This window comes from Arachis ipaensis, chromosome B2 (assembly GCF_059453495.1).
Source record: "Arachis ipaensis isolate K30076 ecotype BB chromosome B2, ASM5945349v1, whole genome shotgun sequence".
Taxonomy (NCBI): domain Eukaryota; kingdom Viridiplantae; phylum Streptophyta; class Magnoliopsida; order Fabales; family Fabaceae; genus Arachis; species Arachis ipaensis.
Genome location: NC_142437.1, coordinates 60,522,977 through 60,595,065, shown reverse-complemented (window position 1 = coordinate 60,595,065; position 72,089 = coordinate 60,522,977). Strand labels below are relative to the sequence as shown.

General features: G+C 34.7%; 2 protein-coding genes across 2 annotated transcripts in view; one reads left to right on the top strand and one right to left on the bottom strand.

The window, feature by feature from the left end:
• The first annotated feature begins 41,003 nt into the window (after positions 1–41,003).
• On the top strand, positions 41,004–63,297 carry LOC107625288 (phosphate transporter PHO1). The gene is made up of 14 exons (XM_016327898.3): positions 41,004–41,416; positions 46,514–46,823; positions 51,640–51,994; positions 53,595–53,643; positions 54,541–54,612; positions 55,230–55,359; positions 56,572–56,692; positions 57,485–57,734; positions 58,558–58,662; positions 59,543–59,587; positions 59,741–59,893; positions 60,722–61,000; positions 61,759–61,895; positions 63,042–63,297. The coding sequence occupies exons 1-14, from the start codon at positions 41,165–41,167 to the stop codon at positions 63,130–63,132; spliced, it is 2,349 nt and encodes a 782-aa protein (XP_016183384.1). The 5' UTR covers positions 41,004–41,164; the 3' UTR covers positions 63,133–63,297.
• A 683-nt stretch (positions 63,298–63,980) lies between these two features.
• Positions 63,981–72,089, bottom strand: part of LOC148574062 (uncharacterized) — an 18,462-nt gene continuing 10,353 nt past the window's right edge. The window contains exons 3-5 of the mRNA XM_088505854.1: positions 66,013–66,904; positions 64,600–64,699; positions 63,981–64,357 (exon numbers count right to left, since the gene is read on the bottom strand). Coding sequence (XP_088361980.1) covers positions 63,981–64,357; positions 64,600–64,699; positions 66,013–66,904 — 1,369 coding nt within the window. The remainder of the gene's footprint in view (positions 64,358–64,599; positions 64,700–66,012; positions 66,905–72,089) is intronic.

The following is a 72,089-nucleotide window of genomic DNA, read 5'->3' as shown; positions in this document are numbered from 1 at the left end:
ATCAATTAAAAACTCAAAATTGCAAAACTATATATATTGACAAAGGAAAGTAAAATATAAGAAAGTGTAGAATGTAACAATCCTGATTTTTGAGTACATGAGATCTTTTCCAAAAGTACGGATTTCTCCGGAAGATCAATAAAGGGAACACCTCTGTTATATCATCAAGCATCTCAATCCTCATTATCATTATGTCATCCTTAAGCTAGAACCTCCTTTGAGGCAAGCTCGATAATGCAATCGCGAAGAACCTAGTTTTTGAACCGTATCGGTTGGCAGTTTTGATTCTGATTTTCGTAAATAGTCTCTGTTTGACGAACCGAACTCAATTCATGAGAGGAGAGAAATAATAGTATAATATTATCATTATATTAGTATTATATTAGTATTATAAAATGCTTGAATGATATTATAAGGTTACCTGGTCTGTTTTTGTTAAAAACAGAAAATCGGTTTAACCGGGTTTACGGTTTACTGATGCAGCTTAGCACTAGCACTCTCTGATGAATTTAGCAATGCTAAGGCCTCATTATACATGTTCTATTCTCATAATAAATATGTTACTAGTGTCATTTATGCTAGTAGCTCAAAAAATAATTTTTAGAGATGTTTTTACGAGTGTTCCAGTACACCTAGTTTTAGTAGTTGTACACCAGAGATATTTTAATATTATTTTAATCCACCTCCAAGCCAACCAATCACAACTCACCTTACACCCCCAAGACCTCCAATGCTGTCTCATTTCATCATTTTGGCCAAAAATAACAAGAGAGAAAAGAGAGAAACTTTCATGAACACTTAATCTTCAAAGCTTGATTTCTTCTAAACCAAAACTCAAATCAAAACTCCGATTTCACCAAAATGATCCTCTCTTCTTCCTCTACATAACCATGTAACTTATCAAGGATGGAAATAAGATGAGATGGCTGTCTCCCTCCCATTTCAATTCGGTTTTCAAGGAAAACCATGCAAAACATGTGTTTTCTTGATGTTCTTCCTTAGGAATCATGCTTAACTTGACTTGAAGGACAAGAAACGTGAATTTCCAGTAGATCTAAGGTGAGATATCTCTTCCTAACATACTGAGTGAGATTTGGTCAGTTGAGAGTTTTTGGATTTAAAGTTGATCTTGATGTAATTTAGGAGGAAAAAGTGCTTAAGGACCACCTGAAAGTTTAACCGAATTAGGAGCAGCAAAACCAGGTAGGGATTGACGAATTTAATCTTGATTGATTCTGTTTGAGTTGTGTGATTATGATATGGTTTGTCTGTGCTTGAAATTGATTGTTTGTATGAGTAATTCTTGTTGAAATTTTGGTGAAAATTTTATGAAATTTGATAAAATTCAAGCTATGAATGTGTGTTCTTGTGGCTGCTGGAAAATGAAACCCTAGAGCTTAAATTGAGGTTCAATTTATGTTAAACTCATGTAGAAAAGATGGGGTTTTAGTGGCTAGAAATTTATTTTGAATTATGGTAAAAATCGGTTGCTGAAAAGACTGAAAAACGGGTAAAAACAAAGAAAGAATCTGAGAAATTTACGAAGAACACGAAGAACACTTTAAGTGTGGTGAAGAACAATGAAGAACACCTTTTTGATCCATAAAAGGGCAAGGAAGTAAATATTTTGGTGTTTGGGGGGTTATTTTGTAATTTCCAAAAGTTAGGGTGGTAAAAGTAGAAATATTAAAAGTTACGGGTGGTAAAAAGTGAATTTTAAAGGTTAAAGGTTAAAGTAAAGTTAATTTTCGAAAATTTAATAATAAAATAATAAATAATAATAAAAATAATAAAATAATGCGGAAAAGGCAGTTTTCTGTAAGCTTTAGAAAGACAACTTTAAGCGCAGAATCTCATAATTACCTTCATAAAACACTTAGGGAGTGGTAACAGAAAAACAGACAGAAATTAGTGAACGAACTAGGGCAACATAGTTAGTCCTTGAGTTGCGACTAGGGTTAGGTATTATATGAAAAGGTAAACTGTTTCAGTATAGACTTAATGAACCTATACTTGGGACAGGCGAACTATTCATACCGAAATTTACATAAACTTTAAATACATACGTTAAGCAGAGAAATCAGAGCAAAGTAGAGAAACACAGAAAACAGAGTAACCAGAGTAAAGTAAAGAGATAAAGAGAAAAAGAGTAATATAGATACAGATGAAAAGAGTAATCAGAGAAGAGAAAAGAGATACAGAGAACAGAGTAATTAAAACAGAGTAAAGAGATACAGAGAAAAGAGAAACCAGAACAGAGTAAAGAGATATAAAGAGAAGAGTAATATAATAAAGAGCTATATATATATATATATATATATATTAGTTGCTTGATGCAACCCAGAGCTATATTTATATATATATTAGTTGCTTGATGCAACCCAGAGCTATATTCAATATATATTAGTTGCTTAATGCAACCCAGAGCCTCTGTAGGGAAACTAAGTTACCTACAGCTATTTTCCGCTTCCCCAGAGCAGAGCAGAGTATATATATATTTTCCTGCAGTAAGCAGAGGCTGTCTCAAATGAGCGGCTATTATTATATGCGCATTTATTTAGGAACGGAAAATCGTATCCGGGAAATCGGGATTACTCGTGACCGGATAAATGTCGGGATTGCGGGCAGCCAACCGACACATGAGCTCATGGCCTGTACTAGGGCTAGACATGCATCATTCTTGTCTGCGCATCATTCTCTGTTGCATTCCTTTCTGTGTGTGATCTACTTCTTTATATTTGTCTGCTCGTATGCTATTTCTGTGCTTTATTTTCTTGTATTCTTTTGTTTGTGTTCTGCTTTCTGTTCTCTCTACTTTCTCTTTCTATCTTTATCTTCTGTTTACTGCTTCACTATATTATGTTATTCGTCTACTAATCGACCTCAAATAAATGAACGTAACTAATAACCCCGGCCCTACTAAGAACTCCCCAGTTCTTTCCCCCTTCTCTCTCCCTTTCCCCTTCAGACGGAAGTAAGAGTTCCTTTCCGTAGTTCGCTGACGATTGTACGCAAAAAGGGATTCCGCTCTAGGGTGAATATCGTTCTCTGATTATATGTATATACTGTAAGACCAGCCAACGTCTGCACCCCGTTCGTATGTGCACTTTAACCTAAATCCTGTGTACGAGATTCCTATTGTGTGGCTACTTCATGAGGTACCAGAGAGACGTCCTGTGGAAAAGTCTGATCGTGCAGAGGAGTAGCAGATGATGTTCTATCTTTTGATGACGTTCCACTTGACTTGAGTTTTGAAGACCTAGAACGTACTTTTCCTCGCTTTAGTAGTTTAGAGGGACTAGGTGAGTATAGAGTCTAGGCTAGCCTAGGTGCCAGCTTAGGGACCTCTTGAATAGGTCAGGACCTGGGATGTTGTATGTATATATATGTATATAGATATTATTTAGTTATATCTAGGGGTGTTCTAACTAACAGTCTATATGCTAATAAAGGCTGAATCACCGAATGTTGTCAACTACTTGTGATGTATTTTTGTGCGGTTGTTTATAACTGTTTTATCTGTTATTTCTTGTGAATTGATTATAAATGATTCTGTATATTAATCCAAACGTTTTTAAAAAAAATACACCACGCAAATTAACTACGCGTCTAACAACGAATCAGGCTCATATGATAAATAATAGATAAAAATTAGGAAGACAAATTGGTAGCGCTTAGTTTCCGGTATGATCTAGACATATTGAAAATTGGGTCGTTACAATTTGGTATCAGAGCAGTTCGTTCCCAGTAGAGTCTGGGGAGTGGACTGACTATGCTTCATTGCATACTCTGTTGTGTGTCTCATGCGTATAGGATATCCCAGTGATATATGTTGCATGATTGTCTCTGTGTTTTCATTTTGGGAATGTTCACACTTGACTTGAAGTGTTAAGACTGATCACCTTAACAGTGATTGTTTGGTGTGAACAAGACTACAATGGGTTCACGGAGACGAGGCGTACGGGAAGGAATTCCTAATGTTAACTACAAGAGGGAACAGGAAACGTTTATGGCTACCATGAACAACGTGGCTGAAGTAGTGCGTGAAGCTGCTGTAGCAGCGGCTAGGGTTGTTGAACGTCTCAGAGTGAGAAATGGGAACGAGAATGAATACGGAGAAGATAATGGGAATGATGAGAACAACTTAGGGCATCCTGAAAGACCTATGACCCTTGCGACATTTCTGAAGGTTAATCCGCCTAAGTTCAAGGGTACACTCGTTGCGACTGACACTGATAATTGGTTTCGAGGTGTTGAACGATCTCTGAGAGTGCAACATGTTACGGAAGGACAACACGTGGAGTTTGCTACTTATATGCTCGAGGGAGAAGCTGAGTACTGGTGGCAGGGGATACAGCGACTGCTACAATAGAATGAAAATGACATTCCTTAGGATATCTTTAGGGACGAATTTTATAAAAAGTATTTTCTGGGAGCAGCACGAGATGCTAAGGAGATGGAGCTTATGCAGTTGAAACAAGGGGATATGACTATTGCTGAGTATGCCCGTAAGTTCGATGATTTGTGCCGTTTCTCCAAGATTTATCAAGGGAACCCAGAAGACTTTGAGGAATGGAAGTGTTTAAAGTTTGAAGGAGGACTCCGAGAAGAACTGATGAATTCTGTTGTTTTGCTAGAGATACGAAATTTTGCTGAACTGGTGAATAAAAGTAAACTAGTGGAAGAATGTTCAAAGAAGGTGGCGATAGCTCGAGCAAGTCGTAGGGAGGATTCACAAAGAGACTTTGTTCAAAATTTAGCCCCTCAATGTCGCAACTTTAAAGCCATTGGTCAATTCCAGTGTTGGAATGGAAACCACCGAGATGTCAGCCTTTTAACTCGTAATAATGGTAGTGACAATAACCGTGACATTGAACAAGGACATGAGAGTCAACCTCACCAAGCTCAAAGTGGTGAAGTATGCCCAACTTGTGGAAAGCATCATGGTAGTAGGCTTTTTCGGTTCAGAACAGATTTATGTTACTACTGTAATAAGGAAGGACATTGGGCAAGAGACTGTCGAAAAAGAATGGTAGACGAGTCCGCTGGCAATACTATAAAGTTTGGATTTATCGCTCGAGGTAAAGTAAGGCAAGGCAATGGTAAACGAGCCCGTCAGGCTTACATAAACCCTGCATGTAAGCAATGTGGAAAAGAGCGTAGTAACAGGTCTTGCCAGTTTGGATCACCTAACTGCTATGCTTGTGGAGAACTTGGACACGTTGCCAAGGATTGCCCGAAGGGATTTACTCGAAATCCAGTCAGAACCCAACAACAAGGACGAGTGTTTGTTATCACTATTGACGATGTTGTGCAATCGGATGCCCTCATTCAAGGTCAGGTTATGTTAAGAATCGATTTCTAACTGTACTGTATGATTCGGGTGCATCGCATTCTTTATTTCTCTAACTATTGCTCATGAGTTAGGATTATATTTCTTTAAATTGAATTTTTACTTGATTGTCCATACACCTGCATCCCAAAATGCTTTGACCAGTTTAGTGTGCCTGCAAGTACCATTCGCTATTAGGAACAGGACTTTTATACACTATCTAATCTGTTTGCCTCTATATGGTTTAGAAGTTATTTTAGGATTAGATTGGTTATCTAAGTATCATGTTTTCCTTGATTATTTTAAAAGAACTGCTGCTATTCCATCTGATAGTCTATGTACTAAACCATTTCTGTCCTACACCTTATATCTGAATTCTGTAAGAGTTACCTTAGGCGGGAGTGATTGTGAGGGGTACGTTCTGTTAGCGGCTAGCTCGAATGATAGTGGATTAAGCTTAGAACGAATCTGAATGATGAAGGAATTTTCTGATGTTTTCTTGGACGACATACCTGAGTCTCCTCCTCAGCGAGAGATAGAATTCAGCATTGATCTAGTACCTGGAGCCGGACCGATTTCCATAGCACTGTACTGGATGTCACCATTGCTTGCAGAGCTGAAGAAGCTGTGAGGTAGGATCGTAGTGGCCTATGGAGGTACAAGAAAAGAATTTGTGTGCCTAACTCTGAAGAATTGCGACAAAAGATTCTTGCCGAAGCTCACCAAAGTAGATTTTTTATGCATCCTGGAGTGACAAAGATGTATCGAGATTTGAAACAAATGTTCAGGTGGCCGGGCTTAAAGAAAGAAGTAGCTGATTATGTCTCAAAATGTTTAACCTGCCAGAAGATGAAGGTGGAACATCAGAAGCTGTCAGGAACCCTGCAACCCTTAGAAATACCACAACAGAAATGGGAGCAGATTTCTATGGATTTTGTCACGGGATTGCCAAGGACCTCAACTGGACACGATGCCATCTGGGTAATTGTGGACAGGTTGACAAAGTCAGCGCACTTCCTTCCGATTCGAGTTGAGTATACTTTAGAAAGGCTGGAACGAATATATATTCAAGGAATCGTACGACTACATGGGATACCTTCATAAATTGTCTCAGATCGAGTTTTGAGGTTTACTACTAGATTTTGGGGAGCTTTTCAGAAAGCGTTGGAAACAGAATTGCACACGAGTATAGCATACCATCCTCAGATAGACGGACAATCAGAGTAGACAATCCAGATGTTAGAAGACATGTTACGATCATGTATGATAGACAACCAAAGCAGCTGGGATAAGTATTTGCTTTTGGTCAAATTCGTCTACAACAATAGTTTCCAATAAAGTATCGGGATGGCACCATATGAAGCTCTCTATGGAAGAAGATGTCGGACACCATTGTGTTAGAATGACGATGGAGAAGCTAGTGTCTTAGGTCCAGACTTAGTGTAAGAAACTACTGAGAAGTTAAAGGAGATTCGTCGGAAGATCCAGATAGCACAAAGCCGTCAAAAGAGCTATGCCGATAATAGACGTAGACCCTTAGAGTTTAGTGACGGAAACCGTGTCTTTCTAGAAGTAACCTCGATTACTAGAATAGGTAGAGCCCTTAAGACTAAAAAGCTTAACCCACGATACATAGAACTTTTCCAAATACTTAAAAGAGTTGGTCTAGTAGTTTATCAAATAGTCTTTCCTACTTATTTATCAAACCTTCATGATGTTTTTCATGTCTCGCAACTTAAGAAATATATTCCCGACAAGATTCATGTTTTACAACCAGAGACAGTACAGTTATGAAATGATTTGACATATCAAGCATCATCGGTTCAGATCGTAGAAAGAAGTGATAAGCAGCTAAAAGGCAAGACTGTTCGCTTAGTCAAAGTAGCATGGGAACCAAGAGGAGAGGAAGAGCACACTTGGGAACTGGAAGATAAGATGAAATCTGATTACCCGCATTTATTCCTAGGTAACTGAAATTTTGAGGGCAAAATTTTCTTTTAGGAGGGTAGAATGTAACAACCCTGATTTTCGAGTACATGAGATCTTTTCTAAAAGTACGGATTTCTCCGGAAGATCAGTAAAGGGAACACCTCTGCTATATCATCAAGCATCTCAATCCTCATTATCATTATGTCATCCTTAAGCTAGAACCTCTTTTGAGGCAAGCTCGATAATGCAATCGCGAAGAACCTAGTTTTTGAACCGTATCGGTTGACAGTTTTGATTCTGATTTTCGTAATGTTTCTGTTTGATGAACCGAACTCGATTCATGAGAGGAGAGAGAAAATAGTATAATATTATCATTATATTAGTATTATAAAATGCTTGAATGATATTATAAGGTTACCTGGTCTGTTTTTGTTAAAAACAGAAAATCGGTTTAACCGAGTTTACGGTTTACTGGTGCAGCTTAGCACCAGCACTCTCTGATGAATTTAGCAATGCTAAGGCCTCATTATACATGTTCTATTCTCATAATAAATATGTTACTAGTATCATTTATGCTAGTAGCTCAGAAAATAATTTTTAGAGATGTTTTTACGAGTGTTCCGGTACACCTAGTTTTAGTAGTTGTACACCAGAGATATTTTAATATTATTTTAATCCACCTCCAAGCCAACCAATCACAACTCACCTTACACCCCCAAGACCTCCAAGTTTGTCTCATTTCATCATTTTGGCCGAAAATAACAAGAGAGAAAAGAGAGAAACTTTCATGAACACTTAATCTTCAAAGCTTGATTTCTTCTGAACTAAAACTCAAATCAAAACTCCGATTTCACCAAAATGATCCTCGCTTCTTCCTCTACATAACCATGTAACTTATCAAGGATGGAAATAAGGTGAGATGGCTGTCTCCCTCCCATTTCAATTCGGTTTTCAAGGAAAACCATGCAAAACATGTGTCTTCTTGATGTTCTTCCTTAGGAATCATGTTTAACTAGACTTGAGGGCCAAGAAACGTGAATTTCCAGCAGGTCTATGGTGAGATATCTCTTCCTAACATACTGAGTGAGATTTGGTCAGTTGAGAGTTTTTGGATTTAAAGTTGTTCTTGATGTGATTTAGGAGGAAAAAGTGCTTAAGGACCACCTGAAAGTTTAACCGAATTAGGAGCAGCAAAACCAGGTAGGGATTGACGAATTTAATCTTGATTGATTGTGTTTGAGTTGTGCAATTATAATATGGTTTGGCTGTGCTTGAAATTGATTGTTTGTATGAGTAATTCTTGTTGAAATTTTGGTGAAAATTTGATGAAATTTGATGAAATTCAAGCTATGAATGTGTGTTCTTGTGGCTGCTGGAAAACAAAACCCTAGAGCTTAAATTGAGGTTCAATTTGTGTTAAAATCATGTAGAAAAGATGGGGTTTTAGTGGCTGGAAATTTATTTTGAATTATGGTAAAAATCGGTTGCTGAAAAGACTGAAAAACGGGTAAAAACAAAGAAAGAATCTGAAGAATTTACGAAGAACACGAAGAACACTTTGAGTGTGGTGAAGAACAATGAAGAACACCTTTTTGATCCATAAAAGGGCAAGGAAGTAAATATTTTGGTGTTTGGGGGGTTATTTTGTAATTTCCAAAAGTTAGGGTGGTAAAAGTAGAAATATTAAAAGTTACGGGTGGTAAAAAGTGAATTTTAAAGGTTAAAGGTTAAAGTAAAGTTAATTTTCGAAAATTTAATAATAAAATAATAAATAATAATAAAATATTAAATAATAATATTTAAATAAAAGTAATATTTTAATAAAAATAATAAAATAATGTGGAAAAGGCAGTTTTCTGTAAAAGCTTTAGAAAGTCAACTTTAAGCGCAGAATCTCATAATTACCTTCATAAAACACTTAGGGAGTGGTAAGAACATATTAGTGAGGCAAAGATAAAAGAAAGATAAAAAGTTGAAGAAAAGATAAAAACTAAAGAAAAGTCTGTAAGGTTTTAATAACAGAAAAATAGACAGAAATTAGTGAACGAACTAGGGCGACATAGTTAGTCCTTGAGTTGCGACTAGGGTTAGGTATTATATGAAAAGTTAAATTGTTTCAGTATAGACTTAATGAACCTATACTTGGGACAGGCGAACTATTCATACCGAAATTTACATAAACTTTAAATACATACGTTAAGTAGAGAAATCAGAGCAGAGTAGAGAAACACAGAAAACAGAGTAACCAGAGTAAAGTAAAGAGATAAAGAGAAAAAGAGTAATATAGATACAGATGAAAAGAGTAATCAGAGAAGAGAAAAGAGATACAGAGGACAGAGTAATTAAAACAGAGTAAAGAGATACAGAGAAAAGAGAAACCAGAACAGAGTAAAGAGATATAAAGAGAAGAGTAATATAATAAAGAGATATATATATATATATATATATAGTTGCTTGATGCAACCCAGAGCTATATTTATATATATATTAGTTGCTTGATGCAACCCAGAGCTATATTCAATATATATTAGTTGCTTAATGCAACCCAGAGCCTCTGTAGGGAAACTAAGTTACCTACAGCTATTTTCCGCTTCCCCAGAGCAGAGCAGAGTATATATATATTTTCCTACAGTAAGCAGAGGCTGTCTCAAATGAGCAGCTATTATTATATGCGCATTTATTTAGGAACGGAAAATCGTATCCGGGAAATCGGGATTACTCGTGACCGGATAAATGTCGGGATTGCGGGCAGCCAACCAACACATGAGCTCATGGCCTGTACTAGGGCTAAGCATGCATCATTCTTGTCTGCGCATCATTCTCTGTTGCATTCCTTTCTGTGTGTGATCTACTTCTTTATATTTGTCTGCTCGTATGCTATTTCTGTGCTTTATTTTCTTGTATTCTTTTGTTTGTGTTCTGCTTTCTGTTCTCTCTACTTTCTCTTTCTATCTTTATCTTCTGTTTACTGCTTCACTATATTATGTTATTCGTCTACTAATTGACCCCAAATAAATGAACGTAACTAATAACCCCGGCCCTACTAAGAACTCCCCAGTTCTTACCCCCTTCTCTCTCCCTTTCCCCTTCAGACGGAAGTAAGAGTTCCTTTCCGTAGTTCGCTGACGATTGTACGCAAAAAGGGATTCCGCTCTAGGCAGTCTTCTGAGTCTAGGGTGAATATCGTTCTCTGATTATATGTATATACTGTGAGACCAGCCAACGTCTGCACCCCGTTCATATGCGCATTTTAACCTAAATTCTGTGTACGAGATTCCTATTGTGTGGCTACTTCATGAGGTACCAGAGAGACGTCCTGTGGAAAAGTCTGATCGTGCAGAGGAGTAGCAGATGATGTTCTATCTTTTGATGACGTTCCACTTGACTTGAGTTTTGAAGACCTAGAACGTACTTTCCCTCGCTTTAGTAGTTTAGAGGGACTAGGTGAGTATAGAGTCTAGGCTAGCCTAGATGCCAGCTTAGGGACCTCTTGAATAGGTCAGGACCTGGGATGTTGTATGTATATATATGTATATAGATATTATTTAGCTATATCTAGGGGTGTTCTAACTAACAGTCTATATGCTAATAAAGGCTGAATCACCGAATGTTGTCAACTACTTGTGATGTATTTTTGTGTGGTTGTTTATAACTTTTTTTATCTGTTATTACTTGTGAATTGATTATAAATGATTCTGTATATTAATCCAAAAGTTTTTAAAAAAAAAATACACCACGCAAATTAACTACGCGTCTAACAACGAATCAGGTTCAAATGATAAATAATAGAAAAAAATTAGGAAGACAAATTGGTAGCGCTCAGTTTCCGGTATGATCTAGACATATTGAAAATTGGGTCGTTACATAGAACAAGTAGTGTAATAAAAGAGAAAATTAAGAAATACTTACAAGAAAATAAGCTAGGATCCAAAATCAAAATTGGAGAATGAAAACTTGTAGCATAAACCTAATTAAACCCTAAGGAAAATTGAGAGAAAACCTAACCTAAACTACCCTAAAACTAACTAAGTGTATTCTATAATGTATTATATCTTCTATGGTATGAGTGGGTGTTGCTAGCCTCTTCATATATGCTCCAAAACCATTAGAAATAGGCCAAAAAGCCCCCAAATCACGAGCCACGTGACTTTTTAATGAAGTCACATGCTGATACATGTGCGTACAGACACTTGCTGATCTCCATCTTATGCATACGCACACTTGCTAGTTTCGTCACTCATGCCTACGCACACTTGCCTGTGTGCTTCTCCTTTGTTTTTCTCATGTTTTCTCCCAATTGCATGTTTCTCTTCCACTCTTATCAAGTCATTCCTACCTATTATAGCTGAAATCACTCATCAAAACTATCAAGGCATCGAATGGAATGAAAGTGGAATAAAATTGATTAGAATAAGAACGAAATAGCATGTTTTCATAATTAGGCACAATTTAGGGAGAGAACACAAAAGCATGATATTTAGATGAATAAATGTGGTTTTATATGATGAAATCCACTCAAATCAATCCATAATTTATCATCAAATATGGACTCATCCGTTAGGCACCCAAATTTTCAAGTTGGGCATCAATCACTGGCGCCGGGATCCAACCTTAGAGTTAGGAGCCAGTCTTCTTTCCTTCTTTGCTGGCGCTGGGGTCCGATCTTGTAGTTAGGTGCCAGGTTTTTGAGTTCCTCCACATGTGTTCAACTTATGTTCTTTCATACTTGCTTCTCTTCACCTGATTTCTTTGAAGAATAATCCTAAACACAATAATTTTAAAGCAACTTCAAATATATAGATTAGCTATGAAAATTTCAATTAAAATATAAAAACTTTAATTTAAACATGAGAAAATTACTAAAAAGAGATGTAAATATTACTAAAGATGCCAAGGCATCACAACACCAAACTTAAAATTTTATTTGTCCTCAAACAAAAAAAGAATGCATAGAGTTTATCTTAGGGATAAGAATTAAAGAATTAAGTGAAACCCAATTTAAGTTTAAAGTGGGGTTTATAATAACTTATATGATCACATGTGGACTTTCATTACCCTTGTGAATTCTCCATATTTATAACTAAGAATATTCAAAAATATAATTCGGATGATATTATGGGTATTTTTTTATCATTTTACGACCTTGAAAGCAGTTTTCTTTTTGAAAGGTTTAATAATTTGTCTTAATCGAGGAGGATACTTAAAATTTTGACTCCAAGTCTTTTGTCTTAAGGCAGTTCTTTAGTGTAGATTTTCAATCGATAATCCTAAACCAATTGGCTTAAGTTATCGGGTGATATAGCATCCCACAAATTTAATCATCCAAGCCTCTCCTTGACACAATCAACACCATAAGCACATAACTAGGAGAATCTTTTTATATATCTCAGACATAGATGCCCACAACCTCTTTGGACTCTAAAAGCTTTATCTCAAGAAAACTTTTAATATAGGTTTTCAATCAATACTCTCGAACCAGTTGGTTTGAGGTATCAGGTGATTAAGCACCCCTCGGATTTATTTATCCAAGTCTCTCCTTGACATAGTAGAACCATAGGCACTTAACTAAATCCTAGTCATTGGTGCTTAGAGCCTTGTTATTCTTCTGTTTTCAATCTTCCTCTTCTTTTTTTTTTTTTTTGTGAAACTACTTTATGGTTCGGAGCTTGGATTTTCATAATATTTTTGTTTCTAAATATTCTATCTTTCCTTCCATAAGTTTCATCCGTATTGCGTCCATTAATGTAATCACATCCTTTCACACGTGATCCACTTTTATTAAATTTATTTTTTTTATTCATCTTCAATTCTTTTTATTTACACTACAAGAAAATAAGCTTTCTGCCACGCTTTTAAAGCATGCCGAAAAGTGCACAAAAGCGTGCCGATAACTTTTCGCCACGCTTTTTGAGCTATCGGCACGCTTTTGAAAGGGTCACATCCGCCAGCGTGCCGGTTGCTCTATTCGCTACGCTTTTGTAGATCTATCGGTTCACTTTTTTTTTGTTGGCACGCTTTCATCTCTTGCCACGCTTAAAAAGCGTGGCCATAGATCTTAACCTATAGGTACGCTTGAGAAGCGTACCGAAAAGCATGCATTTCGGCACACTTTGTAGTGTGCTGATTAGGTTGGTTTTGGCAACGCTTGGAAAGCGTGCCAATAGAGCACATATAGCCACACTTTTGAAGCGTGGCTTACCAACTAAAACATTTTGCCACGCTTTGAAAGCGTGGCCTATTCCTTTGTCAAATTAAAAAAAAATTAGAAGGTATAAAAGAATTGATTTTTTTATAGATTTACATGAATTATTTACATGCTATAATCATATTTAAAAAATTACAATTCTATAACAAAACTAATAATTGAATTAGAACAAAATAATTTTAACATTAGAACTTAGGAGATCATTAAAACTATCAAATTTGTGACCAATTGATGATGAATCCCGGAAGAGAAGCTCTATTTACTTCTCCTTTGGGTCTTCCTTATCTAGTCTAGAATGAGAGCAATCTTTCCGCTTCAAAAAAATGCCCTTCACAAGAAAGTAAATGTTAATGTTGTTCCAACAATTATACTACTTCTAAAAAATATTTTCAAATCACTATTTTATAACTTCTAGAAGTGCTATAGTTTTGTACCAACACTAGGCACCAAAACTACCTCCATGAACAAGAACAAAATGATTCGTCTCCAGATCAATCTTTATACCCTGTCAAATTGATAAGAAAAGAAGACTCCTATTATTTGAGTTCTAAGAAAAATGAGAACTAAATAATCATAGTTTGCTCTAATAGCAGTACACCAATTTTTGCAATAGATAAAAAATAAATAAGTGAATAAACACATTCAATAGAATCCGAATCAAGGAAGCTAAAAATTCTTAATACATTTTTTGTTTGAAAATGACACTACATAGTCATTGCATCCTCAATACATAGATTTTGAATGTCAGTTATTATTTTAGAAACCATGTCTTTCTTACTATAATGTCTTTTTTTTGTGATAAAAAAGAGCCAAAACAAGGTTACCTTTAAAGTTTACACACAACTTATAGTAGAAAACACTTGAAAGGTCATCAAACCTCACATCCTCAATTCAATGAATGAAACACAACATATTTGAATAATTGAATTATAAATAATTGATAAAATGGATAAAAATGAACAGAAGCTTAATCATGATTTAGGTTATGGGTTTCGTTAATAATTAACCGCCAACCCAGAGAAAAATTATGCATTAAAAAACCCAACCCACAAATAAAATAATTTCAGAAGAGGATCAATTCAAAACACATTGCAATTGCAAATTAACACATGTTGAATAGTTATATATGCACATGCAGTAAGGATCAGTGGCAAGAAAGGTTCAATAGTTATAACAGAGGTTTAGAAGCATCAAATCAGTGATATATTTTTTTCATTTCGAAACCATGTCAGCTGTCTCTTCACAAAATTCCTGTAGAAAAATTTCAAGGAATAATTTCTTACACCATGGAGTAGTAAAATCAGTTAGTACCAAATAATTTCTTACACAAATTCAATGGAAGAATGATAAACCCATATTTTATGATATATTTTGTGCTTAATCTGAGTGATTTATTCAATCCTTCACCCACTTATCCATATTAATTGCATGGTTTTACTTTCCCTTCCTTATTATGTGATGTATGTGAAAAACATATTTCCTATGCTTTAAACTTAATTATTTTAATTACCTCTATTTCCATTCGATGCCGTGATTAGTGTGTTGAGTAGTTTCAGATCTTCTAAGGCAAGAATGACTTAAAGGATGGAAAGGAAACATACAAAAATGGAAGGAAAGAACAAAATGGAGTTTTTGGAGAAACTAGCAGCCACGCGATCGCATGGACGATGCGGCCGCATGCCAAGCGCGAAGAAGCAGCGATGCGGCCGCATGACTGACGCGATCGCGCGCCTTAAGCAGAACACATATGACGCGGCCGCATGACTGACGTGACCGCGTGACAAGGAAAACTCCGAATGACGCGACCGCGTGACCCACGCGGACGCGTGACAGAGGCCACGCACCAGAAATTGCAGAAAATGCCCCCAGCGAATTCTGAAGCCTTTTTTGGCCCAAATCCAAGTCCAAAAGGCATAGACCAGAGGTTATAAAGTGAGGGAATACATCCATTCAAGAGAGAGACCACTTTAGCTTAGTTTTCATGATTTAGATTTAGTTTAGAGAGAGGTTCTCTCCTCTCTCTTCTCTCTTTAGGATTAGGATTTAGAATTAGGATTTTATTCGCTTTCAGGATTATCTCTTCATCAGGTTCAATATTTTCTTTTATTTACTTTTGCAATTTGATTTATGAATTCTTCCATGTTACAGATTACTCTTTTGAATTAATGTTATTTAAGGTATTTCAGTTTAATATTGCTTTCTCTTATTTACATTATTGTTATTCCCATCTGAAGACATTTTTATTCCAGTAGATTTACTTTTCCCCTTTTTGGTCTTGGTTAAGAAATCAGTAACTCAGGAGTTATCAAACTCAAACATGAATGATAATTGTTATCTTTGTTAATTAAACTGAACTTCAATAATCCCAATATTTTCTTAGGAAATAAATAGGATTCGAAGATCAAACCAATTAATCCCTTGACCCTCCTTTATCTTAGTAAAGGTTAACAAAGTGGAATTAAGATTCAATTCTCATCATCATTGATAAGGGTAACTAGGATAGGACCTCTAATTTCTCATACCTTGCCAAAAGTATTTACAGTCATTTGTTTATTTTACTTGCCATTTAAATTGCTTGTTCTTCATTTACTTTATTTTCTAATTAAATCATTCCCTCCTCATTCACAAAACCCCAATTTACAATCTCCATAACCAATAATAAGAACATACTTCCCTGTAGTTCCTTGAGAAGATGACCCGAGGTTTGAATACTTCGGTTATCAATTTATTTAGGGGTCTGTTACTTGTGACAACCAAAACGTTTGTAAGAAAGGTTGATTGCTTGGTTTAGTAACTATACTTGCAACGAGAGTTTACTATAACCTCTAAACAATCAATCTTCCGCTCTTTCAAAGAACGAGTCAGCTCTTCATCTAGATAGTTAGGTATTATTGTCAGTAACTTTGAATATTCGGGACTGTCGGTGGTGCTAAGAATTCCATCACTAAATTTAAAAACTATTTTAACAAAAAAAACTATATTATAGTAGCTAAAACACAAGTCAAATTACTAATTATTGTAATATGTTAATTTAACGTGTGTGACCTTAAATATGTAAATCAAGACCAGACTAATAAAAAAATATAAAAAGAAAAGAAATAAAGATGAGAGCTTGCATTAGAGAGAGAACAGAATCACAGACACAGTATACAGATCAGCTCAACTCAGATCAATGTCTATGCCTACACATTCCACTAACATTAATTTACTTGATTGGTAGACAAAAATTTTTTACCTGTGATTTTAATTTTTAAATGAGTTTTGAGACTAATAAAAATATATGTAAAAAAGAATAATATTATAACTTTTTAAGTTGAATGAAATGCAAGAAATAATATAATGTTGACAAGTGGTGTTGACGATATTCAAATTAGAAAGACAAAAATGAGTACCCAGGGGGCCTAGTTGTAGTGTAAACATGCCCCCCCCCCACCCCCCTCCCCTCCTGTTAATTTTCAGCCAGAAAGATAAGAAGAAAGAGTACAAGGTCTCAGCAAACACAAGTGAATACATAAGCAAAATTTTCCATAATCCTTTGAACTTTTTTATGCAATGCAAATTAAATTACCTGAATCTGAACTGCACTCAACATTGCTGGACCTATCCTCTCACGAACAAGTCTTCCACTCACGAAGCTAGCAATAACATCAATCTGCATAACACAACCAACAGTTAGGCTAACACAACATTCCAAAGAAAATTTGTCCAATTTAATGTCTAGTGTCCACCAAAAACTAAGACCGATCTTTCTTTCTTGTCATGTCTTGGTGTCTTTATATTTTTGTACCGAGACACTTACCAAAGATGAACACAGACACAGCCTCACAAAACAGAAACTATGCAATCACGTAGGCATATGATAAAGCTTCCATAACATAAAAAAAATCACATTTTGAACAAGGCACATGAATGAAACCTGAGTTTGTTCACTCACCCAGGTACAAGAGACACCTAATTCTAGACTCATCAGATTGCCAAAGAACAAGAGCGGATTCAAAGACTTCAATGGAGAAAATAGCTCCGGAGATGGCACCAACAGCAGCCCCTCTAATGAAGCCACTCAGTCTCTTGTCCTATCATCAAAGCTCCAGTCATAGCCCCCAAAAAATTCCAAACTGTAGATAGCAAAAAAACAAATAACAGGCCACATGCTCATTCAAATAATAAAAATCAGTCATAATGAGAGAAATATGATGGAAAAAAAATTGTCGGTAAAGAATTTCACAAAAATAATCGCGTTGCAAGTATATATCTAAACCGACAATTAAACCTCAATCAAATTTAATTTGTTTGTCACTAAAGTAAACCCAATAAAATTAACCGAAGTATTAAACCTCGGGTCGTCTCTCAAGGAATTGCAAGGAAGTGAACTAATAATTGGTTATGAGATTGTATCTTTTTGGGTTTTTAAATGTTGAACAAGGAATTTAAATGACAAGGAAATAAACTAACAATTAAGAAAAGTCCTAACAAGGATTGATAATCGAAATTCCTATCCTCATTACCAATGTCAATTGTGATGGTAATTATAAATTGCACTCACTTAGTTAACCTCTAACAAATGAAGAAAAGTCAAATAAGTAATAATTAACTTAAGTTCATAAGTCCTAATCAAAGATTAGAGTTAGTTAAGCTCAAGCCAAGTAGCAACTTTCAAACACCAATCAACAAAAGACTTTTGATAATTCAAGAGTCTCCAAATAATCAATCCAAGTTAAGAATGTAAAAAGCTAAATTAAAACCCACCCAAGCATTTTATCAAACACTTGGAAGGTGCAAAATAAAAGCATAGAAAAGCAATAGGAGAATATAAAATCTAAAACTAACAATTGCAAGGAATCATCAACAATAAATAAAGGAAGAAATAATAAACATGAAATACCTCAAATTACATTAAAAAGGAAAATCAAATCTAACATGAGAATTCATAAACTAAATTGGCAACATAAAATAATCAACAAAGGAAATAAATAAACTAGAATGCTAGAACAAATAAAAGTAAAAGAGAAACTAAATTGAAATAAGATAGAATTCAGAATTTGAAAGGGAATAAAACTAAGAACCCTAAAACCTAGAGAGAGGAGAGAGTCTCTCTCACTAAAAACTACATCTAAAACCTAATGTGTGGATAATGAGATGTCTCAATATTTCCCCCACTCTGCAGCCTCTATTCTGTGTTTTCTGATATGTGCAGCACGTGGCTCTGTTACATGTATGCGTCGCCCACGCGTATGCGTCGCTGAACTTTCGCAAGGTCACACATATGCATCATCCACGCATACGCATAACCTAAATACATGGAAACTATGGTAACTGTATATCATTTTGAAGCCCCGGATGTTAGCTTTCCAACACAACTGGAACTGTCTCATTCGGACCTTTGTAGCTCAAGTTATGATCGATTTAGTACGAAGAGGTCAGGCTTGACAACTTAGCAATTCCTTCAATTTCTTGTATTCCTTCCACTTTTGCATGCTTCCTTTCCATCCTCTATGTCATTCCTGCCCTGTAAATCCTGAAAACACTTAACAAACATATCACGGCATCGAATGGTAATAAGAGAGGATTAAAATTAGCAAATTTAAGGCCAAAGAAGCATGTTTTCAATCATAGCACAAAATTAGGAAGGAAAATGTAAAACATGCGAATTATATGAATATGTGTGAGTTTAGTGGATAAAATCCACTAAATTAAGCACAAGATAAATCCTAAAATTGGGGTTTATCAATCTCCCCACACTTAAACATTAGCATGTCCTCATGATAAGCTCAAGAGAACCAAAAGAGTGGAGGTAAAATGGTAGAACTTATGCAATGCAACCTATCTAAATGAATGCAACTAAATGCAAAATGCTTTTCCCTACTTGGTTAAAAGTAAATAAATCTTCCAAGGACAAATATGAACTGAATTCCACTAATTCAAATCATAAAATGAAGTACACATAAACTTGCAAGAAGAAAGCTCGTGAAAGCCGGGAACAAAGAATCGAGCATCGAACCCTCACTGGAAGTGTATACACTCTATTCACTCAAGTGTTTAAGGTTCAATTCTCTCAATTCTCTACTAAACTTGCTTTCCAAGGCTTGCTCTTCTTCTACCAATCAACAAAAATTTAATGCACAAATACATATATCAAGAGGTCTTTTAAGGGTTATAATGGGGTTAGGGTCAATGTAGGATTGTATTTGGTCAAGTGGACAAAAATCTGAAACCTTAATTAACCCAAACTTTCCACCTAACTTAGGACAATCCATGTAATCAAAATACAAAACCTAACTATCCATAAACCATGTTTTCCACATATTTATGCATCCTAATTTCGAGTACATTACATATGTATTGCTATCACAATTTACTTTGGGGCATTTTATCTCCTTTTATTATTTGCTCTTTTTTTATTTTCTTTTTCTCCTTTTTTTAATTTTTTTTTCTTTTATTTTATTTTTCTCAATGCATACGATTAAGATATTGAATGCAAGAATATATGCTTAACTATTGTTATGCACATTTTCACAAGAATATACAACACCCAATTCTCAAACCAAATGTTTCCAAACCCAACTTCCCCACACTTAAATCATAAACTCTCTCACTAGTCTAAGCTAACCAAGGATTCAAATTAAGGACATTATTGTTTTACGCTTAGAGTTAATGATGTGCTAAAGTAAAGAACAAATGGGATAAGTAGGCTCAACATTGGTTTACAAAGGATAATGAAAAGCTTAAGGCCATATGGGTATGTAAGCTCAGTGAAACAAGGCCTCAATCATATAAGTGCATGTATACATCAAACAATGGAAATATAGAATTAAGCAAGACAAAGATCACAATTATAGAGAGAAACACACCAACAATAAAATATTAGTTGATAAAATGCAACCAATCGAATAGGCTCAAAATCTTACTGGGTTTTGTGTGTTCGAACTCTAAACCATGTTCCAAAACAAAATTTCTTTAAACAAGTTTAAAAAAGTTCTAATTTAAATTAGTGAAATGCTATAAAAAGGTTCTTGAAAAAGAACTTATCACTCCAAACAAGTAGTGGTAGAAGAACATGCACAAAATCAAACAAACATGCAATCAAACATGAAAATACAACAACAAATTTAACAAGGAAAATTAAACATTGGTGTTGAAACAGGAAATAACTAACCCACGGAAGTCGGTATCGACCTCCCCACACTTAAAGAATGCACCGTCCTCGGTGCATGCTAAGATGTGCAAGTGGACGGGTTACTACAACTGACGCTTTTTTTCCAAAGAATGTGTGTAGGAACATGTTTGTCGCCCCATGTAAATGTCTTCCTGTTCCCTTCCTGGTGGCCATCCTGAAAGAAGAGAAAAGGGAAGAAAAGTGACCCAAAAATAAAGATAGAAAACAAATAAAATATGGTTGGGTTAATGCCAAATAATGAGGGTCTCAATGACATGGTAGCTACAACATGCAAGTGAGAAAACAGTAGAAGCAAATGGCATATCAATACTGCAAAAATGGCAACAATGGGAAAGAGATAATGGGTAATGAAAGACAATATAAATTCATGTCAATGCAAAAGGAATACAAGTATCATAAAAGATTGGCATTGACAGATAAATAATATCACCCATTAATGTAAAACTAGTAACTAAGCATCAAAATAATACAAGAAAAGATACAACAGTTGAATAAAAACATTTAACACCAACGGAAAAATAATAAACTTAGAAAAGAAAATGAAAACATGAACAAAATTAAAATGGAATGAAGAAAAGTATACAAATGTAGTAAGTAAAAGAAATGAAAAGAGAATATGGATGATAATGTAAAGAAATGAAGAAGAAGAAAGTAAGAGAGAAGGAATAAAGAAGGAGAAATGATAAGAGAACAAGAAACGGACGCGACGCGCGCGCATGCATCACGCGTAAGCGTGAAAACAAAAATGGCCATGCGACGCGTAAGCGTCGTCCACGCGTACGCGTGCATGGCGAAAAATGTATTCTGATGCGTGAGCGTTGGTCACGTGTACGCGTGACTACTCACGTGATTCCAGCACCATGGCCACACAATTCTCTGTTCAGTTCACTCTTTTACGCCGTTTTTTATGCCCACGCGTACGCGTCGCTGACGCATACGCGTGGGTTGAAATTTCTGCAGGGGACACGTACGCGTGAGGCACGCGTATGCGTGGGGTGGCCTATGCGCCTGGTACCCCTCCCGTGCGTTTCCATCGCAACTCTCTGTTCATTTTATTAATAATGCGAACCTGCATGTGACGCGTGCGCGTCATCGACGCTTACGCGTCGATCGCAGTTTTTTTTTTTAGTAACTAAACCTTGAATTAGACGAAACAAATATATGTAAAAACAAAAATAAAAATCTAACTTATTACTAATATAAATAAAAGGGAAATTAGAAAGAATTTACCATGGTGGGGTGTCTCCCACCTAGCACTTTTAGTTAAAGTCCCTAAGTTGGACATTTGGTGAGCTCCTTGTCATGGTGGCTTGTGCTTGAACTCATCTTGAAATTCCCACCAATGCTTGGACTTCCAATAAGCTTTAACGTCTCCAAATAAATTCACTAAGCCTTGATGAAGTTCTTCACAAGCTTTGAGCTCCCAAAGTTGATCCTCTTGTATGCCCAGATTCCAAATCTTGTTTCTACACCCATCTGTAAATTGATCATCGTTGTTCCAACCAGGTGGCCAGCAAGCCGAATTCTCAATGCAATACCAAACCCTTCTCTTAGATCCAAACAAATGTTCACTAGTCCAACCCTTACATCTGGCTCTTGAAATCTCAACCTTGATGAGCCTTGATTTGTAACTCCAACCACTAAACATCCTTCTCTTACGCTTATAAGTTGACCATCCATTTGAAGAATACCGCACTCAAGTGGGACAGTAAAGCGAATGGAGATAAGTCTTACCTACTCAAATGAAGGAGTAGATGGCAACCTAGGGAGAGAAGTCTCCAACGTTCTTGACAAAGCATATTCAACTCCCATCCAACCCTGCCGAAGGACTTCCGCTTCCACGTCATTCTCAGACTCGTTTAGAGAAGGTTCTTCATATTCAAAGTGTAACACCCTAATATTCAAATCCTTATACTCGAGTCATAAGTCAATGATATTACGGTGGTACGACTCTCAGGTGGATTTTTAATAAATAAATATAGGTAATTTCGAAAGGAGAATTAACCGAGAAGCCTGAAAAGAGTAGAAATGAAATCGCAAGGACGTATCACTCACGTTTCGACAACAAAAGATAAACCGTGAAGCCGAAAACGATATACGGACAAGGCGTAGAGGAGATTAAGAGATAGATAACAAATAGATATATATATATATATATATAACATAAGTAATATATATATATATAACATAAGTAAATAGCCACTAGTCGCGACCCGCGAAGTTTAGGCCGGCTAGGGTACAGTATGAAAGTAGTTGACAACAGTATATCCTAATCTCTCCCGAAGGAAACATGAGAGCCTCTATAGGCAAATTCAAAGAGTTCAATACATAATATAATCTTTCCAAAACAAAGGGGGAGAGATTCTAAGCAAAACACAAAGTAGGGAAAATAAAGATCTTCGCCGTCTCTCAGACGACCCACAACTCACTTCTGAGCACCTGGACCTGTATCTGAAAAACAAGAGATATATACGGAATGAGAACCCCGGGCCCATGGGTTCCCAGTACGGTAAAAGTGCCAAATAAATTCAATGTATTGCAATAAAAACTCACTAAGCATCCTAAACTTCTTCACCAATTATTCATCCTAGGTTCTCGCTAATCCATGAATAGGCAACTGTCATAAGGGAGTGCTAAATTTAATTCATGTTTCACATGTTTCCCAACTCGCTGACTCTTCCATGAATCAAACTCAGAATCATAAGCAAAACCATCACCAGTCGTTCTGCCTCAGCAATTCTATATCAATACATCATACCCTCGCCTGGAGCTAGTGAAACCACATCACTGCGTCTACCCAGGGAGCTCCAATTATCTCATTCAATAATCATCATCATCATGCAAACGCATCATCAATTCATCCCATCAAGAAAAGCCCTCAACACCCACCGACACCAGCATGAGGGGCCTCTCAGTTGTACAAACACAACCAATACAGGCAAGTAATACACAAATATGGTACAAGTAGAACAAGTAGCATATAGTCAGGTAACATGGCATATATGATGTAGAAATCCAAAACAAATGGCAAACCCAAACAATTCAAACATATGCAAATGATGAATGCCTGCCCAATGGCTGATGATATCATCTGTCGGTTGTATAGCCAACCCGACATGTCCTAGTAGCTAACCATTGGACAGAAACACCCATTGCGGAGCAAGTAGGTTTGAGCTACAACCCCCTTGCTACTACCCGCTCAACCCAGAGCCAGTGGAATAACCACTACTGCGGCTACTACCCAGGCAGGTGTTCAAAAGCTCAACCTGGAGCGAGTGGATTCACCACTACTGCCGCTACTACACAGGCGTCACAATCTCTGACCTGGAGCAAGTGGGACGAACCACAACCCTTGCTACTACCCAGGATCTCAATACATACGTTCGTTCAGTTTAGAAGCAATCATCACTGTTATCAAATCTCAAACATTAACCTGGAGCAAGCGGGATGAACCACCACCCTTACTACTACCTGATGACAAGTCATCCTAGCCTATTTTAGCTAGTCTTTTTCTTTTGTTTTCATTAGAATTATGCACTTTCTTGAGCTACAAGCAAGCTAATTGAGTAGATTTTCATGTTTCCCTTGATTGAACCAACCATATATGAATTCATGCTATTTCATGAGGTTTTATGCTATATTTGTTGCATATTATGAAAGATTGAATACCTCATGATTTTGAGCATAGCTTTGATGAGTTTGGTTGATTAATGATAGGTGAAGAAGGCTTGGAGAAAGGTTGAAGCAAGAAGGAATGGCTAGGAGTGAAGAGAGGACAATGGAATAAGTGAAATTGAACCAAGAAGCAAGAAGCTGGACCTAAAGTTAGCATCAAACTTTTGCACAAACTTTTGGTTAAAAAGTTAGCCCCAACGTTAGCCCCCTAACTTGGAGGCTAACGTTGGAACATGGATTTCTCCCCTGGGCACCAAAAGTTTGCGCCAACGTTAGCCCCCTAACTTGGAGGCTAACGTTGGCACATGAATTCCTCCCTGGCCATCCAACGTTTGCGCCAACGTTAGCCCCCTAACTTGGAGGCTAACGTTGGCACATGAATTACAATAGGGAAGGAGCAAAAGTTTGCGCCAACGTTAGCCCCCTAACTTGGTGGCTAACGTTGGCGCCACTAGCACACAAGGCATTGCCAACGTTAGGGTCAAAGTTAGACCCCTAACGTTGGCACCAACGTTCATACCAGAAAAATATGCTAGCTGATATGAAAAGTTGGAGCCAAAGTTAGACCCCTAACTTTGGCTCAAACTTTTGGTCCAACTTTTGCCAACCTCAAAACTGGTTCAATTGGTTCACTTCGGTTCTTCTCCAAACTTCAAGAGCAATCAACCAAGGCCTCTTTCAACCCAATTCCACCAAGAGCAAAGGCCCAACTCAAGGCTTGAAGATCATTTGAAGAAAGTGTATAAATAGGATAGAATTCAAGTTCTTCGGAGAGCTTTCCTTTTAGAATTTTCATAATAGTTTTCGGAGAGCTTTTGAACTTTAATTTCTTTGCTTTCATTGCTTTCAATTTCATTTTACACTTGTCTTGGATCTTGGATTGGAGAATTGAAGAAATTCTGTTTCAATCTCAATCTTGGATCTCTCTGTTTCTTTACTGTTAATTGAATTTTATTTCCCGTTAATTGTTCTTCATCTATTCTCTTTGCAATTTACAATTCCCTTTCAATTGTTCTTGTTGGATCTAGGAAGGCATTGAGATCTAGACTTGGTTTTCTAGTCTCTGGGTCCTGAGATCTAAATTTCCCATTTCACTTCTCTGTTTACTGCTTTCTATGTTCATTTACTTTTCTGCTTCATATCCGGTTCAATCCCAATTCCCTTTCCCTCTTCTGTTTGATGCAATTTAATTTTTCCTTGTTTAATTTCTGCAAATCCACATCCCAATCTCCTTTACATTTCAAGCAATTTACATTCCTTGCACTTTAAGATTCCGCAATTTACATTTCTTGCACTCTAAGCTTCCGCCATTTAATTTCTTGTTCTTTACGTTTCAGCAATTTATTTCTTGTTCTCTTTACTTCAATGCAATTTAATTCTGCAAGTCACAAAACCATCTACCAAATCTTGATTCGCTTGACTAAATCAACCACTAAACTAAAATTGCTCAATCCTTCAATCCCTGTGGGATCGACCTCACTCCCGTGAGTTTTTATTACTTGATACGACCCGGTGCACTTGCCGGTTAGTTTTGGGTATTTTGGGAGAAATTTATTTTTTCTCCAAAATATCTCATCAAGTTTTTGGCGCCGTTGCCGGGGATTGATTAGATTGACAATGATTAAGTGAGGTGGTGATCTAGATCAAGCACTTTTTCTTTATTTTTCTCTAATTTTGACTAACCCACTAACTGTTTGAATTTTTGCTTAAGCTAACTGGAACTTCATTCTAGCAATAGACTGAAGTGCCACTGATTCTGTGCATTTCTCATGTTCTGCTTGTATGTCAGGTACAAGAAGAACCATACCCCATTTTCATGAACAAGACGAAAGAACTCTCAGGAGGTTAAGAAGAGCTGAAAGAGGGAAAAATATTGTTGGAGAAGAGGAATCAGACGAAGAATTCCAAGAGATGGAGGAACATTTAACCAATCCACCAGGTGGAGAAGACAACAACAATGGCAACCCACCCCAGAGGAGAGTTTTGGCTTCCTATACCTTTGCAAATCCTAGACATTGTGGGAGCAGCATCTTGGCTCCAAATGTCAATGCTAACAATTTTGAACTCAAGCCACAACTCATCACTTTGGTTCAGAACAATTGCTCTTTTGGTGGAGGACCACTTGAGGACCCACACCAACATTTGTCCACTTTCTTGAGGATATGCAACACTGTCAAAACTAATGGAGTGCCCCCTGACAGTTACAAACTGATGCTATTCCCATTTTCTCTCAGGGACAAGGCCACTCAATGGTTGGAATCGTTTCCAAGGGACAGCATCAACAACTGGGATGATTTGGTAACTAAGTTTCTTGCCAAATTTTATCCACCTCAGAGGATTATAAGATTGAAGGCTGAGGTACAAACATTTACACAAATGGAGGCCGAACCCATCTATGAGGCATGGGAGAGGTACAAGGCTCTGATCAGGAAATGTCCCCCTGCTATGTTTAATGAGTGGGAGAAGCTTCAAAACTTCTATGAAGGCTTAACACTGAAATCTCAGGAAGCTTTGGATCATTCAGCTGGAGGTTCCTTGCAACTCATGAAAACTGCAGAAGAAGCTCAAGAACTCATTGATATGGTGTCCAACAACCAATATTTCTTTGCTCATCAAAGAGGCCACCAACCATCACAAAGGAGAGGAGTAATGGAGCTAGAAGGAGTGGATTCAATCCTAGCTCAAAACAAGATGATGCAGCAGCAAATTCAACAACAATTTGAGCAAATGGCCAAGAGGATTGATAGTCTCCAAGTTGCAGCAGTCAACACTAGCCAACCATCAACCACATGGGGACAGAGTGAAGAAACTCAAGAAGAACAACAACAAGAGCAAGTACAGTATATGCACAACCAAGGACCAAATGAAGTGTATGGTGATACATACAATCCATCTTGGAAAAACCACCCAAACCTCAGATGGGGAGATAACCATACCCAAAACCAACAACCATGGCAGAAGAACTCAAACCAACACAACCCAAGAAGCAACCAAAATCACAACCAGTAGCAGACTAACCAAAACCCCTACAGAAAACCTCAAAACAACTACCCCAACATCAACCAATACCAATCTAATAACCAACCAACCAACCAAAATGCCTACCATCCACCACCCACATCTCATAACCCACCTCAAATATCACCTGAAGCCCAAAGAATCACTCACTTGGAGGCCATGATAGACAAAATGCTGAAACACCAGGAAATGGTAGCCAAGAATCAGGAAGCCTCCCTGAAGAACCTAGAGAGACAGATGGGGCAACTCTCCAAGCAAGTATCTATTGAGAGACCCTCAAACTCACTGCCCAGTGACACAATTCCAAATCCCAAGGAAGAATGCAAGGCAATACAATTAAGGAGTGGGAGAGCATTGATAAGCAACAATGACACTACAAGGAAGCAAGCAGAGAACATCAAAAAACCAACGGAGGATGAGAAGCAAACAAAGGCAGATGAGGCTAAGGAGCAAGTTGTGATGCCAAACAAAGACACTGAGAAACTCAAAGAGAAGGACAACCAGCCATATAGCTCAAAAGAAGTAGCTCAGGGGCAGCAGCAAATAGGAAAGAGCATCACACCTCCACTACCATATCCCCAGAGGTTCAACAAAGAGGTTAAAGACCAGCATTTTCACAAATTCCTTGAGATTTTCAAAAAGTTGGAAATCAATATTCCCTTGGCCGAAGCACTTGAGCAAATGCCTCTATATTCCAAATTTCTGAAGGATCTCATCAACAAGAAAAGAAGCTGGGATGAGAAAGAAACCATAATGATTACTGAGGAATGCAGGGCCTTGATTCAAAAGGGGCTTCCTCCCAAGCTTGAGGACCCAGGGAGCTTCCTGTTGCCTTGCACCATTGGGGAATTGACCATCACTAAAGCAATGTGCGATCTCGGAGCAAGTATTAACTTAATACCATCCTCCTTGGTGAAAAAGCTGCATATAGAGGAGGTCAAACCAGTACAAATGTCTTTGGAGCTGGTAGACAAGTCAATGGTATACCCCAGGGGTGTAATTGAAAATCTTTTGGTCAAGGTGGACAGTTTTATTTACCCTGCTGATTTTGTGGTTCTAGAATCAAACAATGATGATGGTGACTCTGTTATACTGGGAAGGCCATTCTTGGTCACTGCTAGAGCTATCATAGACGTAGAGGAAGGGGAATTAACTCTCAGGATGCATGACCAGAGCATCACTCTGAAGGTGTTGCCAGAGGCACAATTTAGCAAGGAAAAGAAAGACTATATGAAAAATGACCAGGAAAGCCACAACAACATCCCAATGCTAAGGATTGTGCAGACTGATGAAAAAGCCCAAGAGGAGGTTAGAGTATTAGCCACTAAAAAGAGAGGTCCCCAAGGAAAGCCTATGGCCAGAAAAGAAAGATCAACAAAAAGAAAGATGAAACGCAGAAACAAAGCAAAAAGGGGCTGGAAGAATAGAAAGATTCCAACAGAGGGGCTTTCCAAAGGTGACAAAGTGCAACTGATATATCAACAGCTGGGGGCAAATCAACAAACCGAGGATTACTACACTGTCAGCAACATACTATCATTAGAGCATGCTGAAATAGAACACTAGAAAACAAAGAAGAGGATCACGGTCAGAGGAGACAAATTGAGGCCCTACAAGCACCAACCACCATAAAAGAAAGTCTCAATGTTAAGCTAGTGACAATAAAAGAGCGCTTGTTGGGAGGTAACCCAACCTGAGGTAGTTTTCTGTTCATAACCATTTTAATAAAAAGGTTAATTAGTTTTATCTATATTGCAAGAAGCTAAGTTTGGTGTTGCACACCAAAACAATCTAAAGGAGAATGCAGGATTCTAAGTTTGGTGTTTCACCAAAATCCCATTATAAAACACATTCTCACTTTCTGCATAATGTAGGCTTCAAGCATGTTGGATAAACTAGTTAACTATTCTGCTGTTTCCTAGTTTTTAGTTTTATTGCTTTTGAAAAAGAAGAAAAAGAGTTTCACACATGGTTAATCTAATGCATTGGCAAGGTACTAAGTTTGGTGTTCCCACACCAAAGTAAGTACAAAGGCCCACAAATAAATCATGCAAGCTAACCCTTTTGCAAGTGCTTGGGGAACAAGCAACTTTCAATATCATTGCAGAGGTCCATACAAGCTGTTGGAAGGATTAAGCATCATCAACCAAAGAAACAAAAGATGAACCTAAAGGCCAGCAATGATGATGATGAGAAGAAGGAAAGCAAGTAAACTTCAACAGGTTGTATTGTTAAGTCATTGTTTTGCATCAAATATTGCTGTAATTGAAAGTTGGATTGTATCCTTAATTGCCCTGCCTGTCTGCATAGTATAGTTTTATTTCTATATACCCCTGCCTGCATAGCATAGTCTTTCTTTATAATTCAATAAGTAAGATGTTTGATCATTCACAACATTCTCATCTTCAAAACTTGTTTGCACTCAATTTCCAAGAAATGCATCACATGAAAGTTCTTTGAGAAGAAGGATTGAGGAATTAAACAATTTTGAGGCAAGCAAAAGATTAGGAGAAGTGGTGGTTCTAGTTGTATGATCATGTATTGAGGTTGCATGCTTGTGAAAACTTGCATGGGAGCTCATAGGCGGGACATGAAGTTCAAAGAAGTATTGTGGAGATTCTCAAAAATTTATTGATCCAAGAAGCAGCAAACAAAACAAAAGAAAGAAAAGAAAATACAAAAACAAAAGGAATATGGCCCAAGGCTTTGAGCATCAATTACTAGGCAGAAAAAGAAAGAAAAAAACAAAAACTCAAAGAGTTGTTATCCTAGTAAATGCTTGTGGTTGAGATGTGTCAAGGAAAGAGGCTTGAGCAAGTAAATCCTTAGGGGTGCTTCAACACCTAATACCTTAAAACCAACTGGTTTAGGAGTATTGATTGAAAGCTTATCTAAAGAGCCGCTTTGAGACATGATACTTAGAGTCGAGGCCAAAGCACAGAAACTATAAGCTGCTTCAAGGTGATTACATATAAAGAGATCTCCATGATACCATTTGGATGAAAATCCTAAGACCTACGACTCCCAATATGTAAGGACTAGTGAGCACTGAAGCCCTTGCATGAGCATGTGATTTAGAGTTCACCCCACTGATACTTGGTCACTTCACTCACTGTACTTTACAAGTGTTCCTCAATCCATCTTAATTGAAAGAATCTCTGAGCATAATTCATTTCTTGCTTGAGGACAAGCAAGCTTTAAGTTTGGTGTTGTGATGACAAGTCATCCTAGCCTATTTTAGCTCGTCTTTTTCTTTTGTTTTCATTAGAATTATGCACTTTCTTGAGCTACAAGCAAGCTAATTGAGTAGATTTTCATGTTTCCCTTGATTGAACCAACCATATATGAATTCATGCCATTTCATGAGGTTTTATGCTATATTTGTTGCATATTATGAAAGATTGAATACCTCATGATTTTGAGCATAGCTTTGATGAGTTTGGTTGATTAATGATAGGTGAAGAAGGCTTGGAGAAAGGTTGAAGCAAGAAGGAATGGCTAGGAGTGAAGAGAGGACAATGGAATAAGTGAAATTGAACCAGGAAGCAAGAAGCTGGACCTAAAGTTAGCATCAAACTTTTGCACAAACTTTTGGTTAAAAAGTTAGCCCCAACGTTAGCCCCCTAACTTGGAGGCTAACGTTGGAACATGGATTTCTCCCCTGGGCACCAAAAGTTTGCGCCAACGTTAGCCCCCTAACTTGGAGGCTAACGTTGGCACATGAATTCCTCCCTGGCCATCCAACGTTTGCGCCAACGTTAGCCCCCTAACTTGGAGGCTAACGTTGGCACATGAATTACAATAGGGAAGGAGCAAAAGTTTGCGCCAACGTTAGCCCCCTAACTTGGTGGCTAACGTTGGCGCCACTAGCACACAAGGCATTGCCAACGTTAGGGTCAAAGTTGGACCCCTAACGTTGGCACCAACGTTCATACCAGAAAAATATGCTAGCTGATATGAAAAGTTGGAGCCAAAGTTAGACCCCTAACTTTGGCTCAAACTTTTGATCCAACTTTTGCCAACCTCAAAACCGGTTCAATTGGTTCACTTCGGTTCTTCTCCAAACTTCAAGAGCAATCAACCAAGGCCTCTTTCAACCCAATTCCACCAAGAGCAAAGGCCCAACTCAAGGCTTGAAGATCATTTGAAGAAAGTGTATAAATAGGATAGAATTCAAGTTCTTCGAAGAGCTTTCCTTTTAGAATTTTCATAATAGTTTTCGGAGAGCTTTTGAACTTTAATTTCTTTGCTTTCATTGCTTTCAATTTCATTTTACACTTGTCTTGGATCTTGGATTGGAGAATTGAAGAAATTCTGTTTCAATCTCAATCTTGGATCTCTCTGTTTCTTTACTGTTAATTGAATTTCATTTCCGGTTAATTGTTCTTCATCTATTCTCTTTGCAATTTACAATTCCCTTTCAATTGTTCTTGTTGGATCTAGGAAGGCATTGAGATCTAGACTTGGTTTTCTAGTCTCTGGGTCCTGAGATCTAAATTTCCCATTTCACTTCTCTGTTTACTGCTTTCTATGTTCATTTACTTTTCTGCTTCATATCCGGTTCAATCCCAATTCCCTTTCCCTCTTCTGTTTGATGCAATTTAATTTTTCCTTGTTTAATTTCTGCAAATCCACATCCCAATCCCCTTTACATTTCAAGCAATTTACATTCCTTGCGCTTTAAGATTCCGCAATTTACATTTCTTGCACTCTAAGCTTCCGCCATTTAATTTCTTGTTCTTTATGTTTCAGCAATTTATTTCTTGTTCTCTTTACTTCAATGCAATTTAATTCTGCAAGTCACAAAACCATCTACCAAATCTTGATTCGCTTGACTAAATCAACCACTAAACTAAAATTGCTCAATCCTTCAATCCCTGTGGGATCGACCTCACTCCCGTGAGTTTTTATTACTTGATACGACCCGGTGCACTTGCCGGTTAGTTTTGGGTATTTTGGGAGAAATTTATTTTTCCTCCAAAATATCTCATCACTACCCAGGTATCACAAATACACCTTTATTCAAAACTCCATAATTAAACTCATTTATCATAAACATCCTTTTCCATCTCATACCCGGAGCAAGTGGACAACGCCACTGCCTACTACCCGGGGTCACATTTCATATTTCAGCATTTTTCATTATTATCCATTTAACACATTCATTCATTAATCATATATGCATTTATACTCAGCTATAAACAGTAATGGCTTTGCCGTAACCCGGCAATAACTTAACCATTCAGCTCATGGTTCAATCAAGAACCGGCCATTTATCAATAAATATAGCCCTTTGACTCATGGCATACACGGTACTTCCACTGTCATCCTCCATATCTCATATAATCATCTTTGATCATCATTGATCGTAACCTTTCCCCTTACTTCACTCGCAAGTTACCACATCCCCTAGCTCCTTTCTCATTGATAGGAATATCATAATGAATTAATACATAAGGGGTGAGATCGGAGGCTTAGAAGTATGAGATTTGGATTTAAAAACTCAAAAATCAACTTTGACATGAAAGTAGGGCCACGCGTACGCACACTCCACGCGCACGAGTGGATGGCCACAAAACTCATCGACACGCAAGCGTCATACGCGCGGACGTGCGGGTTGAAAAATAGCCAAACGACGTGAACGCGTCAACCACGCGTGTGCGCGGATACCTTTGTGCCCCAGGCACAAAACTGGCACAACTCTCGGGAAAATGGCTGGGCATTTGGTGCAGCGCATCGACGCGCCCGCGCACACCACACGCACACGTGGATGGTGCTTTCTTGAAGAACGGCGCATAGGCGCACCGCGTGGATGGTGCTTTCTTGAAGAATGGCGCGTACGCGCCAAGTGCGCCTACGCGTAGAGGGTCGTTCTGCTAAAAATTTTCTAAGTTAAATGCTGCAGGATTTATAGATTCAACCCCCAATCTTCCGACGGACATAACTCTCTCATTTTAACTCATTTTTCACCCGTTCTTCGAACGGCTTGGATATCCCGGATCCAATTTCATTTCTAAACAAATTTGGCACAAAACAGAGATCCGTAGTCCAAGTTATGTCCCGTCAAAATATGCCCAAAAACCATATTTTCATACAAAATCACAAGGTGCCATTTTCAAAACAAGCCATTTTCAACTATTTTCCAAATCAACCAAAACATGCCAATTTCAACCCTTTTTGAAATCAATCAAAATGTACCAAAATCAACATCAAGCCATCCTCAACTCATACATTGACACTTTACCAAAATTCCCAAAACCACATACAACCATTTTAACACTTCTCAATCAAATGGCTAAAGGACAAACACAATATCATGTCATACATTCTTCCTCATCCCAATTTCCAATAATACCATTTCTAATCAACCATCATTATACACAATCAATATCATACTCACTATCACGTGGTTTCACCCACAAATCAACCTTAATCATTCCCCAAGCATATATCACAACATACATATCTCTAATGCATCATCATACCATCAAGGCATCAATAATCATAATCACATATATGATCACATAATATATCTCAACCGAACCAAACATACCTCATCTATATAATTTCATCCAAAATTACCAAATTTCACACTTCAACTTCTCAAACCTTATTATTCAATAACCAACCTAATCATTCATATATTCATTATCTGAAATTCATCCAATCACTTGTGCCATCATACAATACACACATCAACTTACCTTTCTTACCTCTTTCCGGCCTCCGGCCCAAAATTCATGGCCTCTGGCCCAATTTTCACAATTTAAATGCATAAACCACAAATCAATACTCATTACCCCAGTACATCAAATTCTCAATACACCAAGCATACAAGGCCACACAATTCTCAACCCAGTCATTAATTCACATTACATATCAACTATGCATATTAGCACCAACCATTTACACAATCCAAACTTAATCCTAGGGGCATCTAGCCTAGGAATTCTCATCACAACACACGGTACTTAAATGAAACTTAAACCGTACCTCTTGTAGCCAAACTAATTGAGCCTCTTCTTTGGAAGTCTTCACCAACCTTAGCTCCAAGCCTTACCAAAGCTCCTCAAGTAATACCAATCTCCCAATTGTGCACCAACATCACCAAATACACTAACATAACCAATATCACATACATACATCAACCTAGGGCTCATAAAAATGACAAATCACAAGGGTTTGAGCACTTCTTACCTCAGCTCATATGAAGTAGGGATAGAACCCACTTAGAATCCATGTTGGAGTATCCCTAAATACCCAAAATCACAAGATTTCAACACTAGCTACCCAAAAACGTGTAATAGTGGGGAATTTCGAAAACTGGACAGATATGAATAGAATACTCACCACAAAACTTATATATAATTGTAGAGGATGAGAAGAGTGACCCGTGGCCGCAAACGGCTCGTCAATCGGAGCTCCGTAGCTCAAGTTATGGTGGTTTGAAGATCAAAGAGAGTTAGGTTTTCTCTCTTCTCTTCTCTCTTCTCAATTTCAGCGCCCCAACCCTTCTTTTTAGGGTAAAATGAGCTGAAATGCTCATAACTAATGTTTATATATATTGGGTCTTGGGCCCACTTAGGCCCGGTTCACTTATTTTTGCCTGTTGGCCCAATTTTGGGCCAAAACCTTTAAGATTAGCGCTCTAAATCGCACTTTAGATATTTCTACCTTCCCTAATTATAATTCCTCATTTCTTAATCTTATTTACTCATAATCAATTTCCTCAGCTGTAGTACCAGACAGATCTCAGCCGGTACTGCCGGTCAAAATTCCACTACGCGCTTTTACGCAGAAAATTATGTTTTTCGACTCGGAAAAATTCACTGAATCCAAATATCATATTTAAATTATTAAATTCCAATTGCCAAATCTTCCAATCATATTCACTCCTATTTAACTTATTATTTAATTAATTTTGGTTAGACCGGGTATTACACAAAGGGTTCAATTGCGGATGTAGATTCATCACTAGGAAGACTTGATTCATGATCATCACCACCAAGGGAACTCGCTTCTTGATCTATCCTATCCAATTCTTCATAGAGAATATGCCATGGAGGTCGTGCACTAGCCTCTTTGACATTAATTTCAAGCTTCTTGGAGGAATACTCTACAACTCTAGATTCCCATGGAGGTTCGGCATCTCCTAAGTCTTCAATCACTTCTTCCTTTTCAACTATTACGGTTTTCTCCACTTGTTCCAATACAAAGTCACATTCCTCATTGTCCACCGGAGTTTCTAGTGTGTCCTTCATGCTACGATCTTCTATTGATTCTTTACATGTACCCATGGGAGTTCCTTGGGTGTTGACGTGCAGAGAGGCTAAATTACCTACTACCTCGGACAAGGTAGCTATGAATTCTTGTGTTGTCCTTTGCATCTCTCCTTGCTCTTGAAGAAGAACACTTAGGGTGTCATCCATTGAAGATTGGGGTGGATATGAAGGTTCATTGCTTGGGAGGAAAGGTTCATGATATGAAGGTGGTTCATCATAATAAGGATGTGGCGGTTCAACACTCTCCATCTTTTCTGCTTGTTGTACCACACACTTCAATCCCTTGTTCTCAAGTTGAGACTCTTTAGCCATGAGAGCTTCGTGTGCTTTCCAGCTTTCCACTCGCTCCATTTGATGAATGGTTGCTTGAAGTTGATCCAGTATCTCCTTAAGACGATCCCTTGACTCTTGTTCCGCTTGGATAACATAATTAGGATCATATGGCTCTTGGGATGATGAATATGGACATGGTGTATATGGAGGTGGCGGTTCTTGGGAGTAATAGGGTTGGAATTGGGGTGGTTCTATATACAGTTCATATGGCTCATAAGGTGGTTGGTATGGTGGATAAGGGTTAGGGTCATAAGGAAGTGTTTGATTGTAGGTGGCTTGTGAGTATGGTGGTTCAAAGCTATGTCGAGGAGGGGGTTCATAGGCATATAGTGGGGCTGGGGCTTGTTGGTAACTACAAGAGGGTCCACCATATCCATTGGATTGATATGCACCTTGGAATGGTTCTTGCTCATAGTAAGTGGGTGGAGGTTGTTGCCAAGAGGGTTGATCAAATCCTTGTGGCTCCTCCCATCTTTGATTGTCCCATCCTTGATGCAAGCTTTCATTGTAATCTCCTCTTCCTACAACATGATTGTAACCAAACTCATAGCCAAAAGGGTGAGAATTCATAGTATCAAGAGAAAATAAAAACAAAAACTAATCAAGAATAATGAAACTAAACTCCTAAAACTAGAAACAACTAACAAAGAAATGAAAAAGCAAAATTATTCACAATATTCACAATAACCAATAATAAGGCACACATTTGCAATTCCCCGACAACGGCGCCAAAAATTGATGGAGAAAAAATCGTCGGTAAAGAATTTCACAAAAATAATCGTGTTGCAATTATAGATCTAAACCGACAATTAAACCTCAATCAAATTTAATTTGTTTGTCACTAAAGCAAACCCAATAAAATTAACCGAAGTATTAAACCTCGGGTTGTCTCTCAAAGAATTGCAGGAAAGTGTACTTATAATTGGTTATGAGATTGTATCTTTTTGGGTTTTTAAATGTTGAACAAGGAATTTAAATGACAAGAAAATAAACTAACAATTAAGAAAAGTCCTAACAAGGATTCATAATCGGAATTCCTATCCTCATTACCAATGTCAATTGTGATGGTAATTATAAATTGCACTCACTTAGTTAACCTCTAACAAATGAAGGAAAGTCAAATGAGTAATAATTAAGTTAATTTCACAAGTCCTAATCAAAGATTAGAGTTAGTGAAGCTCAAGCCAAGTTGCAACTTTCAAACACCAATCAACAAAAGACTTTTGATAATTCAAGAGTCTCCAAATAATCAATCCAAGTTAAGAATGTAAAAATCTAAATTAAAACCCACCCAAGAATTTTATCAAACACTTGGAAGGTGCAAAATAAAATCATAGAAAAGAAATAGGAGAATATAAAATCTAAAACCAACAATTGCAAGGAATCATCAACAACAAATAAAGGAAGAAACAATAAACATGAAATACCTCAAATTGCATTAAAAAGGGAAATCAAATCTAACATAAGAATTCATAAACTAAATTGGCAACATAAAGTAATCATCAAGGGAAATAAATAAACTAGAATGCTAGAACAAATAAAAGTAGAAGAGAAACTAAATTGAAATAAGATAGAATTCAGAATTTGAAAAGGAGTAAAACTAAGAACTCTAAAACCTAGAGAGAGGAGAGAGCCTCTCTCACTAAAAACTATATCTATAATGAGATGTCTCAATGTTTCCCCCACCCTGCAGCCTCTATTCTGTGTTTTGGGATTGGAACTGGGCCAAAAGGAGCCCAGAATTTGCTCCCAACGTTTTCTGATATGTGCAGCACGTGGCTCTATCACCCGTACGCGTCACCCACGCGTACGTGTTGCTGAACTTTTGCAAGGTCATGCGTACGTGTCATCCACGTGTACGCGGTGCCTAACTTCATGGCAACTATAGTAAATTGCATATCATTTTGAAGCCCTGGATGTTAGCTTTCCAACGCAACTGGAACCGTCTCATTCGGACCTCTGTAGCTCAAGTTATTATCGATTTAGTACGAAGAGGTCAGGCTTGACAACTTAGCAATTCCTCCAATTTCTTGTATTCCTTCCACTTTTGCGTGCTTCCTTTCCATCCTCTAAGTCATTCCTGCCCTGTAAATCCTGAAAACACTTAACAAACATATCACAGCATCGAATGGTAATAAGGGAGGATTAAAATTAGCAAATTTAAGGCCAAAGAAGCATGTTTTCAATCAAAGCACAAAATTAGGAAGGAAAATGTAAAACATGCGAATTATATGAATAAGTGTGAGTTTAGTGGATAAAATCCACTAAATTAAGCACAAGATAAACCCTAAAAATGGGGTTTATCAAAATAATAGGCCACAATAACAGTAAAAAGAAATGCAAGAAAAATTTGATAACTCTCGCGTATTGCATACGAAGAACACAAAACCATAACACTGGTGCATATGTCTGAAAAGTTAGTACAAATATATTTGAGCATGAATTTGTTATAACTTAGCAGATTAACCTCAATTTGAATGTTAAACTGAAATCACAGCTAGTGAAAAAACATACAATCCATAAGACAAGTGTGATTTTGTTCCCTTCACAAACACTTCACCAGAAGTCTTGGTTGAAGGATGTAAATTACTCGAAAGAAAAAAATTCATAATTTTCAATTTAGCTTAAATCATACAAATATATTTATTATTGAGCAAGGACAAAGAAAGTTGTTTTAAGACCTGCAATGGCACATAACAATGTAGATTTTCCTACCTTAGCAAGTCCCATAATCACAGTCATTGTACCAGGTACTAGGTGAATTTACTAAAAATACAAAAACGAATCAAATTCAGGCATCGTTTTAGGGTTTGCAGAGGGAAAAAATAATTACCTTGTAGTGTTTAAGGTGAGGGTTGAGCACCAATTGAGGGAGAGGAAGCAATGATTCAGGCATCGTTTTAGGGTTTGCGAGAGACAGACTGCTAAGGGAGGAGGGCACGCAGATGCAAGGTGTGCGGATGGAGCAGCGCTGACATAGGGTTGTGAATCCAACAACACGGCTTGTGTTGACGGTGCAAGGGTTGGGTGTGAGAGAGGGTTGCGAAAGAGCTGGGGTGCGACAAAGAGAGGGCTGGGTGCGTGGGCTCTCAGCAGTTATGGGTACTCACCAGAGACAAGGCAGCTGGATGCAAGGGTACTCATTGGAGAGAGGGCAGCTGGGTGCGACGTACTCCTCAGCAGTGATGAAGATGAAGTGCAGCAGCTAGGAGCGACGGCTTCTTTAGGGTTAATTGGTTTCACTAAGGTTAAGAGTGAAGTGTAAAGTGTGTTTTCACTTCTATAGTGTTAAAAGTGAACATTTGTAAAAAAAAAGTAGTGTTTGGAAAAACGGGGTGGGAATGAAATTAAATTTTGGGTGAGAACTCTATCGGTACACTTTTTTAGGGTGCTCAAATAATTAGAGGATATGGGCACACTTTAAAAATGTGACCGTTGGAAGACAAATTAGCCACGCTTTTAAAAGCGTACCTATTTCTCCATGTCGCCACACTATTGAAGCGTGGCCAAAAAAAGTGTGGCCAAATCACTATTCAGTGGCCACCCTCATAAAAGTGTGCCGAAATCTCTCTATGGTCACGCTTTTGAAGCGTGGCAAAAAAAACATCGCCAAATCACAAATTAGTGGGCACCCTCATAAAAGCGTGGCGAGAAAAAAGTGTTCCGACAGGCCTTTTTTCTTGTAGTGTTAGATACTCTCATCACATAAGCAATTGCTAGAAAAAATAAGCAAACAAAATTTAAACAACTAAAACTTACAAAAAAAAAAAAAGGAAAAATAGAAAACATAATTAAAAAAGAAGATAAATGATAAAAAAAGAAAAGGGAAATAAGGATTATTATGCATGCAATATTTTCAAAAAATCCATAAGAAAGATTGAGTAGAGATACTTAGAGGGGGTGCTAAGCATGGATTATTGGTATTCGACACTAATCAATGTAAGTGAGGAGGGCCTTCGAAGGCGCTCGGCGCTATACATTCACGCGGGCCACCACTTCATCTTCTTCACTGGTGCTAGGCTCCAACTTCTTGAAGCTGGGTGCCCGTGTTGTGGCTCTTAAAGGCGCTGGGCACCCGAACCAGGCGCTAGGTGCCAAGCTTTTTCTTTTTCATGGGCTCTGAGCACCTATGTTGGAGTTAAACATCATTGTCTATTTTTTTTAAGGATTCGACCCAGATATAAAATTTAACTAAATAAAACACAAGAGTTAAATGAAAAAGAGAAGAAAGGATACTAACTAGTTGGGTTGTCTCTCATCAACAAGTATTCTTTTAACGTCACTAACTTGATTTACAGCACCTTCTAGGATGGAAGTTGGATCAATTTTTGTTGATTTTTTTTCTTTTCTGACATGAGGCTTCAATCTTTGTTCGTTGACTATGAGCCTTACTACAGTGCTTTCCTCCCTTGAATGCACATCTTCTAGCTCTTCTTCCTTTTCAAAACTCATGTGTTATAGAGAATTTTTAAGGACTCCTTCGTTAAAAATTTTTGGACTAACATATCAATTAGATTAACTTTCATATAGCTTTTTGATTCATTAGGATGTTGGATGACTTTAAAAATATTAAAAATTATTTGTTCATTATGAACTCTTAGTGTTAACTCACTTGTTTGAACGTCTATAAGAGTTCATTCGGTGGCTAAAAAAAATCTCCCTAAAATAATAGAAGCCATCTATTCACTCCAAAAAAATTAAAAAAATTAACCATCTATTAACTCAAAAAAAATAGCTATAAGTAATATAATAAACATGAATCAAATTAAACATTACTTGTTTTTAACTTTTCAAAAGTTTTAATAATAACAATATATATATATATATATAATTAAATATTTACTGTATACGATGACATGGTTATTGAAATGTTCATTTATTGACGATCTCTCTTGTAGGAAAACAGTAAAATTAAACCAAAAAAAAAAAAAAGAGGGAGCATATTAGAAAGCAATATTAATTATCATCTCTCAACGTTAATGTTATCCACACGGCTCCATTTCTCTATAGTTCTTCTCTTTATAAAACCCATTCGTACACATTCTCAATCTCACACCCCCCACTTTCTTTTAGAAAGAAAAAAATAAACAAAAATAACACAAACTCTCTTCTTCTTTTCTTCTTCTTCTTCGGTGCTCCTTTGTTCCTTCACCGCTACTAGCTACAAATACATATACATATATATTATATTACAAAAAATAATTATTAATCTAAAAATGGTGAAGTTCTCAAAGGAGCTTGAAGCACAACTAATACCAGAATGGAAAGAAGCCTTTGTCAACTATAAGCAGCTGAAGAAACACATAAAGAGGATCAAACTGTCACGAGTTCAAAAGCATCAACAACCGCCGCCATGTGTTGGCGGTAGTAGTGCTGCTGACTTTGGTCGCTCTATTTTCGATTCGTTTCGCTTTGTCGCCAACAAGTTCTGCTTCAATTCAGATAACAATAAACAAGACCTCATTCAGGTATATATTTTTAATAATATCAGCCTACACAGTAACTGCAACCGCAATATAATACATATTTACATGTTAAAGTCTCTATCTCCGCACATAATTACATAAAGGACAATACGTTCTAATACGTAAAGAAGTGCACAGCATGCGTGATATAAGATATTCAATCATATTAGCTACATATAAATACATATAAATACATCAAGATTGATTTTGATAATTAATTTTAGTACGCAATATGCTAATTCATGTAATAGGGCTTCACATCGTAGCAATGCATGATACTCATGTGACCGCGTGCAACCTCATTCTACCTTATTCTATTAGAACCGTGCTTTTTATTTTTTTGAAAATTAGGAGTGAAATTCGAACCAGACTTATTTGAGTTATAGCTCGTTACTGTTAGAACCATGCTTATTACCGGAAAAGAAGAAAGATATATTATCTAATAACATTTTTGGTAAAGTTGGCGTATCTTATCTTATAATTAAGATTAAGATCACCTAACTTTGTATACAAATAGTTAACCGGGTCTATTTTGTTTGTTACTTTTTTCGGTGAATTTCAGCTCATTTTTTTCGGTGTTTTCAGGTATAGTATAAGCAGATTTATGATTGCGTGTGATTATGATTTTCTTTTTTCCTTTTCTTTCTCCGTTTTCTGCTTTTTATTTGTAGTGTTTTAGTCTCTTCGGGCATATGACATTGAAGAAAAAAGTAAAGTGATATCATTTCGAATTAGAACACACAATGATGTGCTCATTTATTTGATTATTACAGATTTGTGTCTTGTTCTGCTCAAAAATTCAAAAAACATACACATCAATGCCCTCTTTCATTTTGATGTTTTCATCACCAAATATTCAAATTACCCTTAATAGTAACAGTGTGAAACCGCGAATTCGTGGTGCCATTGGAATGTTTCTTCTGTTGTTCTTGAAACATTATTATTATTATTATGAACTGACTGAAATATAATATTTTTGTGTTTAATTTCGATTTTATATGTCTGAAATATTTTGAGAGATATATATTTGAAATTCAACATGTGGTGAATGTTTAAGTTTTCATATTTAACCTATATATACTAATTAGGCATTAGATTAAACTTTTTATTTCTAAGCGCGGACTTATAATATTGAGTTAATAATGGTTATAGACTAATTAAAATTAAATAATGGCTCTTTGATCTGATTCATAATTTCAAAATTATCCTTCTTACTTTATATGGCAGTATACCTTATCTTTATTCAAATTTATTTTTTCTTTTTTTATAATTTATCATGAAACGATTTTTCTAAAAATTTAAGTTGTGAATTTTTGTATAATTTTTTATTTATCATATATTAAAATTTTTTTAAATAATAATAGAACTCTAAATTTTAAGTCATAAAAATTTTGATATTATATTATAAATTTTTTTTTTAAATTAAGTTGATAAAAAATATACATAAATTATTATATGTCTAAAATTATCTTTTAAGAAAATAAAAAGCTAAACACACGTAACAGTATTTAATAAGTCTAAAAGATAGGAAGCACGAGAATAACAAATCATGTGAAAAGAAAGCTGGTTAATTCTCACTGTTGCAAATACACAAAAAAATGTGAAGAGAATGAGAAGGGCATTAATAATAATGATTACTCTAAAGTTGGCTCATTGGCATATTTTCGGAACCCTTTTCTGCTTCTTTTTCCGCTTTAATTTTGGGAGTTTCTCATTCTCTCACGAAAGAGCAAAGAGGAAATTAAAGGGTACGGACGTTAGTGGGATATATGCATATTATTGTTCATATACATATATCATATCATGAAACTATTGTGCAACTTACATAGTAGAGTATTACACCATCATTTAAGTAGATATTTATAGGGATAAGTATTGTTTTGGTCCATCACGTTGAGAGTCGGAATCGAAACCGTTCCTAGTGTATATTTTGATTTAAAATCATCCTTAAAGTCGTATTTAAATTTAAAATCGTCCTTTCTAATAAATTTTTTTAATTTATTCCTAAACTACCCCTATAAAAAATTATAAAATAAAAAAAAAAAACAAAAGAAAATGCGTTTGGGGGGGGGAGGGTATTCGAAGGGGGAGGGGAGGAAAAGGGGGAAGGGGGGAAGGGAAAGGCGGGGAGGGGGGGACGGCGCCGGCGTCGAAGAGAGAGAGGAGGGAAAGTGGAAGAAGACGGAGAAGAAGAGAAAGAAAATGAAGAGGACGCGGGTTCGGGGTGGGGGGAAGGGGAAAGGATGCGGGGTGGGCGTGGGGGGGGGAGGGGAGATCAGAGGGGGAAGGGGAAGGGGGGGAGGGGGACGGCGGCAGTGAAGGGGGAAGGGGGAAAGGACGTGGGGTGGAGGTGGGGGGAAGGGGAAAGGACGCGGGGTGGGGGTGGGGATGGGGGGAAGGGGAAAGGGGGGAGGGGATGGTGGCGGCGAAGTTTGGAGCCGCCGTCGCCATTGGAGATCGCGAGGGAGAGAGGAGACGCGAGCCACTGCCGCCGTCTCGCTGCCGCCGCCTCGCCGCCTCTGCCTCGCCGTCTCTGCTCGCCGCCTCGCCGCCTCTGCCTCGCCTATGTTTTCTTGCTTTTGTTTGGTGTTCTTTCTGTTTCTGTTTGGTGTTGTTTCTGTTTCTGTTTGGTGGTGGTGGTTTGGTTGTGGTTGAGGTTGTGGTGGTGGTGGTGGTGGTGTTAGTGGTGGTGCTGGTGGTGGTTGTGGTGTTGGTGTTGATGTTGGTGTTGGTGTTGGTGGTGGTGGTGGTGGTGGAGGTAATTGTGTTGGTAGTGATGAGGGTATTTTTGTCCAAAAAAATTAAAAGGGCGATTTAATACGAAAAAAAACGTTAAGGATGATTCTAAATCGAAAATTACGATGGGGACGGTTTCAATTCGGACCCTCAACGTTGGGGACCAAAACAATACTTATCCCATATTTATACAATTTTTAAAATAACTAGTAAATGAAATACATGCATGTTTATTGATTAGTGATATATAGAATGTTTTACACTGATGGTGTACGTAAATTAAATTCATTTAAAATTTGAGGGGTAAAATATTATTTTAGTCTTTAATATTTAGACTAAATTTTAATTTAGTTTTTAATGTTTTAAATATTTTATTTTAATTTAAAAAATTTAAATATTTTATTTCAGTACAAAAACGTTTCAAACGGATTGAATATTATCACACCATTAAATTTAATAAGAATAATTAGCATATTAATAAAGAGTTAATAATATTTAATTTTCACATCTAAGTAAAATTGATCCACCAATAATCGTTAATTTAAAAATTTTTACTTTGATTTTAAATTGTTTATGATTGATTGATAGGATTTTAATTAAAATCTTTTCTATACGAAGGAGATCAAGAAGAAGAAGTATTATAATATAAGAAGATTTTGGTTATATTTCTCTAACACAAGAAAAAAGATATAACTTAATAATAACGTTGTTAATGTATATGTTACACTCGTTCCATTAATTATTTATGTCAAATTTAATGGTATCACAACAATATTGAACCTATTTAAAATTTTTTGGGGCAAAAATAAGATGTTCAAAACATTAGAAACTAAATTAAAATATGATCGAAACGTTGGAAATCAAAACAATACTTTATCCAAATTTTAATATCAAAATTGTATAAATATGAAATTTTATATATAATTAGAAGAGTAAGCATCTATCATATATTACTAATTTTACAACCAAAATGTGCCACATGTCACTTTTTCATTGTAATTGAAATCAAATCTTTTCCTCTAAAATTAAAGAGTTCTCTACTCTTTCTTTCTCTATCTCTCTTATTCCTTCACTGGCTCTATCTCTCTTATATATCATTATCAATAACTAATTACAAATTTGACAATTAAAATATACAACATGACATTCTCTAATTGCATTTAAATTAAATTAAAATTAAAATATTAAAATTAAAATATGACCCAAGTGTTAAAAATCAAAACAGTACTTTATCCAAATTTTAATATCAAAATTGTATAAATATAATTTTTTTTATATAATTAGAAGAGTAAGCATCTATTATATATAACTAATTTAATAATTAAAATGTGCCACATGACATTCTCTTATTAAAATTTAAAAAAAATATTTTTTTTAAATTAGTAAATATCCTTCTTATGTTCTCTTATCTACCTCATTTTTTTTATTTCTGTCTCTCCTTCTCACTCTATATATAATTGTAATCCATACTTTATATTAGTAATTTGATAAATTAAAATGTGTCACCAGATATTTTTTCATTATAATTAAAATAAAAATTTTTATTAATTTTCAAAATTAACAAACTCCCTCTCATTTTTCTTCTTTATCTTTCTCTCTCTTTTCTTTTATTCTCTATTTTTCTCTACTGTTCTGCTCTACAAAAAATAAAATTAACAACATAATATAATTTAAATAAAAAATATTATTATATGCATATTTTTTATTTAGTTTTAAATTTTTACTACTTATCTTTCTAATTTATATTTTCACTTTTTTTTTTAAATATTTATTATATGTAATTTATAAAAATACTAATATTGTGATTAAAGTTAAAATCAAGATTCAATCATTTTATAAAAATTGAATTAATTTTATAACTATCAATATAATTTTTTTATGCTAATATCTAATTATATATATTATTTTTAAATAACAAGTATAAAAATTAATTATTTTTATTTGTGCAATAAAATTAACATCTAATCAAATATAAAAATATACACGTTAAATTCTTTTAAATTTTAGATAACGAATGTTAAATTAATTATTAGTAAAATATTAAATTCTTTCGTATAAAAATAATAACTAAAAAGATTTATTATTTAATTTTATTTTTACTTACAGAGACCTTGGTCTTCTTAGCTGATAGAGACTTTTATTCTTTATAACCATTTTGTAAATATAGTTTAATACTATAAATTTTTGTGTCATAATCTATAATATCAGGATGTAATTTTAAAAAATTTATATTTTCGTAATAGTATTATGAGTAGAAATACTAGTTTTTATTAAAAAAAGAAAGAGAGAATTACAATGATTTCTTATAATCGTGAATAGTAGTTATTAATGTAGTTTTGTGAATTGTGATGCATGCATATATAGGTGAGGAGAAAAACCATGAAAGATGGAGAGGAAGAAGTGTATGAAACGGAGCTTGCTCAATTGTTTTCAGAAGAAGATGAGGTGCATGTGTTCTTTGCCAGCCTTGATGAGGAGCTTAACAAGGTGAACCAATTTTACAAGAAGCAAGAGATTGAGTTTCTTGAGAGGGGGGAGATGCTCAACAAGCAGCTTCAAATCATGCTTGACCTCAACCAACTTCTCATCGAAAAACGTCGCAAAAATCCATCACCCAAGGCTTTCAACGCTGGAATTTTCCCTCATTCTCCTACCCGGAACTCAAATTTTTCCAGTTAGTTTTCGAATCTTGTTCCTTTCATATTATTTTTTACTACATTATTGGTTTTGTTGGTATTGAGATTTTATCTTATAAATTTTCACAAATAACCTAAATTATTCTCTATTTATTTTTTAAATTTTATGTGTTAATTAAAATTATTTTTTTGTAGCTAGCTTAAAAGAATTTTTTTATTTAATTAGTATTTATTGATCAGTTTATAATAACAAGTTTCATATAAAAATTATTAATCTAACCAAACTAATTTTTTATTAAATTTACGTTTTGGAAATTTCTAAATCTAACTAGAAATAATTTTTAAAATGTAAAAATATCAATTTTTATATTTATCTGTTTATTATCTAATAAATGTTATTCCTTTTTTTTACCTTAGAATAAATTGTAAATTTATTTGGAAAGATATCTTTAATCTAAAATATAGTATTAAAATACAAAATAAAAATTCCTTTGGATGAAATTAAATATCCCTGTTATTTTCGATTTTTAATTTGCTTATTTTCTTTAACTTTAATTTGTCTGGGTTTAACTAATGGTGATGTTGATATATAAAAATAATAACTGATAAGTGAATATATATTATATTAAATAATTTAATCAAATAATGTTAAATTATCTAATGATTTTAATTACAATGTTCTATAAAAACATTTTTCACATGGTAGCTATCATATTTCAAAATTCCGCCTATGTTACACTTGCGGTACATAGCCGGTCCCAAACTCGGATAAAGTAGGAGGGTTGTGTTAGGTCTTCGGCAACCAACATAAAAATATAGCCGAACCCCCATGACATGAATCAAAGACATTATTGCGCTAAAGCTAGGTCGTTGCCCGGAAGCAACGCGCCATATGGCTCGAGTACGGTGTCAAAGTAAGAGCCACTACATCGGTGCCCAGATGTAGTGTTAAATGAGCAAGGTTTTCGTGAACGGACGAGGGTAAATAAGCTAGTTCACAAAGTAAAAGGTAAAGGTCGAAGCGACAGAAGGTTGAGATTCGGGACATGGAACATAGGCACTCTAACAGGAAAGTCCATGGAGGTGGTGGACACCATGACAAGGAGGAAGATTAACATTATGTGCGTACAAGAAACGAAATGGATTGGTGCAAAGGCTAGGGAGTTGGATACTTCTGGTTTCAAACTTCGGTATACAAGAAAGGTGAAGAATAGGAATGGGGTTGGAATAATTGTGGATAAGCAGTGGAAGAAGGACGTAGTGGATGTCAAGAGGGTAGGAGATTGGATCATCTCTATCAAACTTGTGGTGGAGGGAGGTGCTTTCCATGTGATTAGCGCCTATGCACCGCAAGTGGGTTCGGACGAACAACACAAGATAAGGTTTTGGGAGGATCTAGAGAGTTTGGTTCAAGGCATACCTTTGGGAGATAAGATTTTCTTAGGAGGAGATTTAAATGGCCATGTTGGGAGAGAAGTGACTGGATATGGGAGTATTCACGGAGGCCATGGTTTTGGGGTGATCAATGCCGAGGGTAAAACTATTTTGGACTTTTCCTCAACCTTTGATCTTCTCATCACAAATACATGTTTTAAAAAGAGAGACGAACATCTTATAACCTATAAGAGTGGCATGACAAGCTCTCAAATCGACTTCTTCTTGTTGAGGAGAGTCGACCGAAAATTTTGCATTAACTGTAAAATTATCCCGGGAGAGAGTTTGACAACACAACATAGGGTGCTCGTCATGGATTTTCGCGTTGAGCAAAAGTTGAGGAAAAGACATCATACGAAGAACCCAAGGACGAGGTGGTGGTGGATGAAAGGTGAGAAACAAAGAAGCTTCCTAAGACGGGTAGGAGAAGAGGCAAAGTGGGATGGGAATGGAAGCGCGGAAGAGATGTGGAGGGAGATGGCAGAAGTTATTAGAAGAAAAGTTTTGGTGAATCTAAAGGAATAGGACCAAAAGACAAAGAGTCCTGGTGGTGGAATGCGAGTATACAAGAAAAGATAAAGATAAAAACTGAATGCTTTAAAGAGTGGTCTTTATGCCGCAATGCAGATAACTGGGAAAAATATAAAGGGCTAAGAAAGAGACAAAAGTGGCTGTAAGTGAAGCAAGAACAAGAGCATACGAGGGTCTCTACCAGTCTTTGGGCACGAAAGAAGGAGAAAAAGGTATATATAGAATCGCAAAGAGCCGAGAAAGAAGAACGAGAGATTTGGATCAGGTTAAGTGCATAAAGGATAAGGATGGAGAGGTGTTGGCTCAAGAAGAGAAGATTAATGAAAGGTGGAAGAGCTACTTCTACGAGTTATTTAATGAGGGACAGAAGACTCTTCCGAGCCTTGGTCAATTATGCACAAGGGAAGAATATCAAAACTTTGACTACTATCAAAGGATTCGAGACTTCGAGGTAAAAGAGGCTCTAAAGCAGATGAAAAATGGTAGGGCAATAGGACCTGATAATATCCCGATTGAGGTTTGGAAGGGTCTTGGAGAAAAAGGCACCAACTGGTTAACCATGCTTTTTAATGAGATTTTAATGTCAAAGAAGATGCCTGATGAGTGGAGAAAGAGCACCTTGGTACCTATCTACAAGAATAAGGGGGATATACAAAGTTGCGGAAACTATAGAGGGATTAAGCTTATGAGTCATACTATGAAGTTATGGGAAAGGGTGATAGAACGGAGGTTGAGAAAAGAGACACAAGTAACAGAGAACCAATTTGAATTTATGCCAGGAAGATCTACCACTGAAGCGATATACCTATTAAGAAGGATGATGGAGAGGTATCATAGTAATAAAAGAGATCTACATATGGTGTTTATTGATTTGGAAAAAGCGTATGATAGGGTACCAAGGGAGGTCTTATGGAAGATTTTAGAAAAGAGGAGAGTAAGTATTGCATATATTCGGGCAATTAAAGACATGTATGATGGGGCCACAACTAGTGTGAAGACTCAAGGTGGTGTGACAGAGGAATTTCCTATTGGTATAGGATTACACCAAGGATCATCCTTAAGTCCATACCTTTTCACATTAGTCTTGGAAGTACTCACAAAGCACATCCAAGAGCCTGTGCCATGGTGCATGCTTTTTGCCGATGATATCGTCCTTATGGGAGAGTCAAGGGAAGACCTAAATAAGAAGTTGGAGTTATGGAGAGAAGCTCTAGAAGTGTATGGTCTGCGCATAAGCCGTAGCAAGACGGAATATATGGAATGTAAGTTCAGTCTGAGAAGGAAAAATTCCAATATAGAGGTGAAGATTGGAGAAAACATCCTACGAAAAGTTAAAAGTTTTAAGTATCTTGGGTGCATCATACAGGATAATGGAGAGATTGAACAGGATGTAAATAATAGGATCCAAGCAGGTTAGTCAAAATGGCGGAGTGCATCTGGTTTTATATGCGACAAAAAAGTGCCTTTAAAACTTAAAGGTAAATTCTATCGCACCGCTATAAAACCGGCTATGCTGTATGGTACGGAGTGTTGGGCGGCTAAAGGGGAGCACGAACATAAGCTGAGTGTGGCAGAGATGAAGATGTTGAGATGGATGAGTGGTCATACGCGATTGGATAAAATAAGGAATGAAGATATAAGGGAGAGAGTTGGAGTAGCACCCATTGTGGAAAAGATGGTTGAATCGCGTCTCAGGTGGTTTGGACATGTGAAAAGAAGACCGATAGAACATCCAGTCAGGAGGGTGGATGAGATGGAAGATGGACAAAGGGCGAAAGACAGAGGAAGATATAAAAAGACCATCCATAAGGTAGTCAAACGAGATATACATGTAAACGGTCTCTCTGTAAACATGATATATAACAGAGTACAATAACATCGTTTGATTCATGTAGCCAATCCCACTTAGTGGGACAACACTTTGTTGTTGTTGTAGCTATCATATTTCATAAGAAAAGCATTAGCATGCACATGAAACTGTCCTTAATATTGAATTATATATTTAACATGCATGCTCAATCGTTTCTTCTGGCGTCAGACTTGGATTCGACTCTGTGGTCCCACAACTGTCCTTATAAGTTAATATTGAAGTACATATTTAATAAATAATATAATATATCACATAATATATGTTTTTTCGTGAGTGTTTGTAGCTATGCAAAATTGTATCTTCTCCATGCGCACAAGAAAAATTCTTGCTGTCCACCTCGTCTGTCTTTCTCTTTAATTGCCCCTCTCAATTTTGGTGCAGTCTAATGATTAGAGTCTAATTATGGAAAAAAGTATTTATCAGTTAATATTAATTAATTTTTTATAAAAGTTTATTCTTAAGTTACATTAATATTTAATATCCTAATAAAATTGTATTTTGATAGAAAATCTATCTAACCTATATTTTTAAAATTAATACATATAAGTTTTATATTATATTTATTAATGGATTTAAATCCTCTAAATTTTAAATTTCACTTTAAAGGATAAAGTATGATTTATTCCGTTTATTTCATAGGTGAAACAAAAAAAAGATATAAAAAAAATATTTAATAATAAAAAATTTCACTTTATTCTCTAAAATAAAAATTTAAAATTTAGAGATGCAAATTCTTTATTAATAATTGAGTAATCAATTGGTTTGTTTACTTAAATAATCATTAAGAGTTCAAATACCCTCTTATTTATGTATGTTGTAATTTATTAATCACTAAAAAATTCTTAAATAAAATTTAAATTCATGACAAATAATTGCGGGATAATGTGACAAATTTAATTGTAGTCACTAGTATGATTGCAAGGTTCATTACTGGGATCAATATTATAACCCTAATTGCGACCATTCTGTAGGAAATGATCTTCTCATGGCATGATATATTATTAAAATTTGTTGTGCAGAAAGTGTAGGAGAATCAGATAATGAAAGCAATTCAGAGATTTCACAAACGGAGGAAGTGATGACAACATTGGAAAGAAATGGAGTGAATTTTGTGAAGTCAGCAACAAGGATGAAGACAAAGAAAGGAAAAGCTAAGATGGCAATAAGAATTGATATTCCGGCCACCACGCCAAGCCGTAGCATCACGGCAGTTACTTCCATGTTATGGGAGGATTTAGTGAACAGTCCCATAAAAGAAGGGTCCGGTGGTGGTGGAGAGTTCATTAACAAAAGGAAAATTCAATATGCTCAGAAAATGATTAGGAGTGCATTTGTAGAGCTCTATAAAGGTCTTGGCCTTCTTAAAACCTACAGGTTAGTTTCTAATTAATTAACTACATCATCATTATTATTATTATTATTGGAAAATAATTATATATAATTCAATGGTTAAAAATTATTTTTGCATTATGTATAGGTATAGATTATTATTATTATTATTATTATTATTATTATTATTATTATTATTAGCAGCAGCAGCAGCAGATTGATTATTAGCACTACGCTAGTTGCGCGCGTTTCTAGTTTTTTAATATTATTATAAGTTTAAAATAATAGAAATATCCATTTTTTCATAAATTTAAAAGTAGGAATTCCTTTTGTTTAGATAAGAAAAGGAAGATTTATCTTTCAACAGGGTGCAATATTTTTATAATTACTAGCTAGAATATATATAAAATCTGGAGACATAAAAAATTACATATGAAACCTAATTCTTTAATTTTATTTAGAAAAATATTAAAAAAATTATAATTTTTTTCTTAATATATGGACTAATACTAGTAAATTTTTGTTTTCACTAAAAATATTAGTTTCCAAATACTCTCCTTATATAACTAATTTTATTATTGTTTGGGCTATGAGTATAATGTATATGATGTTGTGGTGTGAAAAATATTAATAGTAGTAGTGTTGTAGAGGAAAGAGTGAGACGTTAATTTGGGGAGGTATGTTAGCCTTGAATTGGATTGAGGGATAGATAAGGATTTAAGTAAGGTTATATATGAATGTAACGAAGTTTGCATTGCATGGAGGTTCATAGTGCCACGTAATATATAAGATTTGTTTTTTGTAGACGCAGGAAATGATAGTTGGGTTATATAGGCCGAGACGTTTCTATTAAAGAAGAAGGATCGATATCTGAATTATCTAATAATGTGAACTGCCACCCCCTAACAAATACAATCACGACAAATATGGTCACCAAATCCAAATTGCTCACACCAAAGCTATAAAAGATTGAAATAATGATTAGATAAATAAAAATAAAAAAAATACACCATCTTGTATTATATGAATTGTGATCATCAAGAAATTGCACTAACATGATGTGACATTGATAAAATTCACAATTTTGTTAATCAATATGTATCAACTAGTTATAAACCTATAATATGTATAATCATAATATTCATATAATAAACACTTTTACACAACTCATCAAACCTACACTTTAATGTTATACTTTTATCGAGCACATACATACTTTTGGGAGGGAAGTGGGAATTTGTGGCAAACATTTTGCTATTAAGGAAAAAAGGAAAAGAAATTGAGTTAGAAAAGGAAGGTGCAAAGTAAAATCGTTGCCTTTGTGGTGTACTAATTGAACAAGGCGCATAATAAATGCTGGGATTATATAATTAAAATGTGAAACTTTAAATTCCTTTGTGAAACAATTTTACGTATTATTTCCAAATAGCTTCATTTAATTTCTTTCGTCACACACAGTATATTGCTACAATTTTTTTTACCCTTTTTTTTTCTTTTATTTGATTCCTTTACTTAATATATGCATGTCTTCAACGATATTGGGGTTATATAATATAAAGTTTTAATTAATTAGTACACGTACTTTCTAAAAGCACCTTTTATGAGATAGCTATTTTCTAACAACATTATTCTCTTATTTTGGCAGCTCACTAAATATGGTGGCGTTTTCGAAGATATTGAAAAAATTTGACAAGGTGTGGCTTCAAATTAAATACATTTCAGTGTGATTTTTGCATTCTGTCTCTTTAGGGACAATACTAGGATGAAGCTTCTATGGTAATAGCATCACTTTTTTAAAAATATCTATTTCTCTTTTTTCTTTTCTTTTCCTTTTCTTTTCAATTTTATTTTTGCTTGACAAAACATCTATAACTTTTGAAAAATTAAAGTTTTATAAAACAATTATCACCCATGCTAAGTTAGCTAGTTCAATCAGTCTTCTAGATATTTAATGTCATGTTTTATCAGTTTATTATCTGCTTCAATTCTTCTAAATAAACATTAGCATTATGTATATGGCTAAACAATGTCATGTACTCTGACTTCACAAATAAAATAAATACATCTAAAATAATTTAACATTTATTATTTTAATTTGATTTGTAATATATTTATTCATTCATATCATACAATAATTTTGCTTATTATTATATTGACCAATAATGATGAGTATGTGTAAATATTACTTTTCAGTGATATATGTGCATATAAGATAGACTAAAGATATAATGATTAACTTACATGTTTGGAGTCATGTCATTAAAATTAACAAATTAATTTAATGCATAATAATTAATTAAAATATCAAAGTCACCATCATAATTGAAATTGATAGCATTTTAGCCTCTGCTCTCAGTATTGACCGTACCCATCTTTGTAGTGGATATACTCACGCACTATGATCGAGTGATACATAATGAATAAGAATATAATTATAAAGAATAATGGGACATAAACTATTTATTAACTCACATACATCCGAACAATTATGCATACAGAGTTCAATTTATATTTATGCTAATTAACTCTTTTTAAAGGTATATTTTCATGATATGATATGAATTATATAACCAATTTATTTTCCCATTCAGGTTTCTTGCCAACAGACCTCCACAAATTATTTGAAAGAAGTGAAGAGGTCCCATTTCGTTAGTTCTGATAAGGTATGTGTCCTTGTTTTTTTCCCTTACAATCACGTTAATTATGTTAGAACGAAGCAATATTGTAAAAATAAGGTTACTTATTCTGTTAATTTTTATATTTTTATCAAATTTTAAGTTAAGTCTTTATAATTTAAAAATTTATAATTGAATTTTTATACTAAATTAAAATTATTAATTAGGTCATTTCTTTTTTTTCTTGTTAGGAAAGAAGTCTTAAATATTTGTTTATGTGTTTGACTTATAATGAATTATAGAATATTTTAAAAGTAAATATTTGAGGATTATATATATTGTATTTTTTTTTAAAAAAAAAAAGATAACAACAAATAAAAATTTAACTACAAGATTTTATCTAATATAAGAATTTAATTATAAAAACTTTATTAAAAATATGGTAAAACAATGGATACTAATAGAATAATTAAATCCAAAAATAAACAAACATCCGATCAACTTTTTTATAGTATCATGTTTAATTTGTTTGGATCCTATGATAATATTCTTACTTATATATATACGAATTAGGAGAATGGGTTATATTATTGTGTAGCTTTAATTTGACTACTAATGGTGATTGTTTGTATTATTATAATAATCTTAGTTGAAATTAATTAAAGGTTGTTAGACTAATGGACGAAGTGGAATCCATATTCACAAAGCACTTTGCCAACAATGATAGAAAAAAAGCAATGAAGTTTCTAAGGCCCCAACAACAAAAAGCTTCTCACATGGTGACATTCCTTGTTGGTAATACACTGCCTCTCTCTCCTAATTAGTCCAAACCAACCCAAAAAAACTACTAATATATTTGTGGTTATTTAAAAAATAATAAAGTGAGTCCCATTATTATTTCCCAATAATGCTATTAAAATATTTTAAAATTTCGTTAAGATATGTAATAACTTTAGGAATTTTTATTGGTTCGTACATGATGTCTACTATTAAATTAAAGCTAAGAAAGTATCATACATATTGTTTGAAATTAAAATCTCAATGTTCTTTATAGATGTTAATTAATCTATTTTGTTTAAATTTTTTATTATAGTTAATATGTGAAATAATAAAAGTGTAAAATTAGTATATGATAAACTTTTTTAATTTCATATTCATTAGTCTTGGGTTAAAATTTTAGAAGTGAGAAAAAACACTAAAGATAAAAAGCAAAATGAGAAAAAACAAAAATATAAGAGAGAGACCAGATATACGAATTCAATTATATCCCAATCCTTTTTATAAATAAAAATATAGATGAAATAATCTTTACTTAAATTCGATTTTTATATAAGTTAGATCCACTTAATTTTAATAATCTGGTTTATTTATGCTTAATGACTCCAACATCATCCAATTTACTATTAATTCAAACTATAATGCAATATTTCATGTGTTAGCACTAAAGCCCAATAGAATTTTCGTCCATTGCAATTTAACCGGTGGCCACTAACTCACTAAGTGAATGTGGTGAGCCAACTCATTATATGCTTAATTATAGCTAGGTCAAATTTTAAATTCATTTTGAAATGTTGATATCCATCTTAATTGACAATAATGTCACTCCTTTGTTATATGTATTTTTTTTTAAATTATAGTTAATGCATATGATTTTTTGATAGTAATATTATTATTTATGTGTTTTCTCTTATTAATTTAAATTTTTAAAAAAATAGTATCGTGATATAGTATTAGAATTTTTATGATGTAAAAATTTAAAATTTAATTTTTGTTGATCCAAAAAAAATTCAATATAAGGTTAATAAAAAAAATATACAAAGATTCACATAAATCTAAAAAATACTCTTGCGTGAAAATGACATATTAAAAAAACAAAATAATAATAAGAGAGATTAATTTATAAAATCACATAATAATAATAATAAAAAATTCGGAAATAGCAATATCACTACCCTTTTGATAAATAATATGTGATCACTTTATTAACGGTTCTATATTTTATTGTAGGGTTATGCACAGGTTCTTTTGTATCATTGTTCTGTATATATGCAATATTGGCCCATTTATGTGGAATATTCTCTCCAAGTACAGAGACAACTTATATGGATAGTGTCTACCCTGTTTTCAGGTTATCATGCTTCTTATTTTGGCTTACGTCACACATGTTCTTTAATTTTGATATCTTAGTGCTCCACAAAGTGTGAACCAACTTGTTTAATATTGCATATCCTAATCCTTTCTATAAATTCCTTAAAATCTATTCATACATTTAATTTATGTTAATCTATTATATTTTATGATTATAAAAGCAATTAGTATTATAACTATTTATTTGAATATTATAAGATTATATAATTAAAATTTTGAAAACGGAAATTTACTGTTATGGAATATTAAAATGAGTGGTTAATAAAAATCATAATTATTAGGTGTTCAATTTAAAACATAAATAACATATTTTGTCACTCAAAGTAAACACAAATATTCAACATAAATGTGTTAGGATTCACATTTCTGTACCATGTTTTTTTTTTTTTTGGGTGTGTTCTGTACCATGTTTTTATTGTCACTGTGGTCTCATAAGTTTAGTTTAAGGGCTTTTTACAAGGCCCAAATCAGTTAGAAAAACTAATATATACGCATTCATGTTTGTATTCTGTCCAAAAAAAAAAAGGAAAAATATTATTCTCTGCATTTGGTACTATATTATATATTGATGTTAATTATATTTTTAGATAGATCATAGATATGGGTAAAAATGACAGTTTTCTCCTTTTTATTTTATAAAAAAGGGCAGGGAAAATCCTAACAATTTAGGTTAAGTCAAACATAGTTTTTCTAATAACTCAGCTTTGCAATTATAAGGAACCATAATGTGATGATAACTTTCACTAATAGTTACAATAATTTTTTTGTGCAGTGTGTTTGCCTTGTTTAGTCTACACTTGTTTATGTATGGATGCAACTTGTACATGTGGAAGGGAACAAGAATCAACCATAATTTCATATTTGAATTCTCACAAAGCACAGCATTAAAGCATAGAGATGCATTTCTAATGTGCACCATTTTTATGACAACTGTGGTTGGAGCAATGGTCATACATCTTGTTCTAAGGGCTGCTGCATTTTCTCCTAACCAAGTTGATGCAATTCCTGGAATCCTTCTTCTGGTTAGTCTACAACTACCACATGCTTGTTTTTCAACTACATTTTTATTGCCACCCTTTCTAGAATTCATTAACAAACTTTTTACATTTTTTAGAATTTATTTTCAATTTTTTTATACTATTATTATTATTTATGAATATGCCACAGTTCAATATGGGGTAGTTTTTCTATTAATATTATATAACTAATATTTCTTTTTTTGCTAACACTTGACAGACAAATATTTTTATATTAAATTATAAATTTTAAATTTTAACAATATAAAAAAAAGTATTGACTAATATCGATAAAAAAAAATTGGCCCCTAACATTCTTTTTATTCATATTAATCAATACTTTGGACCAATACTTTTTTATTTTATTAGAGTCTAGAATTTAGAATTTAGTATAAAAATATTTTTATTGGTCAAGCTAAGTATTACTAAAAATAATAAATTTTGTTAGTGTTATAATATAATTTTTATTTTATTTTTCACAATTAACATAGAGACATGTTATTTTTAACATCTCGTGATCTCCGCATCATCACTAAAAAATTAAAAAAATTAATATATAATGTTTTGTGAGAAAAACGTGGCACATTGATTAATAATTTAAAAAATATGACAACTTGGTTCGTAATTTCTAAAACAATAATGAATGAAAATTGGAGATTTTATCCCCTTATATTATTTTTTATTAATTAATTTGTTAGTGTTTTAATTTTTTTGGACTACATTTGTGTTTATTTTCAAATTCATATACACACTTGGCTTTAGAAAAGTGATATCTAATATAGCACAAGAATAGTATTAAAGTTAATTCTAACAAAATCTTATTTTGCAGTCTTTCATAGCTTTGCTCATTTGTCCATTCGACTTCTTTTATCGCCCAACTCGATTTTGCTTCCTCCGTGTTCTTCGTAACATTGCCTGCTCTCCATTTTATAAGGTAAGCTGCTTCACTTAATCAGTTACAATATTTTAATAATAATTCATTAAAAAACGTTGTTCTCACAATTAGTTTAGATAAGAATAAATCAGAATGGTATTTAAAAGATTGCCTTAGTTGTTGATAAAATAAATTTCAAAAGATATTAACTAACAAATAAGTTATTGAAAGATTTATAAATATAACAAAAAGAACTAGATATTAAATATATATTCTAAAAAATAATTTTAGAGATTACATTTTGATAAAAATAAAATCCTTTCATCCTTAAATTTGCTGAATTTTTTACGAGAGAATCTTTTTAAAAAAAAATGTATTGTCAATTACTATATTTTTTTAAAAATAAAAAAAATTTAGAGATTAAATTTTATTTTAATTTTTTTTATTTAATTGATAAGCTATTTATTAAATATAAAATTTTTTTGTTGCTTACAAAAAATATAATATTTATTTATTTTTTTATCATATTTTTAAATTATTCAAGAACGGTCTCATTAATAACATTTTTTAAGAATTTTTTTGTTAGCAGCTGAATTTTTCGTATACAAAATTAATATTAACTCGTTTAAATAATTAACATTAACAACTATTAAAAAGGAAAGAGAAATGTGTGTTTTTTTTTTAAATAACGTACCACTCTTTTTATTACCGTGACACCTCATTTTTTTCACGTGCTATTTGAGAGACATCTAAGTAATCTAAGGAAGAAGGGTCTTCCATATAGAAAACGCTAATCTAAAATGCGTATTTAATTAGATGGAAAACGCTTAAGCGTGTAGACGTGTAGTGCTTCCATATACGAAACGTGAATTTTATTTTTCTTTTCTTTTTTTTAAATTGGATTGAGTAATCTTTGTTTGATTTGCAATGTTTTCTACAGGTTCTGCTGGTAGACTTTTTTATGGCCGACCAACTAACTAGTCAGGTAATAATATTTTATACTATATATTATTGCAGCCTAGAACGAATTTGATTATAACTTGTCCTTAAATTTGTTATCCTAATCAATCTAAACTTGTAATTATGCAATATAATTAAATTATAAACATTGAAATTATTGTCTTATAATTGGTTACAGATTCCGTTGCTAAGGCATTTGGAAACAACAAGTTGCCACATTTTTGCTAGAACTTTCAGAACACACCATCCTGAGTCATGCCATTCTGGAAGATTATACGTTGAATTAACTTATATCATCTCTTTTATGCCATATTATTGGCGCGCATTGCAGGTAATTAGTAATATGGTTAGATTATGCACTAAAATAGTATATCACACTTAGAATACCTGGCCTTTGTTAAAAAAGTTTTTACATGACGCATGTGTATTAGATTGTATTTAGTTTTAAGAATAAAACAAAACAGAATACTAAAAATATGACACAAAAAATATAGATATAAAAATTAATGTTTTGTATTTATTTTATAATAAACTAAATATAAGATAAAATAAATTATAAAAAAATTAATTTATCATTGTTTTATTCCTTGCACAAATTTTAAGGAAAAAGATATAATAATAAACTATATAATTATAAAAATTTATAGAAAAGAAAGATACAAAATATAATAATTGTCTAATTCAGTATTTTATAATACAATAATATTTGTGTTAATGTCTTATCTGTCACATATGATTTTATGTATTTTTGCCTTTATTTCAATGTGTCGTACTTGTAAACAAAAAGAACTTTTATTTTTTTTTTCTTTTTAATTTGTTCAATTAAGGAAAAACAAAAATGTCTTTTACCAAAAAGCTAAAAATAAAAACCAGAACTATTTATTTTATTTTATTGCTATTCTGTTTTTGTGCATACTCCATCATCCATGTATGTAAAATTTAAAAGGTAAAAATGATTTTTTAGTTTAGCGGTACAATAGAATGAATATAAATATATAATGCAAGGGAAGTGAGTGGTAGCTAGTATGTGTAACTTTGATACACCTTAAAGAGTACAAGTGTAATTTAATTATATATATTATTGCTACTATATTTGCAAATACTAATTGATGTTTGGTACTAAATTTGTGTAATCAATTAACACCACATTCTCTACTAGTGTACAAGGCGATGGTTTGATGATGGCGATGTAAACCATTTACTTAACATGGGGAAGTATGTTTCAGCAATGGTTGCAGCAGGGGCAAGAGTGACATATAGCAGGCAAGATAACCATTTATGGTTTGCTATGGTCTTAGTCACTTCTGTGGTGGCCACACTTTATCAACTCTATTGGGATTTTGTCAAGGATTGGGGCCTTCTTAATCCTAACTCTAAGAATCCATGGCTCAGAGATGATCTCATTCTCAAGAATAAAACCATATACTACATCTCTATGGTAACTTCTCTACCAATTATCTAAGTATTAACATCAATAAAAAGCATATGCACTATCCGTTTCTATTTTGTCTTTCAAACAAAAAAATAAGTACAAAGCAAACTTTTCAAAATCGTATTGGTGATCGACTCAATAAAACTAAAAATAAAAAATTTAAAATTTAATTTAGGTTTAATTGGTAGCCGATATCTTTAATTAACTTGACTAGTTTTCAGTTTTCGATCAGGCTTTTAAAATAATGGTACAATATATAAATTTTTTTGCACAAAAAAAAAAAATTCTTATATTTTCTATACTTATTAAAAGTGGAGATAAAATATGTATTTGTTGCTTTGTTTTTGTAATTTTGTTTAGAGATAATAACTTAAACAAAGCCTATATCTATATAGAGTTTTGGATATGAAATGTCATTTTGATTATTCAAATATTAGTCTGCGGTTGGTTTGTATTTTTATTTTTTGTTTTTAAAATTTTGAAAAAAAAAACAAAAAATAAAAACAGAAACAAAATTTTATTTTTTTACTATTTTCTCTTTTTTATTTATAACATTCTAAAAATAAAATTATTAAAAGTAAAAGCGTAGATCAAATCACTCTTTGTTTGATAAATCAGTATTCGCTTTGAGTGATTTTTTGAGGAGAACTAATGTTGATACAATGTAATCATTTCAATACTTGATGATGGAGTTTCGTCACTAAAATTGTAATATGTTTTAATTTTGTAATTAATAAGAAGTGATTATTGGATTTGGATTTCAGGCATTGAATGTTGTCCTAAGAGTGGCTTGGGTGGAAACCATCATGCATCTGAGATTGGGGCCTATTCAAACAAGGCTACTAGAATTTTTGTTGGCTTCATTGGAAGTTATCCGAAGAGGACATTGGAATTTCTACAGGTGCAATATTCTCACGCTTTTTAGAATTTCTACTACACTTTTTCCTTTTACTTTTTATTATTTTTTACAATTAATAAGAATTTCTTTTTCAATCCGTTGATTTCATTTAATTAGGGCTATAAGATGCCCAGCTCCGATGCCACAACTAACTAAAGTGATATAACATGAAAGTATTTGTGAATAACAAAGAGAAAGCTTATGGCTACAGATACTATGACTAGAATGCAAACAAATTAACATATGTTCTCCCTTTTACAAAATATTTTTTAAACTAAGCATGGGTTCTTAAAATCTAATAACCTTATTGCTTCCTATCAAACGAATATTCAAGGGTAACCTCTAAACTAGAACAAAATTAATAATCTATTGATAAATTTTTTACTATTTTCTTAACCAAAAAAAAAAAAAAAAAAAAAAACCAACATCATTTAGCTAACAAAAATTAACCTAACAAATAAGTCCAATAAAAAAATTACAATTTCATTTTTTTTTTTTACTTCTTCTCATTCTTTCTAATACCATAATTCCATCCACCCACTACTAGTTACTAGTCACCAGCCACTATGTTGGCCGCCACTAGCCACCATCGTCGACCACCGCCTTCAGTCACCTGTCATCAAACATCCTAAATTTTAAATTATAAGTCTTAAATTTTAAATTTTAAATTGTATATTTTAAGAACTAAATTATAAATTCTAAACTCTAAATTTTAAATTTTAATCTCTAAATTTTAAGTCTTAATCTTAAATTATAAATCTTAGATTCTAAATTTTATCCCTAAATTAATTTTATTTTGTTTTATTTTCAATTTTTTTATTTAAGTTTTAAATATTTTTATTATTTTTAATTTTGGATGTTTCTTTTTAATGATTAATTATTGATTATTTTATTGATTGAAAGTGTTAACTCCCATATCTTCTCTTTCCTTAAATATTGTTCTCCTTTGAGAGGACATGAACACTTTTTTTTTTCAGGAACTAATAAATTGTTGTATCATAATTTTTAAACTAAATTAGCAGTTTAGCCATTTATATATACTCAATAAAGTTAAGGCTTTTAATGTTATTTTATTCATCTTGACCGTATTTATTTACTAAGTAGTGAAATGGTGAACAAAATCATATCAAAATTACTTATGTGGAACAGGTTGGAAAATGAGCATCTAAACAATGTTGGGCATTTTCGGGCAGTAAAAGCAGTTCCGCTACCATTTCGCGAAATAGATTCAGATAGTTAAAGTGATGATTTTCTCATGATGACATGTATTTATGTATGGAAGACATTGTTGCTGAGGTGGCAAAAATGAGTAAGCATAGGCTCAAAAGTCAAAAGAAATTAATAAAATAATATTTTGAAGGTGTGAGTTCCCTCACTCACCATTCATCTTATTATAACAGCTAAATTATTCCAGTAAATTGTTATAATTTTATTAAATTTATAATTAAATTTTTATAATTTTAAACTTTTAATTAAGTTCATATTATTTTAAATTTTGTACCTAAATTATTAATGTAATAAAAATGTTAAATTTCACCGAATATTCTAAAAATAAAAAGATATTCAAATTTAGAAATTTAATCCTTAAATATGAGTAACTTTAATTAAAAAAAATATTCTATTAATTCTAATAATTTTTGTTATGATAAAAATTTAATTACAAAATTTTAAACAATATATAAATCCAATTAGATGCTTTAAAAATTAAAGGAACTTAATTATAAATGTTATGAAACTGTAACGACTTACAGACAAATTTAACATGTTATAACAAGTGAAGTATGAATAGAAACCTATATTATGACTAAAAAAAAAGGTGCGTCATAAATGACTGTTTGTCTTGTAAATTGCATATCTCAACTTGCATTCAAGTTCATGTCAATCTTGATTGAAAAAGAAAAATATCCGAACTATTTATTTTCTTCTTTTTTCATCTAGTTTTATGAATTGGTTTTGAGAATCAATTAGAAGGTTGTTAATCTTAGTGGTAGTTTAACAGTTTGATGATATGACAATAACAACTTTTCAAGAAACTATCTAAAAAAAAAATAGCACAAAAAAATAAGAAAAAAATAGTGTTGGTTAACTCTAAAGAACTGGTTGATGAATGTTTGGACCGATAGCTCCTATTGTCCTTTTGTTCTTCCTCAAAACGCATAGCAACTTCTCTTCTTTTTGAGGATTTAGTTCCCTTGCTATGATCACCGGGAATTTGTGGGCTTCATCAAGGTATGAATACTTTAGGTGGGGTGGCAATGGCTTCAATTCTAACTTTTGCTCTTGCCTTATCACTTGAACTTCTTCACTTGGATCTTTACTTTCTTCTTCAATCATATGTTTCTCTTCTAGCTTTGCATAATGCACTTCGGTCACAATGTTATCAATTAGATCACACTGGAATATGGAATAGTTCTCCGGTGGGTGCCTCATTGCCTCTTCTAGGCTAAAACTTATAACTTTTTCATCTATCTCAAATGAGTAGTGTTAGAATATAATTAGGATCAATTAGGATCAATTAGTATTATTTAGTATATTCAATTAGGATCAATTAGGATCAATTAGTATTCTAACAAGTAGGTTCCCGAATGGGCATCAAACTTGAATCTAGAGGTTCTCAAAAACGGTCTCCCAAGTAGGATAGATGATGCCCTGTCGGATTCACTTGGTGGCATCTCAATGATATGGAAATCAATTGAAAATATCAAACCCTTGATGTTGACCAACACATCTTCCGCAATACCCGTCACGGTTATTATGCTCTTGTCCGCCAAGACAAACCTAGCCGCCGACCACTTCAACGGTGGGAGCTTCAATAGATGATAAACGGAAAGAGACATAATGCTAACGCATGCACTAAGGTCGCACATACAATCAATGAATTGGACTCCATCAATGACACAAGAGACTAAACAAGGACCTGGATCAACACACTTTTTCGAAATGGTCCTACCAAAGCCTAAATGGTCCTACCAAAGCCGAAATAGAATTCTCCAATGGAATGGTTTCCAACTCATGAATTCTATCTTTTTTCATACACAAGTCCTTAAGAAATTTCGCATATTTAGGCACTTGATGTATGGCATCAAAGAGGGGGATAGTTACCTACACTTTCTTGAACATCTCTACCATTTTGGGTCAAGTTCTACACGCTTTCTAGCTTTTCTTGTCAATGTAAAAAATGTTATTGGTTGAGCCACTTCCTCTAGAACTTGCTCCTTTCTAGGGACTTCACTCTTTGGTTGAGGGGTTTCATTTTCAACTATCACATGTGATTCCTCCTCCTCTTCAATTTCTTCTATCTTAACTCCATCTTCCTCTTGAGCAACTATCATTGGGCTAGGTGCCCTTGAGTCCCTTTCTTTCAATTGGGTTCTGGACCTCAAGGTTACGGCATTAATGCCACCCTTGGGGTTGGGTAGAGGTTGAGAAGGTATGGTACTAGAGGTTGAGGCTTGAGGAGTAGGGGTAGAAGGTGGCTCCATGCGAGTAATGAGAGCTTGGAGGGTGGAAGTAAGACCATTAAGACTTGAGTTGAGTGTGTTTTAGAGTTCTTTTTGCCCTTGAAGTATGGATCAGAGTGTGTCATCTTGATTTGGAGAAGTGAAAGGATAAGTGATTTGTGGTGCTTGTGGTTGGTTGGGTGAAAGTGGTTGTCTATGAGCTGGTATGTAGGTTTGATAGTTTCTTCCTTGGTTTAGTTGTTGGTTTAGAGGATTTTGTGAGTACTGGTTTTGTGGAGTGTTGTTGTTCTATCTTTGGTTGCCTCCATTGTCCCCACCTCCTTGTTGATAATTGTCCCGCCAACTTTGGTTGGAACCATCCCTCCAACCTTGATGGGAGTTGTTACTCCCTTGGCTATAGTTACCTCCTTGTTGGGGGTACCCTTGGTTATAATTGCTCCCTTGTGAATGGTATCCTTGATTGGCACGTTCATAGTAGGAGCGATCATAAAAGTTGTGGGTAGCCGCTAGAGTATTATCTTCTTGGAGACTTGGACACTCATCCGTGTAGTGGGAGTAGCATGAGCAAATGCCACACACTTTTTGGGGACCAATTGTTGACATTGTTGATTTTGAGGAGGTGGTGGTTGTTGTTGAGATGGAGGTTGTTGTTGATTCACTTGGAGTTGCTTTAGAAGACTTGTCATCTCACACAAGGTCTTAGTAAGGGTAGCAGTCTCACCACTAGAAGAAACTTCATTCACGGCCTTTGGGCGGTTGATTCTTTGTCTAGCATGTTGAGTGGATTCGGCCAAGTCGGTAATGAGTTGCCATGTCTCCTCCGCCGTTCTATACTTTAACAAAGAACCGTTGCTTGAGGCATCCAATAAATTCTTATCTTGCTCCCTCATGCCTTGGCACACATAGCTAAGCAATACTTGAGTGTCAACCATGTGGTTGGGACATGAGTCAAGAAGTTTACGAAATCGCTCCCAATACTCATGTAAAGTTTCCATCTCGCCTTGTACAATACATGAGATCTCTTTCCTTAGCTTGTCTGTCATTTCTATGGGCATGAATTTATCAAGGAATTCTCTTCTAAGCAAGTCCCAATCGGACACAACATCACTAGGTAAGGTATAAAACCACTCTTTGGCTCTTCCCTCAAGAGAGAAGGGAAAGGCAAACAACCATATAGCCACTTCATTGGATCCTTCCCGCCTAGTAGTCGAGCATACACCATGAAAGTCCTTGAGGAGTCTAATTGGATCTTGTGCGGGAAGTCCATGGAAATTTGGTAAAAGATTGATGAGAGCGGTCTTGAGTTCAAAGTTTGCATTCAAGTTGGGATGAAGTACATGGAGAGGTTGAAGAACAGAATCCGGTGCACCCGCTTCCTTGAGAGTAACTCTCCTTGGAGCGGTCATATCGTCAATACCTAGATCAAAAGAAGAACTATTAGTAGTATCAACGGAAGAGTAATTAGTGCCTTCGTTGGATGACGGTGATATGGTTGGTGATTTGGTAAAATCCTTTTCACCTTCCTCAAAGGCTAACTGCCTTTGAGCTTGCCTAATGTGAAGCAAAGTTCTTTCAATTTCCGAATCAAATGGTACTAAGCTCAGATTTGGTAGTGAACGCGTCATACAATGAAGGAGATAAGAAGCTCATGACATCAATTGGTATCTAAACAAAGACTAATCCTAACTAAGAATCAAACAAAGAAATAATCAATAGGGAAATGCAAGTATCCACATATTAACATATTCACACTAACCAATAGAATGGCACACATAAGCAACTCCCCGGCAACGGCGCCATTTTGATGAACCGAAATATGCGTAAGCCGGTTAGAAATTAACAATGAATCCAATCGTGAGTATAGTCCAACCACCACGCAAATATCGCATCAAACAATTCTAAAATCTATGACCGAGAGTATTGATCCCGGGTCGTTCTCCCTAGGAATTGCTTTAGAATGCACATCATTGATTAGGAAATCTTTTGTGGTTTTGAGAGTTGGTACAAAAATTTAAGCTAACAAAAGCAAACAACAATTAATTGAGATAAAGGCCTTTAGTATTGGAAGTTCCATCATTATAGTTTCCTTCAATTATGATAAGAATTGATTGTTGCTTCACTTAGTTAACCCCCTAACAATGGAGGAAAGTCAAATAAGAGTAACTAACTTGAGTCACAAGTCCTAGTCTCACCCTAGGGAAGTCTAGCTTTAGTGCACTCCAAGTCAATTAGCAATCCTCAATTCATAATCTACAATTGATATCCACTATTCAAGTGTCTCTAATAACTCAACCCCTAAGCCAAGTAAGGGAAATCTACTCCATAGCTAGGGTTGTCATTATCACAAACAATTGGTAGGCAATCAAAGAAGACATGATGTAATTGAGAGAAAAAGATTGAATTAAAGCTATCTAATCCAAACAATCATCAACAATCAAGCAATTGAATGAAATTCCACAGTTTATTAATCCAAATTCAAGGCAACAAAGTCAAAGAAATCTAGATCTAAGAGATTGAATTAAAAGAGTATCAATTAAGAGTTGATGAAGAGTGGATCGACAACTTGTATTAAAGCAAAAGTGAATTAGCAATGGATCTCACCAAGGAATCAAAGGAGAATTGTGATGGTGTTTTTGTGGAAAAACGAATTCCAAACACACAAATCTAACCGGCAAGTGTACCGGGTCGCATCAAGTAGTAATAACTCACAAGAGTGAGGTCGATCCCACAAGGATTGATGGATCAAGCAACTTTAGTGGGTGATTAGTTTAGTCAAGCTAACATTGAGTGATTGGGTGAAACTGATCAACAGAATGTAAAATTGAAATGAATTTAAATTGCAGAAAGTAAATGGAACTGAAACTTAAAGAGTAAGCAATGTAAATTGCAGAAACTTAAATGACAAGAAATGTAAATTGCATCAAATATAAAGGAGAGTGGGAGCAGGGAAATTAAATGAAAGCAGTAGATCAAAGCTTAGAACAATTGCAAGGAAATTAAAATTGCATGAAAAGTAAATTCAGATCATAGTGGCTCAAATGTAAAGTGCAGAGGAACACACGTGCAGGAAAGTAAATTGGGAGCAATATGAGCAGAAAGTAAAAATTGCAGAGAAGGAAATTGTAGCAGAAAAGGAAATCAGCAAGAAGACTTAAATCAATTTTGAAATCTCAAAGAGCACTCAACAATTTCAATGAAACAGTAAAAAAAATAGCAAAGCAAAATTGCTTGAGAAAGCTAAACAGAGATGAAACTCAGCTTAATTACAAAATGAAATTGAAGATCTCAGGAAATCAAAGAGACTAGAAAATAAGTCTAGATCTCAATTCCTTCCTTGATCCAACAGCAAACAGATTGAATAATAAAGACAAATGGAAGCAGTAAATGAAAGCTTTGATTCAAATCACAATTTCTTGAATTATGCAGAAAAATAACAAGAGAAGTTGCAGATGGAGAATGAAAACAGAATTCCTTCCAATCTCAATCCAAAATTTCAAAACAGAAAAGAAAACTAAGAGAGAAATCAAAATGAAAACTAAAGAGTGTAAAACTCCCTATTGGAGCTAGCCTTCTCAATGGTGCTCCCCCCTAAAGAAATGAAGCAGATGCCTTTTTATAGGCTTTTCACAAGATGAAAATGAAAATGAAAAATGAAATTCTTAATAAATTACAATTAAAAATAAATTCCTAAGCTAACTTGTTCTTGTGCCTTGAAGTGATATCCATGGACTTTTAAATTTTGGTGCAGGATTGAATTAATTTGATTTTTGGACCATGGGTCACACTCCCAGGGCAAAGCTCTCCCCAAGAGCTTCAAAGCTCTCCGTAAGAGCTCTATTAGAAGCACCCCTTTGTTTTGGAGAGAAACTCTAAGTTCGAACCATGATGGAAGCATTTTGTGAGCCCTTTTTCTTATATTTTCATGAGGAGACCCATGATAAAGCTCTCAAGGAGAGCTTTGGAGCTCTCAAGGAGAGCGCTACTTCCTTGCTTCCCTTGGTTTCCCTCTTCGAATCCTGGTGAAGCCACTTTGATTTATTTTTGCTTATTTTTGGTCCTTAAAGATGCCTTTTACTCGTGCCTCAGTTTCATGCCAAATACGGATTACCATATATCGTTGGAAAGCTCTGAATGTCAGCTTTTCAACGCAACTAGAAGCACATCAATCGGACTTCTGTAGCTCAAGTTATGGCCCTTTGAAGGAGGCATGGTCATGCTGTAAACGCCCAGATTTTAACTTAGCGAAAATTCTTGCCTCCCTCCCCCTTGGTCTTGGGTTCAAGCCTTGGTGAGTGCATTGTTGAGCTCTTTTTCCCTTGATTTTTCCTTGAAGCAGCCCGAAAAAGCTCATGGGCAAAGCTCTTGGCAAGAGCTTTGCATGTGAGCTTGCCTTGCTTCCTTCTTCCATGTGCTTTTGATAAAGCTCTTGGCAAGAGCTTTTAAGCTCTTGGCAAGAGCTTGGCTTTTGATTATTTGAAGTAAAGCTCTCCACAAGAGCTCTAAGCTCTTGGCAAGAGCTTTGTGCTCTTGCTCCTTGTTTTGAGCCACGCTTTTCTTCCTTTGGACCACGCTTCTCTTCCTTGATTTGGTCATGGGCCATGCTTTTAAAAGCGTGGCCTAAGGCTCCAAAGTGTGCTCCAACTTCAAAGTGTGCCCCAAAGCTCTTTTTTTTTCTCCTTTTTAGCTTATTTTGTGCTTCTTTGCTTTTTTTTCTTCTTATTTCCTACAAGATTTATAAAATTAAAAGATCAAGGAAATATACCAATTAAGTACAAAAGCATTCATTATTCAAGCACAAATCATCAATTTCTTGTATGAATAAATATAGAAAGACATGACATGGTGACATGTCATCAAATTGCAATGGAGGAAGTGAAATCCTAAAGAGAAGTTGGAGTTTCTCTCTCTAAAATCAAAATGTAACTAACTCCCTAAAATATTTAGAATTATGATTAATTGTCCTAACACTCCTAATTCTTGGTCTTCTTAAGCTTTTCCTCTAAAATTCTGCTCCAAAACAGGGCCTGGGACTCCCTGAAATCGCTGGTCACGTATTTTGATTAAAAAATCACGTGCGCACATCGGCGCATACGCGCACTATACGCGTACGCGCACATGGGGTCCTCTGCGATCTGCGCGTAGGCGCATAGTGCGCGCGTTCAATGACTTGTGGCCCAGCCACATAAGTGCGCCGGCTTCTCGTCTCGGCTCCACTCAGCCGGCTCTGGGTGTACACATCCACGCGTACGCGCACGGTGCGCGTGCGCGCACATGCCTAAGTTCCAAGATTTGCTTTATTCCATGGTCCTTCCATTCATGCATGCTTCCTTCACTCCTCTTAGCCATTTTTGCCCTGTAACTTCTGAAACCACTTAACAAACAGATCAAGGCATCGAATGGTAATAGAGGAGGATTACAATATATCAATTTTGATGCAAAAGAAGCATATTTTCATCTATGAGACAAAGTTGGGAGAGGAACACAAAATCATACAGTTTTATATGAATAAGTGTGGAAGATCATTGATAAAACCCTTAAATTCTATACATGATAAACCCTAAAAACGGGGTTTATCAAGCGTCACGTGGCTCAGTTGCGAGAAAACGCTGGGGGCAATTTCTGGGCTGCTTTTGACCCAGTTTCGGGCCCAAAAATGAGGATAAGAGGCTGCAGAGTGAAGCTGGAAGATGGAATCATTCACAATTCATTCAATCACACTTTAGGTTTTAGATGTAGGTTTCTAGAGAGAGAGGCTCTCTCATCTCTCTAGGTTTTAGGGTTTTTAGTCTTTTTTCTTCTTAGATTCAGATTTTCACCTTTCTTTAATTTAGTTTTCCTTTACTCTTGTTTGTTCTAGCATCTTACTTCTTTTAGTTTATTTGTTATTGCTTCCGTTTGTTTACTTCATTGTTGATGCACTCTTGCTCCCTTTGATTTAGATTAATGCAATTTATATTTTTATTTTATTGTTCTTTCTTTAATTATTGGTTATTGTTGTCTTGGAATTGGGTATCTTAGATTTTATTATCTCTTATTAATTCTCTATGCTTTTATTTTGTGCCTTCCATGTGTTTAATAAAATGCTTGGGTGGATTTTAAATTAGATTTTTATATTCTTGACTTGGATTGAATAATTAGAGACTCTTGAATTGTCAAAGTCTCTTGTTGAATGGTAATTGAAGATTTCCGGTTAGCTTGAACTTCACTAAATCTAGTCTCTCACTATGAGTTGACTAGGACTTGTGAACTCAAGTTGATTGTATGCACTTGACCTTCCTCCATTGGTTAGAGGTTAAGTAAGTGAAGGCAATTCACATTTACCATCACAATTGACGATGATAATGAGGATAGGACTTCTAATTCTCAATCCTTGCTAAGAGCTTTCTTAGTTATTAGTTTATTTTTCTCGCAATCTATATTTTCTTGTTCCTTATTTCAAAAATTCCGAAAATATACTTTTCCATAACCAGTAATAAACTACACTTCCCTACAATTCCTTGAGAGACGACCCGAGGTTTGAATACTTTGGTTAATTTTATTGGGTTTGTATTTGTGACAAACAATCTAAACGTTGATTGAGGTTTAATTGACGGTTTAGAACTATGCTTGCAATGCGATATTTTTGTGAAAATCTTTACCGACATTTTTCCTCCGTCACTACCATTCCTCTTAGAGCTTAATGATGGTTGCCCCACACCAAACTTAGAATTGGTGTCTGGGGGCTCTGTTAGGCTCT

What these genes read in the sequence shown, in the direction of transcription:
- LOC107625288 (XM_016327898.3), top strand. Translation starts at nt 41,165, where the DNA reads ATGGTGAAGTTCTCAAAGGAGCTTGAAGCACAACTAATACCAGAATGG. An exon ending in CCGGAACTCAAATTTTTCCA is followed by an intron (nt 46,824 to 51,639) that starts GTTAGTTTTCGA and finishes TTTGTTGTGCAG; the next exon opens with AAAGTGTAGGAGAATCAGAT. An exon ending in CATGGTGACATTCCTTGTTG is followed by an intron (nt 55,360 to 56,571) that starts GTAATACACTGC and finishes ATTTTATTGTAG; the next exon opens with GGTTATGCACAGGTTCTTTT.